Source organism: Cuculus canorus, chromosome 6 (genome assembly GCF_017976375.1).
Source record: "Cuculus canorus isolate bCucCan1 chromosome 6, bCucCan1.pri, whole genome shotgun sequence".
NCBI lineage: Eukaryota > Metazoa > Chordata > Aves > Cuculiformes > Cuculidae > Cuculus > Cuculus canorus.
Window position 1 is genome coordinate 34,971,836 of NC_071406.1, and position 72,089 is coordinate 35,043,924.

At 38.6% G+C, this 72,089-nt stretch overlaps 1 protein-coding gene across 2 annotated transcripts; it reads left to right on the forward strand.

Annotated features, from left to right (window-relative positions):
• The first annotated feature begins 30,773 nt into the window (after nucleotides 1-30,773).
• On the forward strand, nucleotides 30,774-53,614 carry WDR75 (WD repeat domain 75). 2 transcript variants are annotated; one of them, XM_054069702.1, is made up of 21 exons: nucleotides 30,774-30,963; nucleotides 31,096-31,225; nucleotides 32,003-32,068; nucleotides 32,735-32,828; nucleotides 33,467-33,591; nucleotides 33,921-33,991; nucleotides 34,517-34,633; nucleotides 35,189-35,277; nucleotides 36,106-36,264; nucleotides 36,602-36,661; nucleotides 36,751-36,866; nucleotides 37,338-37,510; nucleotides 38,361-38,524; nucleotides 41,388-41,571; nucleotides 43,343-43,437; nucleotides 43,851-43,946; nucleotides 44,510-44,679; nucleotides 45,252-45,311; nucleotides 46,416-46,553; nucleotides 46,634-46,725; nucleotides 48,612-53,614. In XM_054069702.1, the coding sequence occupies exons 1-21, from the start codon at nucleotides 30,806-30,808 to the stop codon at nucleotides 48,817-48,819; spliced, it is 2,565 nt and encodes an 854-aa protein (XP_053925677.1). In that variant the 5' UTR covers nucleotides 30,774-30,805; the 3' UTR covers nucleotides 48,820-53,614. The 2 variants fall into 2 exon arrangements, with proteins under 2 accessions (XP_053925677.1, XP_053925678.1); XM_054069703.1 differs by lacking the exons at nucleotides 45,252-45,311; nucleotides 46,416-46,553; nucleotides 46,634-46,725; nucleotides 48,612-53,614 and adding an exon at nucleotides 45,100-45,236.
• Nucleotides 53,615-72,089: the final 18,475 nt, after the last annotated feature.

Below are 72,089 nucleotides of genomic sequence, written 5' to 3' on the forward strand. Positions count from 1 at the left end.
GCATCTTCTCCAGAGTTGCCCAGGAGCAGCAAACACTGGCGTTGCGTGAGGGTCAGTAGAGCCCTTCTCTTCTGCTCTGAGCCTTCTGCTCAGGGACACTGTTTAGTGGCAGATAGGAATGGTTGGACTCAACGATCTAAGAGGTCTTTTCCAACCTAGTGATTCTATGATTCTATGATTCTATGATATTGACTTCTTGGTAAAGCTGATAGAATTTAGTCTGCTTTTGGTAATTAGCGTCTAGCAAAACTAATTTGCCTGCAAGCAATCAGCACAGAGTAACTGCAAAATCTCTGAAAATTTCCACAGGTTGCACTTCTAGTATAGCTACAGCAGCTGTAGGTAAAATTTATCTAGAATTGGATTGGAAGAGACCCCTAAAGGTCACCTCATCTAACTCCCTTACAATGAGCAGGGACATCTTCAGCTCAATCAAGTTGATCAAAGACCCTCTTATCCAACTTTGAACGTTTCCAGGAATGTAACATTAACTGAAGATTTGCAGTCTTAGTGAAATTGCTGTTCTCCTGTTAATAATCTACAAAGTTACTTTTTAAGCAACTATTTTATAAAAAAGACTTTCAATCAAAAAAGCAAGATTTATAATATTCAACCAATATCAAACATTTCTTGCCTTTGGGGAAAAACACCCTCCCTTCTCCAGCAGTGTTATTCAGCTTGTTTCTCATACGTAATTTTTCAAAACCAAAGTTGGATAGACTCTTGTGAGACAAACATACATATAACAAGAACAACTTGGTTTTTAACTATAATATTTTGTTATAGATAAATGACAAAAGATCTTAGAATCACAGAAGTATTTATAGTCCTGTTCAGAAGACAGGAGTACAGAAATAATTAAAAACATGTAAAATGAAAGAGAAAATTATTTATGGCATATGACACATACCTATCTGCATGCTGAAGACACATAAACATATGCTAAGATGGGGCACAGAGCACCAAGCAATCCTGGAGAGTTGAAATGGTCTCTGGAATTAAGCAATCAGGAAGTCCCCAGGCTACCATGATTTATACTGATGACAATCTGGTATGCTAGCCAGACTCTGCGCAGAGAAAGCTTCATCTCAAACCCTCTCAACTTCACTAAGTACAAGCTCATCACAAAAATTATTCAGACCAGTGCACTCAAACACCTAAGCAGGACCTGTCATTTTCAACAAAACAAATAACCAGTCAGGAAGATTCCAAATTATGTAAACTAAAACATCTCTCTCTCCTGTTCGCTATAGACAAAAGGATGTCTAATTATCTCATAGATAGTCAGATCCTTTTTTTTCCTTAATTCATTCTAAAATATTGAATTGCTTCATTTGCACACTTTCTAATAACAAAATGTCATAATTTTGGCCTAAAAAGTTGTAACGCTGTTTTCTCAACATCTAAAAAAAATATCAAATATTACTAACTAAGCTGTCTTTTGCATGGCAAAAAACTTTTCATCTTTTGTTTGTTCAGACCATGACGACAAATCGGCTGTCTAGGTGTCCCTTATAAGTACTGTGCCTGTTGGAAACTAATCTACTAAAACCATAAACCCTATACTGAATAATATAAAATAGGTTTGCAGTTCTTCTGGGGGCAAGAAGTATACAATGGTAATAGTAGTCTGAGTGCAACAGACTTTTTAGAAAGAGCATTTACTTAAGGACTGTTACAGACATGCAGAAACACATGAAAAATCTTTTCTGTATAACACATTTGCTTTACTCAACAATAATTGTATATAGTAGATTAAAAATAAACTGTAATTAGAGCTTATTAAATGGCTTTTTGTTTTTATCTAAATAAATCTAAAGCTTTGTAGAAAAACATTTGCATGCATTTGAACTTATTTAGTTATGGGAATCAAAACAGTGAATAATTAAGGAAAGTTTGCAAGAGATTGAGACTAACCGTGTTTGGAAGAGCATAGAAAATTTCCCAGTTTCTCTTTGTGCTCCAGGTGTACTATAAGGCCAGATATCACTTGCTAATAAAAATTTGGTTTGTAAATTTATTGTAATTATTGTATTTCGATAGCACTTTTTACCTACAGTTCAGCTGTGGTGATGGTTGTCATCATTCTGAACAGTTGCTCAGCTTTTGCTGCAGAGGACACACGGGTGTGCCCTTCCAAGCTTGCTAGCAGAGACCAACACTGACATCTGGTGCCAGCAAAGCCATTTTACACCGGGGCAAAGACTGAACTTTACAGCTCATTGAAGAGTTGCTAGTTTGACACTACAATAAATCGGCACCTCCTATTCGGCACAAAACCACATCAGAGTTTGACTGTTCGGAAGAGAAAGGAAACAGTAAAAATACCACGCTTACACACACTTAAAGGCAGGTGAAAAAAGTAAGAGTACATTCCCTCTATTTCTTCTGTCTTAACCAATAAGGAGCAAAACTTTTACAGTGCGCTTTCTTCTGCTACCAAGTGCTAGCTCAAATATGCCCATGAAAGATGCACAAACCTGCCACCATTGCAAGCCGGCCTCACTTTTCTCTCATGCAACTTGCCAAAAGAGAACTATTTCCAAATTGGAGCTGTTCTGAGCATCAAAATGCTTTGCAACATATTCTCATTCCTATAAGGTGCTCTGCAGCCAGCAGACTGTTCTAATAATATTTGCAAGAACAGACTTGGAAAAAACCCTGCTTTTTGTTATTGCATATTTGTGCCAGTGCAGACAGTATTCTAACTTACCAGATGTTTCTTATTTCTCTTTTTTCTAAACTGCACTTGGGCTTTTGGCATTTCTAGAATTTGAATTTTTCAAAGAGGTTTCTGTTACCTTAAGAAATTCAGTTTAACACTGCCTCAAAATTTTGTTTGATTGTAACAAATACACCAAGCCTCCTTCCAAAGCCTTTGGGTTACTCTTGTAACCCTACCTCCTTAAAATAAATGGAAACAGTAATAACCTTGGCAAGTTCCATGAATGGAAAAGTATTCATTATGTGGAGTTTTGAGGTTTTGGGAGGGAGAGTTGAGCTTGGGGTTTTTCATTTTTAACTCAAAGAGTGAAAAATACTGAAATTCTGGAACTACACAGGGCCCCATATTTTGCAGAGAAAACTACAGAAAAGTATTATTTTGAATGTGTGTGCAGAGAAGTGGATAAAACAACATGACACAACCAATAAAATGACATACACTTTGGCCAGACAGTGCAAAATGTTACAGATTACTTTTTACTTCATCTTAACTGAGAAGGTACAATCTTTATTAAGTATCACAGCTACTTCAACAGATGCTAACTGAAGTTTTCAATTTTCTTGCTTGCAAGAAATACCAGTACATTTCACTTTTCTAATCCCTAAAAAGCAGTAGCTTCTGCTATATGAAAATACAAGTAAGCATATAAAGCATGCAGCTTACAGCACATTATTTTACTGACTGCTTTTGGAATTCAGTGTGCAACCATTATAAGAACAGTACTTGAATTGTGGATGGTTTCTAAGACCTACAGTAGAAGTTTGCATCACTTGTGAAAACTAACTGTAACGCAAAGAATGGGGAAACAAAGCAAAATGCTCATTCTGGGGACCATAGACAAGACAGAATTAATTCACCAGGGGAGGGGAATTAAAGCAACCCAAGCAAGGTAGTGAACAATTGGGCAAGAAGCAATGGCAAATGAGAAAGCCCACCATGCAGTTAACAATTTAAAATAATGTTACATTGCATTGAAGACTCAGTCTGTCTTCTTTGGTTTATTTTCTGTCCAATTTCCAGGTTTTCATTGTCAGACTAATAGCTTATTAAAACAGAATGGATCATTTGTTTTCTTATTTAATGATCAAACAGCAGATGCAGCTGGGTACTTTACCACTTGCCTAACTACAAATTGTTGCAGCTGCATAATCAGCACCAAAGAAACTCATCTTTTTTACTTATGCCTTTACTTACTAACAGTTTATTATTATTATTATTTATCTTTACATCTGCTACTAAGCATAAACAATGAGAAATTGTTTATATACCAGGTTCCCTGTGATACAATCTTCTGGCACAGTGAAACAAAGTCTCCCTACGGTTTCAAAACATTGCATGACAATGGACAACAAAACATTGAACTATAAATTCACATTGTTTTTCATATTCTTGCCATCTCACATTTTTTCTTATGCCAGTGTCTGTGGAAATTCAGGACCTACCATCATGCAATTTTAGATTTCGGCCCAGTCTCTCCAAAGTTTGACTCTCTCCAAAAACTCTCATGTTTGACTGCACGACTTGCATGTAGTCATTCCTGACTTTTTTAAGGTCTCATTAGTGTTGCCTTCTTCTTCTCTTTTTTTTTCTGCTTTTCCCACCTCCCCACAGATAGGACAAGAGGGATTCCTAGTAGGTCCTTACAAACAGAGATCTCTGGAAAACAACCGTAAGAAGTTGACAAAGGCCTGCTTGTGTTAAACCACAGGCATTCCCAAAACCTGCTCAATCTGGGGGCCTGTCAGGGCATAATACACAACTGTCTTCAGATTTCAAATAAAACAGCTAGAAAAAAAGTATCATCTCTACTACAAGAGATAAAAATTTAATGACTACTAAATTGATTCGGTGTGTAACATTAGCAAACATCTGCATTCCCATACACAAAAGCTGTCCAAGACTGCTTCTTCTTCCTGCTCTGAGCATCCCTCAGAGGCAGGGCTGGCAGTCTCCAATCCCTGACATACAGCCACTCTCCCAGCAGGCACCCTCACCAACAGTAGGGATTTGTTCCCAGGGCAGAGGCACAATACCAGAGTGAAAATTTTGCCTTTCCTATTAGTCAATGGCACGAAGACCTCACCAAGGCAAGGTTCAAGTTTCCACTACCATCAACCAGAACTCTTCACAGCCACTGTGAAACCAAGACAGGCATTGCTGCTTAGTCTGTATTCTCTGCAGTGGGACAGCTGACTTCAGAACAAGAGGTTATTAAACAAGATATACAAGTGGTGTCTAAAAAGGTATAGGAACCAAAACAAGCATCCTGAGACCAACTTCAGTCTACTGTGGTTATTTTTTAAGCATAGTTTTAACAATTTCAGTTAAACTTGAATTCAATGTAAAGTTGTTGCTTTTCCACAGATTTAACTGGGATATGTTTTTAGCCTGAGATGTAACATCTTAGCATTAATTTTCCATCCATAAAAGCGTGTGCAAAATTGTTCCACACATTAATGTGTGTTGAAATGCACACATTAATTTCTCACCATTCTAGATGGAGTTTAGAACAGACAGCTCCAGCTGTCTATCCAGCAGGGCAGCAAGCTCACAAGCTTGAAGAAGTGCTTGGACTGCTTCTAAACAACCCTGTCTGCATTTGCAGAAGGCCCTAGATGCCTTACTCCTCTGCCTGAAGTTTTGCTTTGGGCATCCAGGAATCTCAGGCCAGGCCTCCAAGTATGCAGGCCAGAAATGCCAATTGACATCATGGGGATCACTAAAAACAGCCAAACTCAAACCCAGTCACACTGCCTTCAAAAGCTGACTGCAGAGAAATTGTTGTCATATTTCTACTATCTATATCACCTACCTTGCTCAGCCTTATTTATAAATTAGATTGTTCCTAGAGCTCTGCTGATTCCTTGCTTAGCAGCCACATAGTAGCTATATTCACTTTGGCTATTTGTTCAAAACAGATCAAAAAATGCAGGCATATGCACCTTCAAAGCCTTCTCTCAATAGACTCATGTATTCCCTGATGCACACCAGTTAAAGGTAATTTATTACAAATGCATGTAAATCTACAAGAGATTGCCATGGGAAAGCAAGATTCTGTGGCACTCACAAGCTTTGCATCCTTAAGTCAGAGACACAGCATGCTCACTCATCTGAAATTTTTTTTTTAAGAAACACCTTTATACTTGAAACGAAAAAACAGAAGTTTCTCCCCATCTAGTTACATTCAAATAAAAAAACCAATCCTTACAGCTGCTTGAAGTAGTTAGAGAAGTGTAATAGCTGTGGAGACTCTACTTGTTACTTTCCACCAAACTAAGTGGACTGACTGTGGCAATGTGAGTGCCACATCATTGCTGATTGCAACAGAAAAATCATCAGCTGTGCAAGGAGTGTATTGTGTAGTAAGCTGCATGTTGAAGATGAAAGTCTGGAGTCTATCCATGCCTAGAAAGCCTTATTACATCCATGTGAACATTGTGACATGCAGAGAATACCTGTGGTTGTCCTAGGTTTGACTTCCCAGAGTATCGCTTTCCTTACCACTTTACAACTGCTGTACTGAAAGCAAATGGATTTCTAACATACTTCAAGATATAAGACATACAACTTTTATGTCACTACCATTCATGCATTCCTCCCACTTTACCCCATGACATTTGACACAGAAGCCTGAAGTAAAAAGGTCTAAGTTTCACATGGTATCTGTTGCAGAATATAAAAATTTTGGTAAACAATGGATTTTTTTTCCTTATTTGAACCATGTGTGTTCTGCTCTGTAATTTACCACAGATGGTAGCTTTCTTAATACATAGATGTAGCATCCACTACTTTTAAGGAGTTATACGCATGTGTTCTATGAGGGAACAACATAATGCCATGAATTCAAGCAAACATCTTTAAAAACAACTTGAAAGGTATTTTACAAATCATAGGGAAGCATTAAGGTACCTGGCATTATGTATATACAGAAGTTCTATTAAGAACAACAGAACAAATATTTGACTACAGCAAAACAAGCCCAGGCAAGTTCAGTTGCTGATTCTTCTTCAGGAGAAACAGTCCCACTTCTATTTCTACATTAATTACGTGGCTGTTGATGACTTCTTTGTTTTCAAGGTAGAGCTCAGGGGAAAAAAAAAAAAAAAAGTAGCAGCATAGTCTTTAACACCTGTTACTGCAATTAATGGATGCCTAGGAGAATGGGTCAGAAGAGAGTATTTGAACACAGATAAAAGACATTTCCCTCAGCAACATAGATTTTTTTTTTATTTGATACATATTTGAGGTCCCATATTAAAATTCTAGAAAGAGTTTGGAAGAGGCTTTAGATTGAAAATTGATCTACTTCATATCAGAAGACCTATATGGTTCACCTGATATAGGATTAAATGAATTAAGGGTGTAGATATATTTCAGAGAGGTACTACTTAGAAGCATGCTGTTATTAAAAAATGAGTTTAGTTTAAAAATATAAAAGGAAATATTTTTGAGAACTGGATTAAATTTCTGATGGACATCAGATATTAGAAAGCAACAAGAACAACAGAAAACCACATCTATCACAACGGCAGTCAACACTAATGTATGTTTTGAGGGAATTTTCGAGGTGTTGTGTCTTTCTGTAAGGGATTTCAAATCCAACATGCAAATAATTTCATTTCCACATCACTTTCAGCTGCCTTGAGGAGCGCCTACAAGCTGAAACATATAAATGACTTTTCACCGACAACAGAAGGGATTTGTCAGTCAGGTACACAGATCCGTCATAAACTTCTGATATAAGCAGACCAGTTAAAACTTATTTTACCATTACTAGACCATGGTAAGACAGCTTAGCTTTATCGAGAATCAAAAAAGAAATCCAATCCAGGTTAAGAAATACCACTTTAACTAGCAAATTCTACTGCTCTATTATGTTTCTATAAAAATTCTCTCATGGATTATTGGCCTGCTTGTGAAAACCAAACTTCAAAGAGTTTCAACATATGGTTTGCAGATCAGATAGTTCACAGCTTTGTAGTTTTTTTTCTTTTCATTTTAAGAAACAACTTGTACTCCCTATACCACATATATTAATAGGCATAGACCTAATCTGTGTAAGCACAGGCTAAGTTTTTAACCCTTATCCAGCCCAGTTATATGTTACCATTTTTCTGTTGTCAGTTCATGAAGCTTTCATTAAAATGTCAATCATTCACATATCTGACAAAGCCTGAGAAAGGAGGGGAATTCACCAAACTGAGTTTTGGAGAAAATCTGTAGTTATTGTAGTCATGGTAGTCACTGCCCTGGAATAAATTGGGCATTTATTTTTGTTTTATTAATCAAAGCCAATTTGAGAAGTTAGGTCCACAAAAGCCAGTCAATTATTTGCAATCGTTTAACATGTGCAAACCCTCTGTGGCAACTGAGAGGGAATGCAATCAACAGTTCTGGTACTTGAAAACAAAGAATTCTAGAAAGTAACTTCTGCCTTTACATATCCATCTAAGTAGAAGTACAGACAGCAGAAGTTACCAGTGCCCCACACATTCTAAACTAAGAGTTTACACAGGTATGTATTCATCCATATAATTTTCCTTGTGTTACTGAAAATCAGCATGGAATCTGGTGGCAGATTTCACAAATAGTTGTAAAATTCAAGAAATCTGGGGGGATTTTCATTTCTTTTGTACCATAGAATTTCATCTCACCTCCATCATTTCCACTGAATCAGTTGGGAGTACAGAAATCAACTATACAAATATTAATTTCATAAAATACTAATCATTGTTTCTGGGCATAGTTGTGCAGTTTTACTGTACAAAAGAAATCATAATTCATCTGCATCATGGGTAAAAGCTAGAATTACCATCTCCAGGAACTAAACGCAAAAAGTTCCGCAGGTGTCTGGTACACTGAGACACAGCTCTTATAGCATTCATCTCATGTCAAAAATAATGATGTCACATAAACTTCAGAAACACTGAAAATACACTTCAGAAAATAGCTCTCCAGATGATTCATATTTCCTCATATTTCTTTTTGGTCCTTCCACAGAGCTAAGTTCTACTAATTACTGACTTTCTTGGATTAGCTTGCATGAAGATTTTTCAAAACTTAACTCTTACTACATTTCAAACCTGCATATCTTCTCCAGGGATGACTTATTAGTGCAATATTTTAAACATGAATGTTTTATCTTTCTGAAATTGCCTACTTCATAGAAACAGGTAATCATTTCCAATAGCAGAAACCTAGGCTTTCACTGATAGGTTTTGTAACGGAATATTCTGTCATGAGAGTGCTATGTGTTGTTTCATTTTCAAAAAGGACCAAAAGCATAACCAGATTGAGAGATCTACTAGAAACTCATTATTATTTTTCTTTCTCAAAAAGCATTTATTGCAGTGGTAGTTTAGCATTCAGTTACCCAACAATTCTATTTTTGTGAGGAAATGGTCCTGCAATACACTTCTGTAATGTGCCAGCACCAGTCATCAGTGCAACTCCAAGCTCAATAGCAGATTCATCACAAGCAAGGGTTAAATAGTTGTATTAACACCAAGTATGTAATAAAACTACTTAGTAAGTCCTCAAACTCAGAAGTAGTCATAATATGACAAAGAGAGATAGCAAATAAGGTGATACATAAAGAATTATAAGCATCTCTGTTAAGCGTAGGGTAGCGCTGGCAGACTAAAGAAAGATTTACAGGAGAACAGACATAATCCTATGAAAATGCTTGAGTTTAGATATGAACTTTTATAAGTGCTTGAAATCAATGGGTTCTTGCTGATTTACAAAGCAATGGCAGCTGCTATGCTGTATACCAAGTCAATGAAGTTCCAAGGAATATCAGTGAAGTTCAAAGTTTTAATTCAGGGCATGTTTGTTTGACTGACAAGAGCTTTAGATAGTTTCTGGATTTCTTTTTATGGCATCAAAAACAGTTGGACATAATCTTTGGAATATCTATTAGTGTTTATCCAATTTTATTCTCCTCCTGTAATTTTACAGTCCGTATAAAGGAGATAAAATACCCCCAATTTTCCATTCCCTCAAAACAAAGCTTTTCCAAATTGTCTCTTGCTGTGCTTCAAATCTATTGAAATGATTTGTGAGGTAACTTTGAAGCAGGGAGAAAATGTGCCTCAGCACTAAGTTGTTGTTACTTGCAGTAAAGTAAATCAACTCTGAAACTAAATATTTGAAAATAAACCCTCAACAGAACCAAGAGCCTGGGTAATATAATAGAAAGGCAAATACTCTACAACAGCCCATTAAAGAGGTTTAAAAGTTTGTTTCATTTTAATGTTTTGGAAAGCTGCTAGTATATGTCCAACCAAGTTTTGCTTGCATGTATATGAAGCTGATGAAGGTTAAACTTTCAGTGTATGAACACTCAGGGAACTGCTGGTTGCTTGGAAACCTCATGTATAGGTTCCATCAGGCTCTAAAAATCTGTATTATATGAGCAGACTTAATTTATTGTATTTAAAAAAAAATCAACTTAATAGCAAGAAAAGAATGAAAGCCAGAAACTACAGTGTGTCGTTAAAACCCAGATTAAAGATGTTTGCTCAAAATGGTATCACTAGTTCTATGGTAAAAGAAAAGCTAAGAAATGAACACATCTTCTATTCAGTGATGTATGGAGTGAACTATAGATCACAGCTGCAATTTTTTAATAAGTGAATAGTTACGTGCTGAATGTGGTGAGCTGTCTACATGGTATATATAAAAAAAAAGAACACTTCATGGAAATCCCAATATTCACATTTGTATTGAGAGTTTTGGTGGAACCAGAAGTCGGATTACAAAACCAGAAGCACATTTTTAGCTGTAAAATCACAACTTTTGCCACTGACTACACTGTGGGTGGAAAGAGTTGTAATAAATAGCACAGAATGTTCCAAAAGCTGGTAGAGACAAAAAATGTCAGGTTTGTTTGGGGCTTTTTTTATCCTGCTTGGACTAAGCATTGAAGGCACAGACAAAAACATGAGCAAAATGCAGCTGATTCAGATAAAAGTGGATTTCAACTCCAAACAATGCAATAGGGTTTGAAATGTTTTATCCACATTAATTCATTACTCTGAAGTAAAGGCAGTTTCCCTGGAAAAGAGTTTTCAGAGCACCATAAGTAACTCCATGCTGAGAAAGAGGGAGAGACATCGCCAGTTGTCCTGCATCAGCACTTCCACACGTACAGGAAGCCAAGTCTTCAATATTTGGAAGTTATCTACAGCTCTAGGACTCTGTCACTCCCATTTTCATTACATGATAGCATTGTCTTAGATGCCCAAGTCTCTTCAAAGAGCCTCAGAACTAAATTCATCAGTGATTGTCTCAGAGACTTACGTAAACCGACAATATATAATGCCCTATGCTGCAATAAGAGTGATTAAAAAATAGAATTGTATATACATATAAATCATATACAAATATAAATAAAAACTCTATTAATGAGATGAAATTTGGATTATGTATTGCTGCCTTCACAATGTAGTTGTGTTTCTAAAGAAACTGTAACTAGAAGATGAGAAGATTTACGGAAAACCTGACCTTTCAGTTGAAAAAAATACAGTGGATTATTTTAGAAACTATTTAACCAGTGTTTGCTACACTTGGCCTTTTATCTGTTCCACAGCATAAGCTCTGACACTCTAACAAACTCTTTCTTTCTCTCACTGCTGGCCAGTTCAAAGTGTGCATTTTCCAGCGACTCTGTAATTCTGTTTTGGACTGATGTCATGGCTGCCACTCCACCAGACCCGTTAAAAATATAAAACATAGACATCTAGAACTTAAGCTGTTATACAAACCAGAAATATGTGATTGCAGAAGCCAGCTACACCTCTTTATAAATCGGGTTTTTTATACAGCATCTGTGTTACTGAGAAATGCTGTGAATTCTTAACAACTAAAGTACACACAGTTTAAGAGCTTTTAAACTTTGGAAAAAAAAACCCACTGTGCAGTGTTAGAAGAATACCAGAATCCCCCAAAACTTCCTCTGATTGCAACTGTAGCCATAAAAATATAATAAACTGATGCAACTGTAATAGTTTGCAAAAGCACTATCCTAGTGACATTCTCTCAAATAGTTCTGTAGACTGAGATTAAAGTGACAAGGCTGCTGCTTGAAAAAGCAGCTTAATAAGTCATCAAACTAGAACTAAAATACAAAAGAAAAGAAATTTCCTCCAAAATGGAATCTCTTCCAGAATGCTGCACAAAAAGGGGAAGAAAGATTAAAAGCTTTTAAAAACTGTACTTGATGATGCTGGTCAGAAGACAAATTGCCAAAAATCCATTTTCATGCACAAAACACTCATTTCATAGCATACACATATTTGAGAAGAGATAGGCAGAAATAACTCAAAGGCATGCTTTGGCAAATGCTTAATGAATATGCTTCCTTTCTTCTTAACATATGAAAATATGCCATAGATATGACGTTCTGGACTTTGTCATAGCAAGGCCAGTAACAGACAGATACAGAAGAGCTTTAGTTTAGATTTAGGTATCAGTAGATTAGTAGAGTTTCTGAACAAGAAGATTGTATGTGTGGTACTAAAACTGTCAGCAAAAACATTTATTAAGGACATTCCTGTCAATGATCCTGCCCAAATATACACGGGGCTACACCAGTGTACTTTGAACTCAGGTGATGATAGCTAATTCAAGTAGCTATAATAATGGAAAAGTCAGCAGGATTAACTGTTTATCTTAGGTTAACTAGTTTTCCTCAGAATGCAGAGTATGTCAGCTCAAGAGAAAGCAAATGCCATGTTAAAAAAAATTAGACCATTCACCACTGATCCACTGAGGCATTAGCAGATGCTGATAGAGAACAACAAATTCTCAAGTCTCACAGTGAAAAGCTGCCTCAGTCAAAGATAGAAAATGCATCAGTAGATCACATTTTCATGGTTAGGTAGTGGCTAGTAACAATGATAATTTACATTTTCATTACAGAAATATTCCATGGTCTTATTAACTAATTCAACATATTATATCTGGGACAGCTGGACATGGAACAGCACAGGACAGCTGACAAGTCAGAACAGTTAGTTAAATACATTGATCAACAAATTTTAACCAGCAATCAAAAGGAATAGAGATCTTGAGTAAAACAAAAAAAGTCTATCTGTAAGTCAATTTTCTGACAAAAGGTTTTTCAGAAGAGGTTCAAAACATACTAGTACCAATTTACCTAGGAGTAGGAGCTTGCCGTACACTTTCTCTTCCCACCCTCCTCAAACATGTTAGGTAAAAACTATTCTCAAAACAGTAATGAAAATATTTCTTCCACTACAGCCACTTACTGAAACAATCCCATTTAAATTACCGCAAAGATGTGTACAACAGCAGTTGAGTAGTCAGAAGATATCCTAGACAGCAAAAGTGAAGATACTAGCAAGCACAGATGATTTGCTACCTCTAGTTTTATCTATCTTTGAGAAGAGATGGACTAGAATAGTTTCTTAGATGCCCTGCCAAGAAGGACTTGGGGGAGTTGGTTGATGAGAAGATTGATGTGAGCTGGCAGTGGGTGCTCACAGACCAGAAGGCAATGTACAGATTAGTTTTGTTTCCAATTTTCCTCCTGAGTATGCTTATTCTAGCAATACTGCTGTTGTTCTGCAGGTGTAAGTCTGGTTTAGAGGATTCCAGTTATTCCTTTTACTGCATTACCTCTAGTATCAAACCGATTCATACTTCACAATTTACAATGCTAACTGCTGCGTAGTGCAATGAAGTCAAGGGCTACATGAGGAGGGTCAACAAACTCAGAATTTGGAAGAAAAGTGTCACTTGGTATGGCATTATGTTAAGTGCTTGAAAGACACTGGTTTTGCCCTGTCCAGTATAGGAAGTTATTCTGTATGTGTCTGGGTTTTGCAAAACAAGCAGAAATCTTTGTTTTCTAAAAATATTCTAATGTTTACGCTGATTTTCAATTAAGACCTCAGAAAAAAATAGACAACTATCAAATCCCTCCCCTACTGTTACAGTTGCTAGTACAAACGCCTATTTTGTCGTACAACTGAAACATCAGGACACCTCCTTAAGTAGGAACACAAGCTTTCTCTTTCCCCTATTAAAGCCCATATATTAGTTTTTGTTAATAATGTGAAACAGATTTGCCTGGCTGGTCCAAAAACATAATGGAATATTTTTTCTGCTATACCTAGAAAAAAAGTTATTCCTGTTCAGCAGATGAATTATGACTTTGTTTGCCTCTGAAGAATTAGCTTTGAAATGGGTTCAGGCAACACCTTAAAAATAACAAGGGCTGGATATTTCTTTTACTTTCTGGGAGGGTCAGTTCCACTAGACATCATCCTGAATAAACACTGGAAACAGAGTCGGGCTTTAACATGCTCAAAATAACTAAAGCTAAAATATTAAAGAAAAGTTTACATGCCCAAGTAATCTGTATGTAGTAGTTTTACCACTTAGAGAAGGTGGGATACATAATGACTTATGTAGGTAAGAAATAATTTTACAGAATACATGTTGTTAAAGTATATACATTAACTAGTGTAGCTGTAGGGTCTCAAAGTATGTTCATGTCAAAATGTTACCTGCAAGTTAAACATAGCAGTCTGACACTTCTTTTTTCAATCCACAAACAGTTCATTATCATTCACAGAATAGCAAAATGAACACAACAGGATCACAACCACAGGATTACTAACTACTGAACACCATTCTTGTTAACAGCTACTGCATCTTTTTCAACTCAGAAGGACTTAATGTAGAAAATGCAGAGTAACACACACCTAAAAGGAACTAGTTTATTTAGGATTCGAAACAGGCTTTGCCCTTTTCCTACATAAACGCCATATACTTTAAAGTTCAAATATTTTGGGACTTACGTCTCACTGCAGGACAGGAAGTGATATACTTCTCCAAGCAAAATGTTTTGTCTTGGAAAAGTAATCTTTCTGAGTCTCAGCTGCACTCCTAAAGGCTGAATGGAAATGTGCACAACTCAGGAGTCTCCAAAGACTGGCTGGTGCTTCAGATTTTAGCATATTTTTACTTTCCTTAAATATCTGTAGTCTCAAGACTCTTGACTTCACAGTGCCTATATACTCCCAACGAATTTGCTAAAATTGAGAACACTGTTGTGTAGAGAGGAATAAAATTATTTCATTCAGGATTTATGGAAAACTGTCTTGAAGACCTCTTGCTTGAGCAGTTAGTAATTAGTATTTTCTTTCCTTTAAAAAATATGATGTCACATTCTGGAAAGTGAATCTTGAGTTTGCCAGGGAACAAGCTTAAAAGAAAAGCTAAGCCTTTAGGCAAAGGGCAAGTTATTCCCAACATTCTCCTTACTTATGGTAAGGTGTTCTGGAACTAAAGAACACAGCTAAAAATTAGTTGAAGGATACAGTTATTTTCATGAAAGGGATGTAAGAGACTAAGTAGTTCATTCAAAATGAAAATGTCACTATTTTTTTTCCAATAAATGGATGAAGATAAATCTTGCTTAACAGTTGAGTATGACTTGGGCAGAAGCCACTCCTCTTTTCTGCACCAAAGCATCTTCCCGAGTGTGGGGAAGATGACTTAGGGGTTGACTTCATGCAACCTCATTCAATCAGGGCTGTCCCCTGAATCCAAAACCAGGAGCTGATAAAAAGAAAGAGGAATGGATTTTGAAACCATGTAAACAGATAAAGGTGGACTAAACTAACAGGGAAGTACACAATGTGATGCAGGTTCCCTACTATATATCACAGGTTCACTCTCAAAAGCTCCAACACCCTAGCACCTCCTATGGTGACTATTTATTAAGCAGCTATCAGTAACTACATAGTGTATGTAACTACATATATCCTACTGCTTTGCATAAATTATAACTTCTTCACACATCAAGAGTTAATTTATTAAACACCATTTTGTAACGTACGGTACTCGACAGTTAGCTCAGTGGAAAAAATGATAAAATTGTTCCTCTGCCTGCTTCTCCCTCTGCCAGACTGCTGGGCAGCTGCCAAGCAGGAGTATAAAGCAGTCGCACTTGTTGATCATATTCTACAGCTGTAAGGATCACAGAGACTGTCTCAAAGAAAGCAGGAGGTGAGCGGAAACAAGGTCGCACACTCTTGACAGTTGCAGAGCAGTTAAACTAGCATCCATCCCTCTGAGGTTCCCTGCTCTGTACCTTTAGCAGTTTAAATGGGAATCAAGATTTCTAAGGCCAACCAAGAAAAAACAAACAAACAAAAAAAAAACACCCAAAGAGTACCCAGCACCTTCCTTTTCTCTTTCCATCTTCCTCATTTAGGCTTCTAACAAATTTAGACCTTAAAGACCTTTGAGGTTTGAGTTTCCCTTTTCTTTTGATTTTTTTTTTTCCTTTGCAAACAAGAAAAGACTTTTGCCAAGGTTTGGATGAACAGATCTTCCCTGTCAATACTGTTACCTGAGAGAATATGCCTTACCAACATCATGCCACTCTTAGTTTTAGTTTTACACAGGTTAAACTAAATGAATGCATTTAAACTGAGTAACTTGAGAGGGAAACATTACTTAAGAAAATGCAAGTATTACCTCATCCTCGCCAGACACATCCAGGGACCAGTTAGCTCTCTTGGCTACAGCCATACACAACTGTCCATCACAGTTACCTGATCTATCACTTCCAGCGTCTATAGACAATCACCATTTTCCCAGACTGTTCTCATATGCCTGTACCAATGATAATTTTATATCTCGTGATAGAAATATGCATTTTTGATGCATAGATACAGAATATCCTTCATGTCCTTTTCCTCATTAATCGTGATGCCAGTCCCTGCTGTCTGCAAATTTTGCAATATTCACTATAGGCATTACTAAACAACCTGTCTCTGCCTCCCTTTCTAGACCTATGTGCTGCAAGAGAATGCTTCAATTCTAATACTGTCTCTATGTCCTCCTCAGCTTTGGCGTGGTATGTGAGTACAGCCACATCGATCAAGTCAGCATAGTATGCTTCAGTTTTTATGAAAGTTGCTTTCAAAGAATAGAAGGGCCTCAAGTATCCCGTATAAAATGACATGTCAAATGTATCTGTTAAGACAGATATGCCATAAGACATTTAGTCCCAAAGCAAAAACAGGCCAAATCAGTTGTACATAAAAATGTAACTTAATACAAGGATGAGTTACACCTGAAATAATTTAAACTGAGTAGCAATTAACAATGCTCATCACATGCCACTTTAACATCAGAATTAAAGATGCAAATAAGTTTATTTATAGTTCAATCATCACACTCTACAACTTGTTTCACATGCTTAGTAGCCCACTTTTTAATGTAATTGCAAAGCCATTTTACAGATAAAATACAACTGCATTCTTTTTCCTCTGCATAATTCCCAGTCAAAACATTTCCAGCACTTCCATTCCTGTTGGAATAACATAATGAAAGTATCTGAAAACAGATGCTTTCTGTATTATCCTCAGAAAAAAAGGGCTGGTATCATCCCAGTCCACATGACATTGCCAGTGGCAAGGTCCTTTCCTAAAAAAGCACTACCACCAAATGCATTCTCAGGCAATTTCACTTTATGTAAGCTGCATAATTGACAGCCAATAAAGAAATAAAACTCTGTAAATCTCCTCCTGTTCTCTCATTCAGGATAAACAGTACCTACATCATAAGTAATTCATCATTTTGATGGAATTACAGCATGTGATTCTGTGATTTTTCAGTGCAAACTGAGAAGTTAGATGTTCATACTTTGTGTTGTAGTAAGACTGCTAACACAAAACCTCTAGGAGGGATACAAAGACCCTGATAGAAAGAAGTTTGTCTTTGCTGACAGGAACACGTTCATTTTGTTATCTGTGAAAGATCAGGCTGGCAATTTCCAATGCTTAGTTTAAAAGCTCTCTTTTTTTTCAGACCACATGTAACTTTAAGGCTAATGATGTGGGAGATAATATTGAAAGCTAGAATTCTGATCTCACCCATTCAGCACAGGCAGCTGGCTCTTTAACTGTCTCTCTCTTCTCAGAACTCTGGGCTAGTGATCATCCCTAAAAAAAAAGTCAAATGCAAGTAATTCCGTTTCATGACCTTCTAGCCCTTTATACTTTTGCTGATCCTCTGACCAGGGTACAAACTGCTTCTTGGTGTACTTGAGATTCCATAAATATCTTTTCTGTATCTTGACCTTACTCTTCTCAGAACCTTTCACACAAGACACAAAGGGAAAAACATTTCTTATTGCTAAGTCTCGAAAATTTCAACATTGGGCCTGCCTTTTCAGACTACTATAGTTCACAAGATCCAGCTTTGAACATTTGTCTTTCTCCCTTCCTAGAGCCCCACCTTTCCCCCATCCACAAATGGATCTGTTCAGGAATCTTCTAAGAATTCCTGGTGTGCTTAATGAGTCAGAAAGCTGTAACATCACATTGAGATTTGTTCCCTCACTTAAACGCTGTGTTCACCTATTGCCTTTTCAATAATGTCACAAATAAAAATTGTTGATACTTCTGTCTGCACATTACCTTGCTTTGCCGTCTTGATTCCCCCCACTATTTTTACACATTGCTTCTTTTGCTGCTGGAAGACTCAGCTCTCCTCTAGCTTCCAAAGCCACGGGGAGTCAACAAACTAATCTATTCAACAAAATTTTCTTCTTGTCCTTGAGAAGAGGACGTTCTTTTTCATCCTTCTATACCTAATGTTAACATGCCTCTTAGGAATCTAGCATTATTAACTACCTTTAAAGGAAATGCTTGATAGATATCAAAAGTTATTTTTTAGCTTGAGGTTTTTAAAAATGATATTCAAGCTTCAGTGATTTTTTTTTTTTTAAGATCATTCCATTTTAGTTTCATGTGACTATGTTTTTGTCATCTGGACATCCTCGGTCAAAGCAGGCTCTGTACTGGAAGCCTATGTAATCCAAAGTGTGACAAAGTATAAAACTCATTTATTTCCTTTGGACTTCCAAGGCAGCAAACAGACTAGTTTGCAATTTAATTTAAGATGGTATGTTTAAGAGCGAAATATTTTTGCTGATTTTAGTCCATGCCAAACAGAGGTGGTTTTTTACATATTTATCCCATTTTATTTTGGCTTATGTTCCAGTTTCTTCCACACACCTATAAGTCAATAACAACTCATCCTACACACACTCATAACATACTTACCATCACAACACAGAGGACAAGAGGGTGAGAAATTTTTCTTATGGTATCGAAACAGGTACCTTAAAAAGGGAACAAGAAGAAGTATCCAACCAATCAGTTTTTGCCAGATACCTACTTACCACACTCAACTAGCAAGGTCTGCTAGTGTGATGGAAACAAAAATGCTTCTTGTTATAGCATTAGAAAAAAGTAAAACTCAGAACTTATCTTTCATCAGTTCACATTCAATCAGCTTAAAGCAACAGGAAATACAAAGAAATTGCAATACTGCCCATGGAAACAGTTTAGAAAGAGAGTAGTAGTACAATTCTTTTGCTTGTGGGCTCTTTGCAATAAACAGCAGTATCCAAGTAAAAGTAAACTGCATGAAATTTCACTCAAATCATTTAATATGGCATTCCATTACACTATTTGATGGGGGGGGGGCAGAAGCACGCTCATTCAAATAAAACGAAGTGTAAGCAAATTTCAACATTTGCCATAATGCTGACTGAAGCCTGGTTTTCTAGATTTGTACAGGAAACCTTTGTTGTATTTGGCAGCCACTCTGTTGTAGAGCTCTCAGGATTTTTTTGTCTACAGACATAATTGCTCAACAGAAGAAGAAAATGTAGCCAAAAAAAAGTCAATTGCAGATATCTCTGCTATTTTACTTTGAAAACTTAAGATTACTCTGAATATTTCAAAAGCTCTGGGACAAAATTATTTAACTCTGCAAACTAAATCTCAGTCCTGTTCCTCAGACCTGATAGTTATTTAAGGGCACAGATTCCACAGAAGCCGTTGTGTGGCTAACAAAACATTTTGTACAGAAAATGAGCACTTCTCAAACTCTACCTTTCCAGCCAAGTACTTTAGTTCCTCCTATATCATCATGTAAGAGACTAAACATTTCTGATTCCTTTTTCTCCTTCACGCAGAAGTGGCTGGAAACACTGCAGTAACCACACACCTACTCTCTGGGGGAAGGGAGGGCCTCAAATTGCTCAGGAGCTAGTCTGCTGGCTTACCAAAGAGATTTTAATGGCTCTGGCAGGAGCTCTGTCTGGCCTTTCACAGCCAGTAACCATGAGTTTTCCTAAATTATGGCAGCTGCAAGTCTTAGGGAAGAGTTGACAAAAAATATTTATCCACAAATGTCAAATAGAATCTTATTGAATGACCTTAGAAAAAGGAAATAGCAGCATGATATGCCAATATAGCTGATAAAAAGTAGGCACAAGGCAGAATCTCAAGGTAATTAAAGGACTTTAGCTACCTAGACACCTAATAAGGCAGGAAATCATCAGGACACACCATCTGCTAGTTTGTGGAATGTGCTGGGGACACTCTTCTTCAGACAAAGGAAATTGCTAGGGAGTGCCAGTTAGTTCACCTCTGATATTGATCCTACTTTAGAAACTGGCTACCACTGGCCTGGACAGGCACACTCTCTGCTTGGTTAAAAACTGGCTGGATGGCTGGGACCAAACAGTGGTGGTAAAAGGAGTTAAATCCAGCTGGAGGCCGTTCACAAATGGTGTTTCCAGGGCTTGGTGCTGGGTCCAGTCCAGTTCAGTATCTTTGTCAGTAACCTGGATGAGGGGATCAAGTGCACCTTTAGCAAGTTTGTGGATGACACTAGACTGCGAGGAAGTGTCAATCTGTTGGAGGGTAGGGAGGCTCTACAGAGGAGTCTGAACAGGCTGGATTGATGGCCTGAGGCCAATGAGATGCAGTTTAACAAGGCAGACTGCAGAGTCCTGCACCTGGGACACAAAACCCCCATGCACTGGTACAGACTTGAGGAAGAGTGGCTGGAAAGCTGCCTGGAGGAGATGGACCTGGGGGTGTTGGTCGACAGCCGACTAAACATGAGTCAACAGTATGCCCAGGTGGCCAAGAAGGCCAATAGCATCTTGGTTTGTATCAGAAATCGCATGGCCAGCAGGACCAGGGAAGGTGTTTAAAAGGGGGGTAGATGAGGTGCTTAGGGGCATGATTTAGTAGTAGACAGGTACGGTTGGAGCTCATGATCTCTAAGGTCTTTTCCAACCTAATTATTCTATGATTCTATGATCCAGAAACTATTCCAAAATTTGAAGTTTGGAAGAAAACAAATTGGAAATGCAGAAATTTGGTATTCTAAGTAGGAAAGGTGCAGCAGTAGCACAGTAGCACAGACAACGGATTTCAGAAGAAAAAGCCTTTTTTTTAACTGTTTTTTTTCCCAGTTTTACTGCAGTTTACAAGCAGAGTAGCACTGAAGACAATACAAAACCTACTGTGGCTCTTCAAGTGAAACTGAACTTACCACAGGAGTTTATACGAATTACCTTCAAAGAGGGTGGAATAAAAGTTGAAGCAGTAAGGTCAAATTGAAGTCTGCCATGGAAACCATAGCAGTTTGAGGATGTGTTAGTTTACTCAGAGAAGGCCATGGATTCAATACATAATCAAGATAGAAGAATGCACTGAAGTATGGGGGGGGGGGGGGGGGGGAGCAGAAGGAGAAATGGAACTAGCACAAATAAGCAAATAATACCAATTAAAAATTTGAGATAAAGGATTTAGAGGAATGGATATCCCTGGAAGATTCACAGAAATAACACATATGCAAAAAACATGTAAAACTGAGGTGATTATTCATACAAGCAAGATGGTTTAGCCCAACAGATTACATATAATTTGGAACAGGAGGATGACTTAGTGTTCACGAACACCAAAGTATCCCAAATAAATACTCCTGTTCCACAGTGTGTTTTCTCTCACCTCCATTTAACTGAATTATAAATTGTATCAACTACCTGGTGAATTTCACCAGTTCAGTAACTCCTAAATGCGGGTTTCATTCTGGACCAGAATCATGGTTTCCAACAACCCCAGCTTCTTTCTGCAGAAAGACATTTCAAGGCTATCCTGGAATGAGCCCAGAAGTTCATGCAGGACTCACACAGGATCCTCCAATTAGACCTGCCATCATTTGAAGAAACCAAATATGCTGCTACTTCTGCCTGCAGAAATATCGCACTACCTTTGTTAGGCTCATTGGCAGAATATCTTCTTTCTCAGTCATGAAATCAGCTGGAGTTAATTAAAATGAACTTTTTCCTCCGTCTCTGCCCTGCAAATACACAATGTGGACCAGGACCACACTGCCAGTGTAACACACAGTTTCTAGAAAAAGAATGTGCCAATAAAATTTATAAAACATTGGCAATGTGAATGATAGCAATAATTGCTAAAGGCAACAGGAATCTAAAGACAATCTTTGTTCAACCAGCTACGAAGTTCTAGTAAACTTTTGGAAAGGGTATGTAAAGTACGTAATGGATTAATATGTGCATTGCAGTTTATAAGATCCTTTAGTTAGAATTAGTGCCTAGGAACTAAGATTGTGAAAAGAGCAAGCATGAAGCAGTACAACTGAGCAACGTTGTCCAGGTTAGGCAGGACAGAATTTGGAGGGTGTCATGCCTAAACCACACTTCAAACATTCACACAGCCTGTTATTTGCACGTACGCTAGGAGTTATTCTACTTTTAACTTATGCTGGTCAGTAAAACAAACTTTAAAACAGAAAGCTATTCCATGATGACTGACTGTTGTTTCTAACAGCTAAAAAGCTCCAGTTCAGAATACATCATGGTTTGAGCTGGCTATGTAGTTTTTCTCCTGCTACTTAAAGCAGCAGCATTTACTCATAATAATAAATACATTGTGCATCAAAAGACATCACACAGCTCTGAAATAAACAGTAAGTTTCTCTCCCCTCCAATATCCTTCTCTCAGTAGAGATCATGGTAACAACCACTTGGCAACAAAACAGTTTTCCCTGCTATGAAACTCAATACAACGGTTCAAAAAACACACTCTGCAGCTGCTACAAGAGAAAAACCCAAACCTTACCAATAGGCATCTGGAATTGGCCCTGGGAAATAATTTGGGAAATGAACTTTACCTCAACTTGAATATACTTTTAAACTAGAGTCCTGTTGGCATCATTTATCTCAGAGGAGACCTGTAAATAGGAGAGGATACACACCTTTCAGCATGCATTAGCACATATGTGTTAAACAAAAGCCAAGTCATGAAAGAAACATCAGTGCATAATGCGGGAAGAAAGCAGAGGATACATTTCCCTTCTGAAAAATAGAAAAAAAAGAGGAAACCTACTGATTGCAATATCAGAAGAGGGGAAGTGGCTCAGGACATGAACCATTATATTACGTTACTTGGGACAGGCCACAAACTAGTTCTGAAGCATCACTCCCACTGATTTTATCTATGAACCACTCTCAGATGTTCTCTACCATTAAAGACAAACATCTCTCCTTAGGAATATTTTTTAAAGGTATTAATGAAAATACCTAGTCTATGCTTGCTTTCTGAAGTGCTTCTCAAAACGTAGCACAGAAAGTTAATCCTAGTGAACTAATGCAAAAAAAGGAGCATTTTTCTTCATGAGCTCTAAGATTTTACAATAAGACTTTTCAAAAAGACACTAAAAGCTGCACCAAGACCCTAGCCTCTTTGGCCTACTTCCTTCCACTCACTGGGCATGTAACCACTGCTGATCCCTACCCTTGCTGGTTTCAACAGGAACAGGATGGGATATAAAAAACTGAGTGATTATAAGTAGTAGGGAAGTAACACAAGTCAGATGAAAAGAGAACAGTAAAGCATACAATCTGTTGCTTTGTGGTTGGAAACTCAAAGAGCGGGAGAACACTGTTTACACTCAGTAATGCATAGTTACAGCTGGTTTGTATCAGAGAAAGGGCAGTGAATATTTGTTAGACTACAAGTACAGAGTTTCTAAAAGACTAAGAATCTCTTTTTAATCCAAAACCTTTTTGTAAATATTGCAGTACTTACCTCCCCTAGCTGCACAAATCTTTGCCTCCTTTGCTAGTGTCAAGAAAGAAAAATAATCTTCAAAGACTTTACAGAACAAGAAAGGTAAATAAACTCATTAGGCTCATTCGATCCCCACTCCTCTCAAACTGTACCCTTGCTTACTAGGAGCCACTATTTAAAGAGAACAAAACCTTGAAGTAAGATCTTCACACAAAATAATACATTCTCACAGTATGTCTGTCTTTTTATAGCAGATCCTCTGCACAGAACAGTTCCAGTTCCGAAAGAAGTTAGAGATGAGGGCTCTGTTTTGCTTAACAGGGTATCTTTGGAAAACTCAACATCTGTTTAGGAAGCTAGAGTTGCTCTGTTTTCATTTTTGTGATAAGAAAAAAATAGCTAGCATTAGCCAATGCCTGATCAATAAAGTAACCAAGTCATTTAGTGTGGTGGCTGATTCTGATAGACGTATTCTCATTTATTTCAGAGCTTCTTTTCATTACCACAATAGTGAAAAGATGCCAGAACATAAAACTAACATTGCATCTCTACATCCAGCTGGTAGTAAAAACAGTTATAGCAATGGGGTTTGACTGGCATTGCCATCCCAGAAGTGTACAGTACATAATATCAATTTTTCAGTGAGCAAAAATGAGCTATAAAATGCATGTGGATTAATGCCATGGCCCCACTCCCTCCATTGGGTCAATCTAGACAATACTCCTGGCACTTTACCAGCCACTTGGTTTCCGACTTGAAGCCCTAACTCTTCTGTGATAGCATTGGTATAAGGCACATCCAGATGGATAATATGCAGACAATGTACAGCTTTTAGAAACTGCCATATGGAACAATACATACATAGGACCACATAAATATCCCATACACAGGTGAAAAGGGCATTCACAACCTACATTACAAAAGCACAACTGTACTTCTATGCCATACCATGACCGTTCCAAAGGGAAAGGCATGATCCTGTGAATGGAAAAAAGGTCTTGGATCATGCACATCTGCACCACCATGAAGTAAACTTCTGCCGGCCTTTTATTCACAATTATTAATTTTAATCATTAATTTAGTTAATAATTAATAATACTAGTAATTTTTAAAGAAATAAAAACAGTTAACCATAGAGATTATTAACTACTAGAAATGGCCAGAAAACAGAGCCTTTTCCCTTTTTTCCTATTAAAAAAATCAAGAAATTCATTAAATGGGAAGGAATTTCAGTGAAATCCCGGCTGGCAAATTCTAACATTAATTCTACATTTTGTTTGCATGCAAGGCTTCTCACTGTGTTACTACCTCTCTCCTAGGTAAATGATATCTAGTTATCATAAAACATTGGTACCAAAAATTCCAATCAGCTCTATTGACAAACTAACTAGACTTCAAAAATTTGAGTGCTTACTTGCCAATATTTCCATGACGTTATAATCAAGAACTCTGTAGTATTAAACATTACTATAACCTTCAAAAGAGGACAGTACATTAAAAAATAACTATTTAAAGTTTAACAGAAAGTATACTAATTTGTTTCACCATTTATCAGAGACCAAAGCACACAAAGAGATTAATCTATTTAAAAGTCCAACTTTGCACTCATTATCAAACTTCAAATTTCCATTGATAAAGACTGCCTCTACTCCTTCTCATCATATGCTAACCTTGCCCCTCAATTTAGAGTTGTCTCAAAACAAAGCTTTTTTGAAAAAATTATTAGTTTAAATGATTTACATGTTGTAAATAAAAAAATACTAGCTAAATATTTTTATGATGTTTTGCACCAGGAGGTGCTGGTCCATTTTCAGTAATAAAAGTTCTCAGATTGTGTAAGGTATAATTTAAATGCCTGGTGGTGTGGCACTAAACAGGCCTTTCTGGACCATGTGCAGCCTGCTGGGCAAACACCCTGCACAGAAGAGATTCTCCCAGTCATAAACATCCTATCATAAAATTTTCTTACAAGAAAACCATCCTGTTGGTCATTTCCACAGCCAGAGAGAAGGGATGTTCGCACGAGAACTTCTTGCTGCATCCCCAGAGGCAGGGCAACAAGTGGGAGCTGCCACAGCTCCTCTGTTACACTGAGCTGGACAGGTTCATCCTGCAGCTGAGGGATTTGTGGAACAATCCTAGGCTGCTCTGGCAGCACAGCACTATGCAGCGGAAGGCTGGGCATCCTCCGGTGAGCCGTACCACGGGTCACTAACTCCTCCAGGTACCATGTTCTGCCAGCCATGATCACTGCTGCATATATTAACAGTTGTTGAGTATTTTCAATTTTCCTCATGTGTTTTCCTTTTAATGAGGCATTGATAGTCCTACGCAAGATGCTGTCACCTATTGAACCCTGCTCGGGAAGCAAGCAGAGTCACTATGGGCCAGTGCCTTCTCTCTGGCTGCAGCAGATGCAGCAGCAGAACATGGGCATGCTGCAGATGGCAAGACTCATTAGGAATAGGTATCTCCAAGGTACATTGCACTTCAAGCACATTTTCCTTTTCTGGAATGCTGGGCTTTACATACTGAGCTCTTCATGTTGCAGTTGTTCTTCCAGCACCCTCTAGTGCTCATGGCAGCTATGAATCATAATTGTAAAGGGACATGATCCCATTATGATCCAACCTTTCTCTCCAGGGTGGGATCTCCAAGCTTTACTAACTTGGAAAACAAACCTACCAATGTGCTCTACTGTAGGAGCTTCCCATAGCTGCATGCGTCCCTGTTGCATACTCAGTTGTAATCTCCATCACGTTAAATTTTCTTTCAGTAAATATAACGGCATCTTGGCTTGTATCAGAAACGGCATGGCCAGCAGGTCCAGGGAGGTGATTCTGCCCCTGTACTGGGTGCTGGTGAGACCGTACCTCAAATACTGTGTTCAGTGGATGTTGAGGCTCTGGAGCATGTCCAGAGAAGAGCAACAGAGCTGGTGAGGGGGCTGGAGAACAAGTCTTATGAGGAGTGGCTGAGGGAACTGGGGTTGCCTTGATTGAGAAGAGGAGGCTGAGGGGAGACCTTATTGCTCCCTACAGCTACCTGAAAGGAGGTTGTAGAGAGGAAGGTGCTGGTCTCTTCTCCCAAGTGACAGGGGACAAGGCAAGGGGGAATGGCCTCAAACTGCACCAGGGGAGGTTCAGGCTGAACATCAGGAAAAAATTTTTCACAGCAAGGGTCATCAGGTGCTGGCAGAGGCTGCCCAGGGAGGGGGTGGAGTCACCATCCCTGGAGGTGTTTAAAACGCGGGTAGACGAAGTGCTCAGGGACATGGTTTAGTGGCAGATAGGAGTGGTTGGGCTAGATGATCCTGGACGTCTTTTCCAACCTAGTGATTCTATGAATCTATGAATTTTATATAATGGAAAAGTACATTTAAACAAATATCTCAAAAAAACATAGAGAGCCCTCACTTCAGCCAAATGAGAACAGACATCAGGGTAGATTAGTTTTGCTCCTCACTCACTTGAATACCACAAACCAGATATTTTCAGTGTCTTGTGCTACCTCAAGCCCCCAAAATTGCTACAGGTAAGGTTTTGGTTCTTTATGCACCTGTGTATCAAGCTACATTTTTCTCCACTTAAAAATACAGGCTATGGCACTGAACTAAAAGGCTGAGTGCATTTAAAAGAACAAGAAAAAACTTTTTTTTTTTTAACCACACACAGGACTGCTAATAAATTTATGACAACCATTTTAATTGAATACAATACAAAAATCTCTTGGACTTTTTTAAAATAACAGTTGTTTCATGATGTGAGACCTGCCCATAAGTTGTATGCATAACCTTAAATTCATTAAGTATGAGACAAGGTTTTTATTATCAGATTTCTTTATTCATAACTTCATAGTAGAAAGACACTCAAATGGATAAAATATGTGTCAGCCAAGTTTAAATTTAAAAAAAGGGAGGGAATACAAAAGGAACATACAGCATTGGCTAGGAGGTAAATCATACTCTACTAGTGCAGAACAGCACAGTCACTGCTGGTAGCAGTGGGTGTCCCTGCTTCCTGTAGCACGAGTTAATTCCTATGTTCCTTCCCATCAGAACCCAATAACACATATACAATTAATGTGATTTCATTAGCAAATGAACATTTGGTAGTTATGATATACAGCTTTTTCCATCTGAAGGTACACTGTCTGTTTATTTGAAGTAATGCTATGCAAAGATATCAGTAATATCACTCCAAATATGGACAATTGCAATGACTTGGATTGAGTCGCTGCAGTAGTCCTCACACTTACCCTCCTAGTTTGGGGTAGTCTTGCGTTCTACATAATTACAGAATCACAGAATCACCAGGTTGGAAAGGACCCACTGGATCATCGAGTCCAACCATTCCTAACACTCCCTAAACCATGTCTAAACAACCCCAGCTCTCTCAGCCGCTCCTCGTAAGACTTGTTCTCCAGCCCCTTCACCAGCTTTGTTGCTCTTCTCTGGACACGCTCCAGAGCCTCAACATCATTGTGGTGAGGGGTCCAGAACTGAACACAGTATTCGAGAGGCGGTCTCACCAGTGCCAATACAGAGGGAGAATAACCTCCCTGGACCTGCTGGTGACCCCATTTCTAATACAAGCCAAGATGCCATTGGCCTTCTTGGCCACCTGGGCACACTGCTGGCTCATGTTCAGTCGGCTGTCAACCAGCACCCCCAGGTCCTTCTCTTCCGTGCAGCTCTCCAGCCACTCTTCCCCCAGTCTGTAGCGCTGCATAGGGTTGTTGTGCCCCAAGTGCAGGACCCAGCACTTGGCCTTGTTAAACCTCATGCCATTGGTCTCGGCCCAGCGGTCCAGCTTGTCCAGATCCCTTTGCAGAGCCTCCCTACCCTCCAGCAGATCGACACTTCCTCCCAGCTTAGTGTCATCTGCAAACTTGCTGAGGGTGCACTCAATGCCTTCATCCAGGTCATTGATAAAGACATTGAACAGAGCTGGACTCAGTACTGAGCCCTGAGGAACTCCACTTGTGACTGGCCTCTAGCTGGAGTTAACTCCATTGACCACCACTCTCTGGGCCCTGCCATCCAACCAGTTTTCAACCCAGGAGAGTGTGCGCCTGTCCAGGCCAGAGGCTGACACATTCTGAAGCAGAATGCTGTGAGAAACTGTGTCAAAGGCTTTACTGAAGTCCAAGAAGACTACATCCACAGCCTTTCCCCCATCCAGTAGTCGAGTGATTTTGTCATAGAAGGTGATCAGGTTAGTTTGGCAAGATCTGCCCTTTATAAACCCATGTTGACTGGGCCTGATCACCCGGTTCTCTTGCATGTGCTTCATGACAGCACTCAAGATTACCTGTTCCATGACTTTCCCCGGCACTGAGGTGAGACTGACAGGCCTGTAGTTCCCTGGATCCTTTCTGCAACCCTTCTTGTAGATGGGCACAACATTAACCAGCCTCCAGTCTAGTGGAACTTCCCCAGTCAGCCAGGACCGCTGGAAGATGATGGATAGAGGTTTGGAAAGGACATCCGCCAGCTCCTTCAATACTCTTATCACTGACTTCATATAATGATAAAATTAAATGTGCATTGCAACAGTACATTAAAAACATACCTGAAGACGTAGAAGGTATTTGCCTTTCTCCTTCGTCAAGGAGAGAGTTAAACAGGCCAAGTTTCCAGGTTAAGCCTGGTTAAGGCTTGATGAGACTTAGTGTAGACTTGGACTAAAAAGGTAATAAGACTTTTTACCATCCACATAATTAATGTGGATTAAATTAAAGGGACTATCTTTTCCCAGAGGCCTGGCTTTATCTCCCATGACAGAACTCTGACTTTACTCAATATCTGTGGCTCAGAACTCATCATGTTGTCCCACAGAGAAAAAGCATCAGAGTGCATCTGTCTTCACTTTCTAGAATACTCACTGGAACGACAGCTGTTAAGCCCAACAACTGTAATCAGGCAGAACTTGTAAATTCTGCTCTTGGCTCCAGAAAGCACATACTCTTTAATTATTACAGCATTTGAGATTAGGAGCCAGGTTTCTGGATGCTCCAATGTTTCAATCCTCCAATGTGCGTGCTACTTTCCACATAGGGTCCTCGCTTAACCTCCAAACTAGGACTAAATCAGCAATTGCAAAGGCATACAGTGATAGGACGAGAGGGAATGGATATAAATCGGAGAGGGGCAGATTTAGACTGATGAGCAAAAGCAGACAAGGGGGGCTGGGAGTGTTTGTTAGAGCTTGGCGTTGTTCGCCTTGAAGACCTTGGAAGTTGATAATGAAGGAGCCAGCTAGCAGAAGTGCAGAAGTTTACTGATAAGTGGGCATTGGAATGCAGAAAGCTGGTGGCATTTGGTTCAGAAGTTTGAAAACAGCCAGAGGAGACTGAGTCTGTGCAAAGTTCAAAAAGAAAAATATTCATCCCAAGGAAGACTTCCTACGTCATCCCTAAGATCCCAGCCCACAACCACCAGGAGGCACTACGCAGGTGCAAGACTGGAGCGAACTTTCCAGAACTAATTAGAATACGAAGCAGGGAATGGTTATGAATATGTAGTAGGCACTTATACCTATGCATGTCTTTACACTATAAGTAGCCGCTTGTTAAGCTATACGGTGTGCAAGCTAGGAGAAGAACCCCCTTGCACCCCAGTGCTGGAAATAAACATACCTGCTTTATAACTCATTTTGGGTTATAGGGTTTGATTCCGCAAAACAAGACTACACGTGAGGGGGAATTTCTTCACAAACAGGCTGGTGAGGCACTGGCACAGGTTATCCAGGGAAGCTGTGGATGCCCCATCCTTGGAGGTGACCAAGCTGGATGGGGCCATGAGCAGCCTGGTCTGGTGAGAGCTGTCCCTGCTCGTGGCAGGGGTTGGAACTGGATGGGCTTTGAGGTCCCCTCCAACTCAAACCATTCTGTGATCCTATGATTCTATGAATCAGGAAAACGCCAACACTTGCCTACAGTAGACACTCAGAATCGCGCCCCGGAACGCGCTTGTCACAGCACAACTGTCCAGAAACGAACAAGTATCCCACACTCCGGTTCTCTGCAAGCAGGAGCGCCGCACCCGCTCGCGGGAAGCCCCACCTCCAGCGCGCGTCCCCGCCGAGCCGCCAACCAGCGGCAGCTCCAGCGTGCTCCTGCCGCCATGCCCGTGCCGGGCGGAAGTCGACGCGCCGCCGGGCATCACGGGGCGGGTGCGGCGGTTCCGGCAGGGAAGATGGTGGCGCCGGGGGCGCTCCGCGTGGTGCGGTGTGGCGGCAGCCCCCGCCACGGGGCCAGGGCCGTCTTCTCCAATGACTCCAAGCAAGTGGGGCCGGGGCGGCGGGCGGGGGGCGGTTCCCGGGCTCCGCTGGTGCTCCCGCGGCCTCTGCTGTGCCCGCGGGGGTCCGGCCCCTCTCCCGCGGCCGGCGCGTGACGGCTCCGCTCCCCCCGCAGGTACCTGCTCTGCGCCTCGGGCGACTTCGTGAAGATGTACAGCCTGGCCACCGAGGAGACGCTGCGGCTGCTGGGGGGCCACGGCGGCCTGGTGACGGGCGTCCAGCTCAACCCCCACAACTGCATGCAGGTGGGGTGCGGGACCGTCCCGGAGGTCTGGTGAGGGGCAGGGAGCTGGGAGCGATTACAGCGCTGTGGTGATGATATTTCCCTGAAATCTGCCTGGAGGGTTAAACGTTAGATCCTTTTTCTACAAAAAAAAAGAAAAAAGTTGTGAAGCATCATATGAGTTACACTTGTTGAGTGGAGCATCAGCAAAAAGGGAATACCAACCAAATTTCACTTTTTTTGTTATTGTTAAAGGGAAGAGAGAGGCATGTGGGAAAATCAGCAACATTGACTCTGTTTGGTGTTTGCCCCGCTCTGTCTGTAGATACAGATGCAGGTTTGACTAAGTCCCTGAGATTGCACACTGGCACTCTGCTTACCCTCAGCCTGCCTTCCCTGTTCAGGGCTCTTGGATTGTTTGGTTTATTTTTCGTGTCTGAATTTAACTGGGAACTATTTGCCAAGGTGGACTGCATCTGCATGTTATCTATGCAGGTCTGATGCCAATGTTAATAGGGGTTCACCTAACAAATATCTGTGCATACTTCAAGTGGTTAAGAACAAACAATTGCCTCTCTCACGTCCCATGAAAACATATTTCAAACTAGAATAGTAGTGTTGGATTTCTATTGTGCTGTCTTTGAAGCCAGCACAGAGCTGATCTGTGTCCTGTATTTTCGATGATTTAGCCACTCAGAATCACAGTTGCATTGATCAATCGTTTTACCTCTAAGGTGTGACTTTATGTAAAAGACTACTTTGAAACGTTTCTTTACTTTATCTACTTTTTTCCCTTCAGCTCTATTCTTCCTCTCTTGATGGCAGCATTAAGCTTTGGGACTTCATGGATGGCATTCCCATTAAGGTATGTTGAATTATTCCTGCTGAGTACATGTCAAAATTATCCTTAATCCATTGACAGTAAGATAAGAATTTCTGCAGCTGTAACTATACGTGGGCATGAGTTAAATGTGTTGTTCTCAGTTAATACAGCCTGAAAGCCATCCGTTTATGGCAGTAATGGAATGTGAAAATGGATGTGAAATTCATAGTAGTGAAGAGTCATTTCGGGGAAAAAAATGGCACATGTAGTAATGCTTTGCTACTTGCTGCAGTTCAGAGTTCAGTGTAGCTCCTGGAGAGTGTGCTGCAGTTTGTGACATGCCAATAGGAGTTGGTGTGATGCCTTGAGAACCTGGGCTGTTAACTGTCCTCTTGCTCCGTTTTCTGCAAAATAGAGGAACCTTACTGTAGGTGGGACTTCTGCTTTGTGTTAGGTGTAAGGTACTGTCAGGTTTTTCAGTAAATGTGATATTTTATCTTTTATTAGTACTGTTTTAATATTTGTATTAATCTTTGATGGAATAAACGTCTTTCTATTTGTCTTAAAATTCAGAATTTTAGTTACTGCATCAAGGTTTCTTTTAAAGCACGTGTTTTATTTATTGCAAAAACTTAGCATTATTCACTGTTGAAAGCTATGCGCACAAGTGTAGTAATTTTTTATCTCCTTTTTTTTTTTTCTCTTCAGACTTTCACTGTAGGACACAAACTTCTGGCACTGTATGCGCTTGCTAGTTCTGAGGACTCAGTGTTTGTTGTCGTTCCAAAGAGTAGTGAAAGAGGTACATATGTCTGCAGGCCTGCATTGCTTATCTTGTTTCTGTTTTCATTCTGTGACATCCATCTTTTGTAATATTTGTCTAGAAGAGTGTCTGTCTTCACTTTTGAAGCATATACTGCTTGTATCTGGTGTTGTAGATGCCATAAATCTTCAAGGAGTGCTTACCATAACATGGAGTATGCCTACGGTGCTTGAGACTGCTCTTCCTGTTGAAACAGTGTGAATGAAAATAGACTTGTTCTGTTTAACAGCATGCCAAGCTATTGTTTCCAAGAATTTTGTCTCAAGTAAATACAAATATAGCTTGACCTTACTCTTACTGTGTTCCTACAAACGTCACTTCAGAGCAAGAGCAAATATCATGCAACTCAGCTTGGTTTCTGATTATGATTGCACTGGTATCTACTATCTAGCCCTCAGTATTCAGTACTATTGTTTGAATCAAAATATATGAAACAATTACTTTTTTAAAGGTACTACAAACTTTTTCAGACTTATAAAAAATATCTGAAGGTACTACCATGTTAGTTCTAAGGTAGAAGGGGGTGTATGTAGGGGGTTATGTACACCCTCCTTTGTAAAGGGTGTACATAACCTTGTTCATAAAAGCCTTTTAATAACAGATTTTTCTTTGGTCAGATACATTCCAGCTGGTCTCAGTTAAGCTGACAAAAGCAGCAGGCCAAGATTTGGAAGCCAAGGAGTTGTCAGTGGTTTTGGACAGTGTGGATGCATCACCAAAGTGTATTGCATTTGGAAGAGCAGTACGTTCACCCTTTGGGGTTTTTCTTCTCTTGGGTGTTGGTTGGGGTTTTTTTCCCTCTCAAATGAACTGTATGCTGTTTGTGCTATATGCCATTGTATAAACAAGCACAACAGCATTGAAACAAAACTGAAGTGAAATGAATCTGTAAGACCTACACTTTCTTTTATTAAAAAAGCACACCGCCATGTATAACAGGAAAATATTTGCATAACATTAGCTTCTATGTTATCTCCAATTTTAAGTACTTCATAGTGAAACATGATTTTTGTTCCTTGCATGTGCAAGAACATAGTCTGTATGTCCTAAGTTGTTTTTCTGCTATAACAGGGTGAATATGTGGCATCAGTGAAAGAGGTTAATCTCCAAGTTTATTTTTTTAAACAGAAACAGTTGAACAGGTAAGAATGAAAATGTCAGGTATTTATTCAGTCTGATATATCATAAATATTTGTTAACTGCTGAAGGATGCATGCATTTTTTTTTATTTGTCTGCAACTCTTTGGTTTTATGCTGGAGGGGAAGTAGTCATTAGATAAGAAGCTTTACATGAGAGAAACAGTGAGATGCGCAGCAGCACTGATAGCTTATCTGTTCGTTTTCTTTCAGGTAAATGTGTAGACTGATGCTGGACTGAAACAGATGACATAGTTTGCTCAGGGCCAAAACAGGGGTGGAGGGATAAGCAGGGGTGGAAAGAGAAAGAAGGAAAAACTTTTGGCTTGATTGGAGGTGGAGAAGTAATGAAATAAATAGAAAAATAAGCCTGTCACTATTGTTGCAGAGTGCACGTAATTATAACAACTTGGGGATGTTCAACTGTAGTAGTCACAATTATTTTTATGTGCATTAGCTGATCCTTTTGAAGCTTTGAAAAAAGAAAAAATATACTCATGCAGTTAAAGTTACTTTCTTAACTCTTTAAGGTTTTCTGTAAGTGCAGTGAAGGCAAAAAGTGGAAACAATCACTTCACTTGCGTAGCATGCCATCCTAAGGAGGATTGTATTGCAACTGGCCATGCTGATGGAAAGATTCGTCTCTGGTATGCACGTTTTGATTGAACTATGTACCCCATCAACTGATGTGACCACAGGAATTATGTGAAACCTGCGCAAAGCAGTCTTAATTTGTCCTTAGCATTGCGGTTTTCAGAGGTCATGATGAGCGAAGAATGGCAAACTGTGAAGCTGCACTACTGACATTGACTTCAGGGTACAGCATCAGTTTCATGCCAAATGGGAAGACATCCCTGTTAAGCTATGCTGCACAAAATTGAACTGTGTTTTAAAAAGGTAATGCAGGAGCAGCTGAAATAGTTTAATGGAGAAATAGAGTCCTAGGGAGGGCACGTTATTGGAATTGCATGCTTAAGAACAATGCTGAGTTGCTCAGTATGTTGAAGATGCGTGGTGTGCACCAGTAAGGTGCTGAAAATCTAGCATGGTTCCTTCGTTCCCTTTGCATCTCTTGAGCATACAAGAAACTAATGTAGAAGTTAGAGGAGAGGATGGCACGCTTGATTCAATTGAATATTTCATTTTGTTTGCTCTGTTGTTGATGTTGTGCTTAAAGAACTGTTCTGTTTGTCCCTGCATAGGAGGAATTTCTACCACAGGAAAGAGTACACATTTTCCACTCTGCACTGGCATCATGATACTGTCATGGATCTAGCTTTTTCTGTGGAGGGTGAGTAAAAAAAAAAAAGTAAAAACAAAAAAAATCCCCAACAAACAAAAAAGCCGTCTCAAAGTCAAAGAGTTGCAACAGGGAGTGAAAAAATCAGTAGAGGATTGACATTGTCTACTTACTAACAAACAAATTTCTAAAATTTTAAGTGGCTCCAAGAAGGATCTGAAATAAAAATGGAAGCAATTGTTACTTTTATATATATTTTTGATTGGCTTTCGTAGTGTCAAATGTCTACCTTCTCTGGTGGGATGTAAAATCTAACCCCTCCTCTTACTTCTTTCTATCTTCACTCTCTCTGCCTTCTCCGCTTTCATCAGTAATACTGATGAGTTCTTGCCAGAATCTTATTTGCATCCAAATAAAAGAAGACAGTTTTGTCTGAGTACAAACCTAGTGGCAAAAATACAGTTAACTTTTATCTGAATTGTGTGATCTGAACGGTTCTCCTTGGGATATTTCTTATTGAAAAGTACATCTGATGGAAGGAGAGCAATTCAGCTATATGCTAACAAATAGTTGGCTCACTCAGAAAGTAATGGGATCTACTACTCTGAAAGGGTGGTTTAAATTCTAATGTAGACACAAAGTTGTGTTAATTAGTCCAAGTTCCTCTGGCAGTTAACACAGGATAAAGAGAAATATATCTATATGTGTTGCCCAGACTAGATATGAGAAATAATTTCTTTGTATATGGCAGTTTACGAATTGGTATTTTGAATTAGAACTTGGGATTTTGAGAAATTTATATTTGTCTGTCTTTGTAAACATGCATGTTGATACTTTTTTTAAGCAAAATCTGTAACTGCATTTTTATTGCTGAAAAAGGAACCAGCTTGCTAAGCGGCGGAGTTGAATCTGTTCTAGTTCTGTGGCGCAATGAGTCCGACTATCAGAAGGATTTCCTCCCTCGTTTGGGATCTGCTATTGAGTACATCTCCATGTCACCTGATGGCGCATTTTGTTGCACCTTGCATACGGACAACAGTAAGCCAAAGCATATCTTAAGTATCAATGCGAAATGGAATGCAAATCTGTGTGAGTTTTATTTTGTTAATTTCAGATGAATAAATTAGATGCTACATGAAAGTTCAAGACTGATCTGAAAGAATAGATGCTTGAAGTGATCTTTTGCTCTTTCATCAGTTCTGTGAATATGGCTGGCTGCTCTAACTTGGCTTTCCACCTTGATGTAGGGGTGTCATAAATTGAGAAAACGCACGTAAACAGTATTAAGTACAGTTGGTTAAGGTCCCTTCACCACTGTGAGATGTGGTTACATTGCAGAAACCTTTTACAAGACTTTATCTGCTTTTCCTTTCAGGAATTACAATAATCAACAGCAACCTAAGATTTTCCAAAAGTATTCAAGGGCTAATCAAAAGTAAGTGCAACCAAACTTATCTTTCACGAAAAGGGCAGAATGCGTTGCTTCTTATCCTAGGTCATTTGTCATCTTATTTCTATTTCCAGGTATGGATATCAAGACTGGTCTTGTGGTTGATCCTAGAACCAAAGCTTTGGTTTTGAATGGAGAGCCTGGCCACTTGCAGTTTTATTCTCTACAAAGTGACCAACAGCTGTTCAGTGTAAGTTGTATGGGCTTGTACCAAAACTTTAACTAACTCCAAGTAAATTAGATGTCAGAATTTATTTGCAGGCTTAGTGTGACAAACAGCAGAAAAGCCCAGCAGCTGTACAAGATGGGATTCCAAATGGCAATTTTCAGCTTTATAACAAACTTCTTTTACTTGTTAAGCATAGCTAAATGTTGACAGGTGAATAAATACTTCAAAACGGTGTACTGTTCTGTTAAATGTCAAAAATTATGTAAAATGATTGTAAAATACCTTTCTTTTTATTTCTTCTTTCCTACAGTTACTTAATTGTGGAATGTACATGCCTTAATTATGCTTTCTCCAGCTGTTTTTTTTTTATGCCATAACCCAGTCAATTCTAATCTGTGCTTACACTACATACTTTCTCTGTGGTTTTATAAATGATATCTAAATCTGTACCCATGAACTCTGAAATTTAATTTTGGTCTTGTTGTTTTGCAGTTGGATATTGTACAACGACAATACATCCATCAGGCAGGTTTAAAACAAGTTGACTTGGTAAAAGTTGCATTTAGTGCACAAGGCAAGTGGTTAGCAACAGTAGAAGAGAGAGAAGAAGTAACTGACCCTGAGTTACAGTTGAAGCTGTGGTTCTATGATGAAGAAACACAAAGGTAATGATCACAGAGGTGGCTTTCCAGGTATCAAAATCTATCCCAAGTATTACGCAGATATCTACACAGGCTTTATCTTGCAACAGCAGTTCCCAAATCAGCTAATAAAATTCTAGGGAAGTCCTTAGGGAGAGTTTACTATCCATGCTACACGCATCTGAAACAATGCACAGAGTCAAAGTAAATACAGATGGAAATAATTGCCCCGAATTTAATTTACTTACTTTAGTCAGACAGGCTGTTTTAACCATGGGACTTAAATTCACGTATTTGCTTGGTATTAAAATCATGGACTTGACAGAATGGTTCTACAGCTTGTTAGGTTTTTCCACCTCTGTCTAATCCATCATTAATTGATCAGATTTTTTTCTTCAGCTAATATATGCCTAAGGTTCATATACTTTCCCTGATTTTCGTATTTACAGACAAAAAAAACCCCTATGTTTTGACTATAAATTGTTATTTTCTTAAAGAAGAAACAAAGCAAAATAAAGCTGATCTGCATAGTAGCTCTGCGACTGATTGTCTAAGTACAGGAAAGACTGCCAGAGTCCAGGGAGAGTGGTGTTTGATTAGTGGTAATTCTTTCTTTGTGCTGGGCTGCAGTATCTTTTCCTGTATGGAAGCGGTTAGGGAAATCCAGTCTGTAAACGTGATATCATTTAGCTATGTATTATAATTATACAGAAGTTTCTTCAATTCCTCTTCTCCCTGCCCCTTCCAGAATCATCTTCAGCTGAAATCTTCCACAAGTTCTAAAGGAAATAAAAATGGCAAGCTTCTTTTTTTTCTTTTTTTCTTTTTCTTTTTCTTTTTCTTTTTTCTTTTTTTTTTTTCTTTTTCTTTGTAGCTTTAAACTGAATACTAGAATAAATACGCCCCATGAGGACCACATAACAGGCATGTGCTTTCGTGACATGGATGAATCGGAAGATGACTCTTTGCTACTGGTAACAGCTGGCAGAGATTGCGTGTTTAAAGTCTGGGTGATGGTAGAAGACACTGATCCAGAGGGTAGGTATGGTCGAAGTGTAACTTACTCTTACTTACCACCTTGTAACATGCTATAGAAATCCTTACCCTAACTTCATCCTTCCAGAACTAGGCCCTTGAGTCCCATGCATTTATGTGTTTCTGCTGTTGCATGTAGTATTGTGTTCTCCTGAGCATCCTGTTACAGTCCTGTCATAGTTTTGCACTATTATGGATTGATGTGGAGGTTTCTGAAATAGGAAAGACCCTGCCAAGCCTACTGCAGAAGGGCATAGCAGCTTTTGTTGATTGTTTAAAGGATCGTTTGTAGTAATGATTTTTCCTTGCTGAAAAAAAGGATTTTTGTCATTCCTCTGGGTAGTCTTTTCTTTTTTTGTATTATTTATTTGAGACTTCTGCTCAAGGCAGCAGGTTGCAGAAATGTGTTAGAATCGTAGAATAGTTAGGTTTGGAAGAGACCTTAAAGATCATCTAGTTCTAACCTCCGTGCCATGGGCAGGGACATCCCACTAAATCGGGCTGACCAAGGCCCCATCCAACCTGGCCTTCACACCTCCAGGGGTGGGGCAGCCACAACTTCCCTTGGCAACCTGGGCCAGTGTCTCACCACCCTCATGGTGAAGAAATTCTTCCTAATGTCTAGTCTAAATCTGCCGCCTCCAGTTTATACCCGTTCCCCCTTGTCCTGTCACTACAAGCCTTTGTGAATAGCCCCTCTCTGGCTTTCCTGTAGCCCCCTTCAGGTATGGGAGGTCAATATAAAGTTTCCTTGGAGCCTTCTTTTCTCCAGGCTGAACAACCCCAACTCTCTCAGCCTGTCCTCATAGCAGCGGTGCTCCAACCCTCTGAGCATCTTCATAGCCCTCCCCAGGACCTGTTCCAACAGCTCCATATCCTTCTTACGTTGAGGATTCCAGAACTGGACACTGTATTCCAGATGAGGTCTCATGAGAGAGGAATAGAGGGGCAGAATCACTTGCCTCGACCTGCTGGTCACGCTTCTTTTGATGCTGCCCAGGATACGGCTGCAAGCACACATTGCTGGCTCATGTTGAGCTTCTTATCAAACAGCACCCCAGTGTTATTCCATTTTAGTTCACTTAGTGTAAAATAATAGCACTTTGCCATTCTGCAGCTCCACCAATCCAGAGTTCATTTTTTGAACATCCTTCCTGTTCGATAATTGAATGTCCTGGAATGCATATTTGGGATCCACTTCCAAGATGCCTAAGAAACCAGGCTTCAGCTCTCAAAGTGCACGCTGACATTCACTTGTTTCAAACAGAACACTGAGGGACCTGTATTACTCTATATGCCTTTGGATGTGTAATACAAAAGATATCCCACTTTTTCATTTCCTTTTACTTAAATGTTATCGAGATGCCAGGCACACTTGGTGAGCTGGAACCTTCTGCCACTTGGGTGTCTTATCTTTTCATGCTCCTGAGTAGAAGTGGTAGTGGTCTTGCTGAACTGCTTGCAGTTTAGTAACGTCTTTATGATTTCACGGATGAGCAAGAACATGTTCAAATGTACTGTTGAACTACTAAGGTATCCTTTTGCCAAACTGACTTTCTTTTTTTCTGAGCTATTTACTCCTCAACAGTGGCTGTTCGTGAGAAGAAACACAAAAGCTTGTATTCATTTACTAGGATTTATGCATATATTTATTTACTAGCAACTACCTCAGTGGTATCGGAAAGAGTTTTTTCTTTTTTAATTCTATAACATTCTAAGCCTATATTATATCTTATGTGAAAGAACAGATATTTTGCTCTTGTACAGGATATGCTGGGAATGAAACCTAAGAGTCTGTTTCCTTCAACAACGTAGTTTTGTATCTCCTGACTGGCTTTATTGGAAGAGGACAAGTGTATTTGTTTTTAAAAAAATAAGTGATTGTACAGAGTTCTGTTTCATGGCATGTGTAGAAGTACAATTTAGTGCTGACTTCTGTGGTGTATTTGCTCTGAGGGGCAGGGTAGGAATGCTCAAGTAGAAAGACTCAACATGCTGCAGACCTCTGTGCAGCAAATATTAATGAACTAATTAGTTCCTGTGTAGAATACACTCTGGCATATTTTTATTTGCAGCAGATCTCTTGCTGTGCCTCTAGATGGTGCCATGCAGTTTCAAGTAGTGAATTTTCTGGCTTTTTTTCCAGGCAGTTCTTTTAATGATCAACTTGTAGCCATTAGGTAAAGGATATCTTAGCATAGGGGAAACTTATTTTTCTTTCTTTCCTCATCCTTCTGGTATATTTCAAAAGCACGTTTTGTGAATCCATTTATACTGGGAAATGTATACAATGTGGTAAGTACATCACTTTGCTTCTCTTTGTTTTATGGTTATTACCGACACTAGGAAAAGTATCTTATTGAATTGAATACATTGGCAGGTTAACCAAGAGAAGGAACCGTGCCAGTGGATCACTTTGTGGTCCTCAAACTTCATGTAAATGAACCATGAGCATTGTTGGATTCAAATGCAAGCTGTGTTCAAAATTTTAGTAATGCTCATGTTCTCACTGCATCTTTAAAAGAACAGTATGTTTCAGAAAACGAAATGTTGAATCTACTTTGTGATTTTTTTTTATCTAACATCTTGCCTATTTGAAAACTCAGTGTATTTGTCAAAGTAAACATGAATATTGTACCATGTCACTCTCAGGATTCACTGTTCGGATACAAAACTGAGGGCAAACAGAAAACTTGCTAGGTGTTTCTTGTATTAGAACAGGACAGATTCTCTTTACCCCTTAGAAACGTAAGCCTTCTGAGACAAAACTCTTTTGCTCTTGAGCCTATTTTGCAGCCCTAATACTTGAATCCGTCTTTCTTCCTGTGTAAATTTGATTTAATTGGCTTGGTTTTTTTCAATGCAGCACAGCAAAGTGTGAGCTGGAGTTGTGACTTTGTAGGCAGCTACCACAACTACCAAGCTACTAACTGCTGTTTCTCAGAAGATGGCTCTCTGCTTGCTGTTAGCTTTGAAGAAACTGTCACTGTGTGGGATTCAGTTACTTGGGATCTTAAGTGTACGTTTTGCCATCCACCTGGAAAAATAAGGTATGTTTTTCATGAGGCTAGTTCTGAATTCTCAGAACAGAAGCAATCAATTCATAGTAGCACAGACCTTGTGTATGTTCATATAAACATTGAGTTTAACAGTCAATATTACATATATAGAAAGGACTCTAAAATAGCTTTTAGGTGGCTGATAACTTATTGTTAAAAAATTATGAGATCAAGATTTGCAGTTTCATCTTCTTCATTCTTCTGACTCCTGTGCCTCCCATAGTCAAAATATGTCACTGTCCCCATTAATCTAGGGATGAATCAAAGTACAGAAAAAGTACAAATATAGGAAGTTTTGTGCTTTGTACACATACACATGTATACAAATAGAAATAATATCAGTAAACCATAAAGCCATATTGACCTTTATTATTTGCATTATAAAATGTATATCTTGATTGTTGCTAACCACTGTTGGAAAACCCATATTTGCCTGGCAGACTATCCCAGCATGCTTCATTGTGTGCTGTCACGATAAAAGACATCCTGAAGGTCTAGATACTGTTCTGTTGTGTAAGGATAATGAAGAATGGCATAGGTCGATGGTAGAGATAAACAATAGAGACAAAGAATAGGACAGCCTTAATACTGAGTTTCCTGGACTGTGCAGTTTCTGATCCAGGTAAAGTATCATTTTTCTCGTGATAATCTTGGAAAAATAGGGCAGTAGATGGCCTCACTGGTTCATCTACTTGATCTCTGCGCCTAAACAATTTCTGGAATGGGAAGATGCAACAAACCTACTGTAAAATTCTCTTTCAGTGCTGAGGTTTTTCTAACTGCTCCTCAGACTTGCTTCTTGAAGGCATTACTGCAGTAATGTTAGAGGTACTTCATATACCTAGCAAAATATTGCATGTTCACGATATTTTTAGGACTCTGACATAAAGAATCAAATTTCTCACTCCCGTGTTTTTGTGTGTATGTATGTTTGTAAGCTTTTCTTTGTGTGATCAAGCCGGTTTTATTTATGCTGGTAGTATAAGATTAGAAATTGAGAAACATGATTCTGAAACCGGTCTGCAGGAGAATTGTGGGAGGCGTGTCAGTTACATCTTCGCTATAACAATGGAGCGGACTTCTCTTAACAACTTGACGCAGTAGCAAGCTTTTCCCAGGCAGCTGCTCCTTTTGTAGCCCTTGCTGTATTAAGGAAATAAATTACTCTAGCACTATATTAAATAACTGTATTAATTGCATAACTTTGAAGGGCTAGGTCTTAATAAAGAAATTCTGCCCCTTATTAGCTTTTTTTGAAAGCATTTTATAATATTAGAAATTAAAAGGCTGTTCTATTATTATTCAACAAGCGAATGAGAAATTAAAGTGAAAACATCACACATAATTGGAGCAGCCCGTAATATTTTTTTTTTTTTACTACTTCTCTCTTCCTGCTGCTTAAAGCAATAGTAGGAGTTCCTCATATGGTGAATTTCTCCAGTCCCAAAGTGAACGCTTACTAGCATTTATGGGTTTATACTTAGAACTTATTTAAGAGCTTAAAATCACTCCTTGAAATCAGAATGTTGTAGGAACATGTAATCCTTATAGATTTATACATACTTTTATATCTTCCTGACCTATCTGGTTGTTGTATGTGAAGTTCATGCCTCTAGAGGAGAAAGCAAAAAGCAAACTTCTCCCAATTTAAATATTTGAACTAAATCTTAACTGAATGTTTCTGTGACTTGTGAATCATTATTACATAGAGAAACAAAGATGAAGTTTAAACATCATTAACTTCTTTTGACTTCTTCTGTAGGAACATCTGCTTTGGGAGACTAACATGTTCCAAGTACCTTATTGGTGCCACTGATTATGGCTTTCTGTGTTGCTGGAACCTGCTCAATTGTGCATGTAAGATCAGCTTAAACGTATGCTAGAGTGGTAACATTTAACACTTGAATTTACTATGAAACTTTAATATAAACCTAGCTTGATTCCAGATTGATCCACTACAAAATGTCCTCTGGAAATGTAATTATTTTCATGCTTCAGTCAAGAGTATCCTGTTCAGTGTGTGTGCTTTATGTGCATAGTAAATTCCAAGTTAAATGAATGGTGATATCATAACAGCTAGTATTTCCTGCATTTGTAGAAGTTGATAATATTTGTGTATTTTTATTCATCTCAAATAAATGAAGACACATGCCTGTTCTAGAGGTTAAGGCCTTGTGTGTCACTTCTGTTTGACTTTTTGTTTGGCAAAAAGTGGGATAGAACTGAATGCTGCCTTTTCATGTCTGGCTGTTGCTGTGTTTGATTTTCAGTGGAATGGAGTGCCCACCTCAACATCCTAGTTCTGCAACCCGATCCCCTTTCAGAATATATTGCTGCTGTCTCATGGCTCTCAAAAGAGTCCAGCTGTAAGTACAAAGGCTTCTTTGACAAGCAAGAGTCAGTGGAATTTAAAACTGTGAAAGCATAATTTCAGGAAAAGGCTTTTTTAGAATTGAGCCGTACGAAGACAGATCTGAGTCTGTATTTGCACCTGTGGAAACCTGAGCAGTGTCTGGCAGCAGCACTTCAGTAAAGCATGTTCCCTATCTTTTCTTCCAACAGTTAATTGGCGGTACAGAATATAGCATAGGATTATCCATGTTCCTCTGTGTGAGGGTCATGAATGCTCTTGACCCTGTCCTGTAAATGCAACAATCTGGTTGAACTGTTCAGTTACACTTTAGAGCTTTGACTATAAATTATTACTTGTCCTAGAGCTACTATTCTACAGAAACATTGTTAGAGAACAATTCAGAGAAGATACTTTAGACAGGTACCTTTGGTATTATGCAGTAAGGTTATCCAATTATAATTCCTGCAAACTAGGGCTTAAGGGCAATCCTGTCCAGCCCTTACTGGCTATTATATGTAGGGTTTTGACAGCTCTCTAGGAAGGTTGATTTAAAGAGAAGACATTCTTGTTTTGCAGTGTTTGTGTTTAAACCAAATGAGCCCCGGCCAATCTATATCCAGAGAAACCTTTGTAAAGAAAAGATCCAGCTTGCTGCCTTTGTTCCAAGAGATGAACCTGAAATGATCAGTGCAGAAAAATACCTTTGGCTAAGAAGATCCCAACTATTTTTTCTTACAGATACGCAAGTAAGAAATAGTGATTGGCAGGTGGTTCCTGGGGGAAAAAGTATTTTCCTGAGTGTGGCTTAATATAAATTCAGAATTCTGCTGTGAGAGTTTCTTTTTGTGATTCCAAGGCAGTGTAAGCCGTGCTTTATTCTTCATTAAAACTTTCAACTGCCTTTTGGTTTAAGTGCAAAGTTGAATATTTACTGATTTTCTACTCTTTATATTTTCTGCTGCATCATTCATATGAGAAACTAGGTAATTTAGGATCATTGGCTATGCTGTTTAACTTAATACAGCTTGTAGGTGGTTATTGAATGCTGATTATCTGAATGTTTCATATGGTATTCAGTTTTCCTCTTGATATGTTGATGGGTGGGCTATTGTTTTCTGAAAAAAAGTCTGTATGGAGCCTCTAGGTCCATTCCAGCTTCCTTTCAGTTTTTTTATAGACTAAAGAGGAGGAGATGTGTTTGCCCCTTCCACTTAACAGACAAAATCTTTTGAGCCAGGTGGAAGCTTCCATAGGCAAGGTATGGAAATACAGAAAGCGGGTTTCACATACTATGACTATGCTGCATCTTCTATTTTAGGAGCTAATGACGCTTAGCACAAAGTCTTTGGAAGAGAGGCTTACACCAGCAAGCAAACAGGTACCTCTTCTAGTACTTCTGACAGAGATATGCAAAGCAGTTCAAAATTCTGTTGGTTCCAGTTTGTCAGATTCCCTTCTGCCATGAAATTGCACACTAGATCCTTCGATGGAGTCATAGGCACATAGCTGAAGAAGCAATAATCTGTATTTGCTTATTTTTGGCAGTTGCTGGTTTTGTAAACATTTTTAAAATAGAAGTATTGGTAAACTACTCCCTCCTTTTCTCATTTCCCCAGAACAAAGAAATGATAGTTCTCTTAAAGGATTCATGTTACACAAATGAAGCAAAACCACTTGATGTTTAAATAAGCAATTTCCTTATTTTGATTTCTTTAATGCTTGGAACCTTGAGCGTGGCCTGAACTGCACTTTCTGGTCAGGATGAACAGTTGCCAGTTAACTGTGACTTATGAGTGAGGGAGAATTTCAAAATTACGTTGTATGTACTTCTGCGGAGTGATCATCTGGGAAATTCAATCTTTAAAATTCATGTGGAGGAAGTGTTTCATACCTACTAAACAGAATGAAATGGTAGCACTTGATTGATTTGGTTGGTTAGATATAATAGATCAAAGTGGAAGTTAGTATCTTTCTAATACAAAAAGCAATGGGAATGTGGTTTTAGGTCGTCTGTTTCTTTGGAGGGTAGGGGGATAATTCAGTACTCAGATTAAGGTGTATTGGTCTGGGAAAATGCAAGAAGGGAAGTTGCCATGTTTTGCTTCAAGTTATTTAATTATATAACTCAGCGGGTGATGTTGGGGCATAAATGATCTTTTATTCATGAGTGGAATCTGAAGACAATACTTACTTTTCCTGGCACATGTACCAGCTTCCGTATTTGGAAGTTAATTGGTACATCAACCAACTAAAATCTGGTGTCCTGGAATCCAGATCCAAATCCTGTAGACTTTTATTACCTCTGTGTAGGACCGGGATGCCAGATAGAGAATGGATACAAAGAGCCACGTGGCTCAGTTGAGTTAAATTTGAGTGTAGATTTTAGTCACCTAGGTTGATTCTGACTTTTGGTAACTCAAAATGAGATAGAGCTTAGTTTTGTGAAACTAAAATTCTACTTAAAACTTGCACCTTTTTCAAGCTGGCAGTAGAAGAAGGTCTTCTTGTGACTCCGTTTAGCTTGCTGTTCGGAAGACACAGACGTCAGCAATCACAAGAGGATCTTGGAAAACTAGCTGTCCATAATAAGCATTGGCAAGATTCACCTGCTGTCAAAGAGGTAGGAGTAATTACAGTAAGAGTACAAACAAAATCTTGACAAACAAAACTTTTCATAAAGCTTCTGTTTTATCTTTTCAGCTTTTGCACACTCCAGCACATGTTTTGCCATCTGCTTCCTTCCTCTGTCCTATATTTATTAATTCATTGCTCATCTCCAAAGAGAACAAAAGGTAAGAAAAATTTAAGAACTCTCCATAGTTATTTAAGTTATTTGTTGACAAAAGTTAGTAGAACACTTTATAGTGGCAAGATTTTTTAAAAGAATGCAATTTTGGAGAGGTACATGGTCTGACTGTTTAACCTGTTGGTTCTTTCGTTCCTGTTTTTTTTGTTGGGTTTTGGGCATAATGTCACTTTTGGTACCCAAATGTTCTTTATTATTCCAGGAATTTAATGTTTTTAGTGATATTTTTGGATAAATGTCAGATTTTCAACTTTATTTCATATTCTGATAACTTTCTGCCTAATTCTTGATTTTAGTTTCTAGATCCACCAGTTAGTCCTTAGGTTTAATCTTAAGAGTTTGTTTGGAACTCAAATTTCATTCCTCGTTGAGCTGCAAAACATGAGTGTATACTGTGAACACCATTAGCTAAGCATGTTTTATGGTGCATTCATGCCAGTTTAATGGAGTATTTAAAATGTATCGTAGCTTGCTCCTCTGAGATCAATGTCTGCCTCTACAAAGATGGATGCAGGCACAGGGCTTATGACTGTAGTCTTGTATTAGGATTAATATCTTGTCACTTGCAAGCCTTTAATTGGCTTCAGTGTATTTTTTGTACAGTCTGTTCTTTGAAGTGTTTAATGGAACTCTGCCAATCCAGAGATGACAGCATGTCATGGGTATCAGCTGCCATTCTGCATTCGCAAAGACCAGCAAGAGGATGGTTAGTGCTGCCAGGGTTTAGCCAGAAAAACACAGCAGTTTGAGCAGTGTTTGCATGTGTGTTACGTGGTTGCTATGGCAGAATATAAGCAGTTGGCCAGTATTGCTGGCTCTCTTATAGATGACATGAGTAAAAGTCTTTGCCACATCAAGAAAACACTGGCAAAAATCTTATACAAGGAATGTGTAGAAACTTGCATGTAGTTTCAGTACTGAAGAATTTGGGAGTTCAGTGGCCTGTGTAAATATTTGCAAATGTAGAGCTTGTACTTTGACACAGGCAAGTAGTATAACTGTGCACTTAAAACTGCATATAAGGGCTGTAGGACTGGGCTCTTGAAGAATGACAAGTACATATTGATGTACAGATTGAATTTATTTAATGTGAAATCATTTTATTTTCCTTTGCAGTATAATATTAATGTATTTTATGTGTTTCAGCATGTACATTTTGTCAGTCATAAATAAAGTTCGTATTTGAACGGACGATTTTTAGGAGACCAGTACTTTCTACCATGCAGGTCACTCCCACTGAGATCAGAAATACTTATATAATAGACATTTTAATTGATATTATCAGTTGCCATTTACAGTGTGGTAATTATTCCATATCATTTTTGGAAATACACTTTCTACTTCTTCAGCACAAGTTTTAACTCTTGACGTCAGAAGGCAACAGCCATTTTAAGCACCTACTATGTTTAAAAAAAAACAACACACTTTTCTTTTCCAGTAAGATTGTAGGTATTGTAGCAATTTTTAAGATAAAATGACCTTTTTCAGATTTGAGAGAGAGGAATGGCCTTCTTGAATATTGTCTCATCTGTCAGTGTGTCCAATGTTTCTAATCCTGCAAGAGTGCGAGATTGTAACTTTTTACATAATGCTGCTCTGCCTGTTCTGACATTATGTACTGTATTTGGAGAAAGAAAAATATTTTATTTAAAACAGAGGACAGCTGTTTGAAAAATGGCTAGTAATTGCGATGGCAAGAGAACTACAATGGTTTGTATGTAGCCTGAGATTAAAAAAATAAATGAAATCCAACATTTACTTAGCCACTTGCATGATAACTTACTTCTCTTCTATAGTATGTTATACTATAGTATGTGAAAGTACCCACTGATGTCTTTAATTGGGTTATTTCTAATCGTCTTCCTCTTACAGTGCTGAAGAAGTTTCTGATGAAGTGGAAATGGAAAGTGAAAACACAGAGGATGATTCAGATGAAGAAAGAGATGCTGCTGAAATGGAACAAGAAGATACAAATCCTATGGAATTATTAGGAGAGACGATATGTAAACTGTCTAAATCACAGGACAAAGAGCTACGAAAAATAAGAAAAATGGATTACAGTTGGATATCGGCTTTCTAAACAGACATATGGTGGTTTTTATATTATAAGCTGAAGCTTTGTGGATTAAATATTCTTAAAAAAAAGTCTTCAGATCTTTTGGCCATAAATTTTAGCAGCCTCTATTTCTGTAAGAAAAGAAAACTAGGGGGATGGATTAAACTTTTGAAAAGCTGGTTCTGTTCTTAGTTTATTACTGATTCTGTGGTTTTAACCTCGGGGGGGTTCCCTCTTACAAATGTACTTTAAAAGCTAGTAGAAAAATTGAGCTCATTATCTGACTTGTGATCAGTTAGCAAAGTTACAGCTAAGCTGCTGAAGATCTCCCCCACTGAGGCTGGGCTGCTGCTGCCAAAGTGACAGCTAATGGCTTAAGTTAGTAGGACTGTTTAATGCAAGACTGGGTAGGGGAAATCAGGATAGTTCTTAGTAGTGCTGTATATGGGTATCTAACAAGTCTTCTCCTCAGAAGTTCTTCTCTAGCTGTGGAGAGAGATGGCAAATGGTTTAATATGCCTGATTCTAGAATATAGATACCGAGATATTTGCTGCTGTTCATGAAGTACAGGATTCTTGGGTATAAAGTATTTACATGTATCATCAGAGCAAAATGAAACCTTCCCAAATATCAAGAAAACTATACCATATAGAAAGAGATGTCTGTTTTCCTGAGAAACAGCTTATAGTAGGCCTGTTGTGCATCAGCTATAGTTTCTATGTTCCACTTAACTGTACAACATCAAGAGTGTACAGTACCTTTGAAGTAGTACATTTGAAGGCCTAAAAGTGAATACGGTCTGTTGTGGTGCCGCAGTGTGAAGGCAAGCTGATGGAAATTGTCAAAGTCACTAAAAGCTCTGATGAAGCAACATTTTGCTAAAAATACTGAGATTTAAAATATTAGAAATGGGAATCATGTCTTCCAAGTCTTCTCAGTGAAAACTGTGCTCTCTCTATTTTGTTTTCAAGGCAGTCGCAACTCACAGGCAATGAGGGCCAAAGCTTTTTACTTTTTTGGGGGGGGAAAAAAAAAAGGCAAAATCTGTCCTTTCAAACCATGTACAAAAAAGGTTGAAATTCATCCTTGGGCATCAAGGAAAGCAGCTCAGCATGGGCTTTGCTGGAAAGTTTACTTCTCACATTTTTACCAGGAATGCCAATGTTCATTTGTAGTAAGCAGTGCTGTCTCTTGAAATTCTGGCAAGTCAACTGCTATTCTATATGAGCAGGTCACAGACTGAAAGTGAGACAGGAAGGCTGTAGCGTTACCTAGAATGTGGCACTGTTGTTTGGGGCTGCCAGGGTGAAGGTGTGAGGCGAGTCCTCAGAATGCAGTTTAAGAGGACAAATACACTTCAAAATGCCCTGCTTGTAGCCAGATCCTGCTGTAATGCATCTTTTACCTGTGCAACCCCTCACAGAGGGCGGAGTAGAGCTACACCTGCAGCCACCCATCCTACTCACCAGCAGGCTGACCCCCAATCCATACAGATCTTATGCCTGAGAAATGGAAAAGCTGTCCTTCAGCCAGGCGGGCTTGTTCCCCTGAAAGGACACGTTGTGTAAAGGTCAGAAGAAGGCTGATGCCTCGTGATCCACAGCTCCTGCACTGCTGGACAGAAACAAGGACATAATCCCTTGTTGTCACTGGTACGCAGATACACCTGGTGAGCTTTGCTTGCTGATTTTGATCTACTGAGCTTGTCTGTGTGACAGTGAGGGTGGTGCTATTAGTGAGACCACGTGAGCTTTGTGTATAATCACTAAGGGCAAGAAGCTGGCAGATAAAAACCTTATATGCATATCTACGTGCAGTAAATGAAGTTACACCTACCAAACAAACAAATATGCACACTTGATTAGGGGCAGGGTGTTCATTTCAAGCATACTGAGACCATGTACTCTGGAATACAGCAGTCAGTAGTGAACAGCCACTGTTAAAAATGTCTGCCAATAGGCCTGAATGCTGGCTAAATCCAAGTTAAAATTAGTTTAAAACTCATTGTTGCAGAAAGTGGGATATCTAGTGTACTTTTTCTGTTCTGTAAATTTACAGTCATAGAGGTGTCAAAACCTGAATGTGGAGAATATAAATACACTTCAAGAGCCATTGCTTTGCACAAAAAGCCTTACTTATAATTTGTTTTATGCAACTTGCAGTGAACTGCCCAATGACAGTGCATTGCACGCTCTTCAAAGTTCCTTCTAATCAGACACCGAGGTGAAGAATGCATAAGTGATTGTTAGTTTCAGACTAAACAGGCTAGGGTTAACATTGTTACAGAGCGGCAAAGGGTTTCTGCAGCTTCTCAAAACAGTGAAGTTACCACAGCTCTTTAGACTTTTTTACTGCTGACTGCAAGAGACAACAATATTTTCTTCTATCACAGATTATTCACATAGGAATAATATTTCTATAATTTTTAAGCAAAGTTTTTCATGTTTTGTTTTGTTGTTTATAGGCCTTGGTATGACAGAAAAGTAATATATTTTAAAACCTTCCCAAGTTTCTCAAAGTTTGCCTGGAAGTTCATCTAATTTTTATTTCTCTTTCAAATTTACTGGAAATGGAGGAAAACAGTAACAGTGTCATAACTACCACCAGGTTTCTGCTTTGTATTTTTCTCCCATTTTATAACAGCTGTTTAGGTAACTTTCTGGTTTATGTAGCTTAAAGGAAAAATCACAGCTCCCCAAATATTGTGCAATTTTTGTTTCCATTCCTCTTATCTAGAGATCTAGAACTGATCTGGCCTTTTCTGAACCTTGGACCCGGTGGATTTTTTTGCTAAATGAAAAGTTGCAACAGAACAAATACTGAAAACTTGTTAAGATTGTAATGGACAAATGACAGGGTTTTGAAAACTCTGAGGTTTTGAAAAATAGAAAGTACAGTAAAAACAAAAATTAGTAAACAGATCATACGCACAGCCCCTCATATACACACACACCTAACATTTGCTGCCCAAGGAGAGACACACTGAAAGGTTTTTTCCACTTTTCTTAAAGAACATTTGATTCCAGCTCTGTGGGGGAAAAAAAGCACAAGTTGAGTAGAGAGATGTATATGTGTGTTGTTTCAAAAGTGCTGACTGCATCGCAGCCTGGTATTGTGTTCTTGTGTCAGCAATACTGAAGGGCAGCTTTAAAAGTTAAGAAGGAGCTCTCGATATTTGTTAGTGTCGGGGGTTTTAAACTTCACACTTCTTGTGAAAGTCAAGTGCTCTACTGGAGAGCAACCAGGTATGAAAGAATTGCCATACAATTCAGCATCTAGATGCAATTTAGTTTAGAGTTCAGGCAGTAGAGGAGTGTGTTAGGAATCTTCATCAAGAAAAGATACAGTTGTTGGGGTTCTATTTTCTTACCTTTTTCTTTAACTAATTTTGTTTTGCTTTGCACATGAGATTGAATGTTCTGGGATAACAAAGAGATTGTTCACTTTGTAGTTTTGTGCGTATTTTTTTTCTGTTGAAGTAGGAAATATATTTCTGTTTAAGAGTTTTACTACATTTAGTAGGCACATTCTGACCAGCCTTTGAAAAGTGTCTTCTGGAAGATACTGCAGTTATAACAATGAAGAATTCAGAGGGAGGGCTCTCATCTGTCTTTGCCTGCTTTGGAATGCTTTATTTTTAAAACAGTTATTTTAATTTTTTTTAATCTTGTCTATCTCAGTGGAAATGAAAGTTCTCCATATTTAGTGCATTGCCCTAAATAAAATCTTAATTTGATTTTTTTTGCTTCTAAAGGCTTCTTTTTGAGGATTTTACTATTCTTTTTCAGAAAGATTTGACATAAAAACACAGAGAAAGCGTTTCAACTTAGTGTCATAATTTCAGTGGCACAATAAATACAACAGGCACAATAAATACAAATACCTCGGCAACATGTAGAGCTCAGTGTTAAATGACTTTGGGATGCCGTATGCATCACCACAGGACAGTGACTGCCATTGAAGCAGCCACCAGTTATTTGGGCTGAGGGACAGACCATGCAACAGGAGAATTGCTAACTTCCAAAATCTTCCACTCAAGACAAGCAGTCAGATAAACATGAAGACCTGAAACATCAGCAGCTATTGAATGCATTATAAAGTATAAATAGATAGACAATCAGTTATGACATACATCACAGCAGTGGGATTTGACATAGATGCTGCTTCCCTGTGACACGACTCTGGTGTTGCTAAAAATGCAGAGGAGAGGTGACCAGTAATTTTAACCCACTGGTTCCAGTCAAGCTTAGTTCCACAGAGACTGAAAATCACTGCTGTGCACTGGCATGTTGTGGCCCCTGACTCGTTAGCGTAACAGTGAACAGCAGCATCAAAACATGTCCTGGTCCTTTGTGAGCAGACTTGGCAGGAAAGCTGCCATAAAGGCTAGTATTACTAAACAGTGATGGCTGTATTTTTTCAGTTGTTCAAGAATGGGCATGGGGAAGAAGAACTCCAAATACTGCAGTGTATTTTAGCATCACCTGGATTTTGTATTTCACATGTATTTCTGCCTAGCAACCATTTGGCTGTCTGACCTTTGAGAAGCCTCTTCCAGATATGTCAATCTGCCAACTTCCCAGCTGCAATGAGCTTTTTAAAGAGTGCAGTAACAGCCAGAATTTGAATCAACAAAGAATGGGACAGGCATAAACCTCAACAACTTGAAATATAACTTGAGGGACTCCAACAGACCTTCTAGTCCACCCTCCTGCCCTGAAGCAGAGTAACTGAGGTACACTTATCCCTGCCAGATATTTGTCTACTTTTGCAAAACTCTGATAAAAATCATCCTATGATCTATGTAATCTGTTCAATGCTCACCTATTCTGACAACCACTATTTTTTCCTAATAAAAGTAATCTTTCTTTCCTGCAAAACTTCTATTCTGTTCTTCCATATTTGTTGTGCATTTCTATCATAATAATCTCTAGAAATAAATGAAAGCATGCTATCCTGCTTCCTTCAAACAAAAAAATCATCTCCTTTAATGTCTCATTTCCGCTTTTCTCTGGGCCCTTAGAAGCATCAGAATTATCCTCCAGAGGTCTTTTGGGCTAATTACTTATAGATCAAATATTGTTCTGACTAATTTATTATCATTTCAATGACAAATTTTGCCAGGGTCATTTAATACTGATAAATGTCTCTGGATATTCCTAAAGCCTGTTATTTCTGTGTTCTGGCTTGTATACCTTGTTGATTATGTTTAGTGTCTGCTGCAGTCCTTTCTTGGTGATGGCAGGAGCAAAGACAGCAATTTAAACCTCGGCCAACACCACAGCTTTACCCAGCAAAAAACACTTCAGCCATTGAATCTCTGCAGGGCACCATTCTCTGTGGATACCATGGTTCACATCAAACGGTGCAAGCATTAGTTTTGGCCTCTGCACAGCATTTCTCTGGGGAGTTCAGTAGAATGATAAAATTAAGTAAACTGGAATTTAGCCAGGGCAAAAGGGTTACTCATCTCTGAGGTTGCAAAAGATATTTAAATAATCCTGAAGAGTTCAGGATTTTAACTACTTTACTAGCTTAGTACATAAAAAGGAAAACTTGTCACAACAGAGTATTTTAAGAAGAAATGATTATCAGATAGCAGAAATCGCAAATGAAATTTGTGTTACTATAAAGAAACTCAGCATGAAATCCTGACTCTTCAGAAATCATTGACAAAGCACTCTTTGACTTTATAGTCCAGGGTCACAGAGACATAAACTAACAACAAGACAAAGTCCTAAATCTTAAAATGCTGCTTTGAACAGTACTCTGAGTAGCACATCTGGTTTGAAAATAGTGTAGTCCAAGCTGCTTATAAAGAACTTCTCAATATTGTTCATAATGTACCAAATGAAGCCCTTTAGGTAAATAACATAATGTGGCTGTAAGGAACAGTTACCACACAGCTCTGGGAATGTGTGTATCAGCAGTTTCTGAGGATGTAGGTTCCTTGAACACTTTGAACACGTTAGCGGCCACTGCGGAAGGAAGCTTTCCACCTTCCAGCTCACATCCACTGCTCGCTTCTGCATCACCTGTGCCAACACAGGCTGTCATTGCCTTTGCAGGCAACTAGGCTATGGGGGGGAAATCTGGCTCACAACAATACAAGATAATACACAAATAAGTACTTTAAGGTGTTCTCAGAACTACACCCACGTTCCACCAAAACAGGGAAGCACTTTTCTTCAATAGGTTTCTGTATGCTTTGTGTATGAGGTTTTAATGCTATACACCCTGAATTCCACTCTTTTCTCACTGAACCTGTCCTTTGTGCTAGAACAGCTGCAACCACACCTAGGACACTCCTGAGTGACATTTGTTTGACGTGACACAGGAGGCACCTCAGCCCTGATGCAGCAACTCCCAGTTTCCCCTTACACCCTCTTCCTTCTCTCCTAAACTAATGGGCTAAATAAAGAAGCTCCAGATAAAGCAGTGGCCTACAATTCAAAGGAAATCCTTCTTAGCTTGATACTAGCATAGCACTCAACTCGTGTGAGGGAATCTTTCCTTCATAGCTAATAAAATTTTTATTTAATGAAGTATCATTATTGCAGTCGTGACCTTTGTCCTCTGTTGACCTTCAGAGATACAGCTGTGAATTAGGCTTATCGTTCAAGAACAGACAAGACACTGCAGCCATTAACTTGCCTAATTTCTTCATGAAAGCAGGAACAAAATAATAGGTTTTGAGATAGAAGGTACTACCCAGAAAAGCAAGAATTTTTTTTTACCAGTTTTTCAAAATAGGTTTCTTATACTGCTAACTCCTTTATTTTAAAATAGCACAGAATTAAAATTATCTCAGCCATAAAGCTGTTACCAGTTTCTGTTATTGATACCTCAACTTATGTTTGTTTGCACTGCTACTTAGTTTATTATATTCTTGGATTTGAGAGTGTGATCAAAGCTTCAGATATCTTAGCTATTTTATTTCCTTTAGTGACCAAAGGAGTTTTCATTTCATCCTCCAACTGGTAAAACAAGCCAACAAACAAACTCCCCAACATTATCTGAGATGTCATCTCTTTCATTTTTAGCCACCTACTTTATAGATAATTAAGGAGAAGTAACTTGGCACTCTTGTAGAGTTTGTTACTCAAAGGCAATGTACAATTTTCATCAACAAAATCTACAATGAAAGCTTTTGTTCAGATTAAGTTTGCTCTGTGCTTGAGCTCCCCCGGGCCCTGCTCCTTTCTGGCTTTCAGTCCTAGCTCTTCTAAGAAAGGGGGGAAGGAACAGTGGGAAGCACAGAGATCTTTCACAGTCCTCTTACTTTTCCACTTTGAAAATTAAGCTTATTGTAGGGGGATTCATTAAAATTATGTTAAAGATGACTTTTCAGTATAAAAGGCAAACAGAAAAAATTAAAGACTTGACTTGGAAGAAGACTCTGAGTGGGTTTGTCACCTTCTGCTGCACACACTGACCAATCAGGAGCACATACTCTGTTGTGATCATGACTGTAAAGACAATGAAGTGCAAGTCCCAAAGTGCATCACTTTAGTCTCCTTATTTTTCACATGAAGTGACAGGCTGCACATTGCTCTATTTCCCATATCACTTCAAAATGAAAGGTGAAATATTGAAAGTATAAAGAAAAGTAAGATGAAATATACTCTTATTACACTCATATAATCTTAGTATGAAGAGACTACTTAAAACCTGAAATATCCCATACTGAAAAGAGCCCTTTCTCTTTTTTTTTAGTGCAAACAAAAGCTGAATTTCTGCGAACTATCACATGCTAGGAAAGGAAAATTTTCGAAGTGCTTGCTCCATCAGTCAGTACAGTGTGCTATTTCTGGACTGCATATTCTGCAAGTAGACTCAGGATATAGTCACAGTTTATCTTTCCTTTTCTATGTGAAATCCTCAGCTGATCTCAAGAATTAAATGGAAAGAAAAACTCACGTCACTTGCAATATAAAAAACCACTTCTAAATCAACTGGTTTAGAAGAAGCCAGAAAACCACCCTCAACATGCACATCAGTGCAAATCTCATGGAAGCACTAAATACGAGCTTTCCAGTTAATCAGCGAAGAATGTTCCAAAAACATTTCAGCTCTGAATTTGAGTAGACAAAACAATTAAAGACGGGCAGGAATATACAAATAAAGGAGGTTTTCACTGCCCTTTCTCAGCTCAGAAATAAATTGAGTAATTTCTGTAGTTGAGGCAAAACAATCTAATAGACCTTACAGCAATGCTGCGAAGATATATATTATATGTATACACCTATGTACCTAATACAACCATGCTTGAGATCTCAGCTTAAAGATGGCTCCCAGTTCAAATACAGACATTTCAAAAGAGAGCGCTGCCTATTTGCAGGAAAAAAATATATTCAGACATTCTCAAGCATTTTTTCATACTACATGATGTAGAATACGGAAATCCTGCATTCAGATAAATATATTTTAAGCAGTTCATATGCTTTGTTTGCTTTTTGTTAGTCAAGCAAGAATGAATCTGCAGAGGCTCACAGGTACCTGCTCAGACTGCAAAGTATCAGCAAGAGAAGGAACAGCAAAGGAGAAACACGCCTGAAAGCTTTAGGGAAAAGATAGGGGGAAAAGGATTCTATGCCCAGCATGGTGTTGATAATTTTCGCATTATTTTGTCACTTTGGTCTTCCCTTGGTGTCCAATAGCTACTTTCCATCTACCTGGAGCATTCACAACTCTCTTCATAGAATCATAGATTGGTTTGAGTTGGAAGGGATCTTAAAGATAACCTAATTCCAACCCCTCTGCCATGGGCAAGGACACCTCCCACCAGACTAGGCTGCCCGAGGCCCCATCCGACCTGGCCCTGAATACTTCCAGGGATGGGGCAGCCACAACTTCCCTGGGCAACCTGTGCCAGTATGTCACCACCCTCATTGTGAAGAAATTTGTCCTTATGTCTAGTCTATGTCTGCCCCTCTCCAGTTTATACTGATTGCCTCTAGTCCTATCACTACAAACCTTTGTAAACAGTCCCTCCTCAGCTTTCTTGTAGCCCCTTCAGGTACTGGAAGGTCGCTATAAGGTTTCCTCAGAGCCCTCTCTCCTCCAGGCTGAACAATCCCAGCTCTCTCAGCCTGTCCTCGTGTGGAAGGTGCTCAGCCCTCTCTTTGTAGCCCTCCTCTGGACCCGTTCTAGCAGTTCCATATCCTTCTTATGTTGAGGAATTCCATGTGAATTCTCTGGTCCCAAGCCACCAACTCCTCTTGAGCGAGACTCTCGTGGCAATTCTCTCCTCTTGCCCACTGTTAGCTCACTTAACTTTCTGTAGTGTAACCTCTCAAGCCAACAGGGTTGAAACTGACCAAAGGGTTCAAAAGTTATATTTTTGGAAGGGGAGACAAGGAAGACAAGCAGAGAAATTGCAGGAAATTTCATTTTTCTGATGGAGCCAACCTAGAAATCAATTCTTTCCTTTTGTGTAACTAGTCAGTACTAGTCATCCATGCCAAGTCAGAGAGGAGGATTCTGCCCGTTTCCCTTGTACTTGGCTACATGCAATATTGGGTGAAAGTGTTCCAGATAACTATGCACAATTGCATGGGTACCATATCAAGATCTTGCTGACCTGTGGACAACAAATTCAGTCTAGTTAATAGTTTCTAAGTAACAATAGTTAGGAAAGGCAGAACGGAGGCTTTCTGCAGCCCTGCAGCCACATAAAATGGACTTGAATAGTTACTAAAGCTGTGTAATCATTTTAATACAGTAATTCACATTTCTGTAAAGATGTTCAGACAGAGACAATTCAGAAACTTCACAACTGCAACACAGCAGATGACGCAATAGAAAACACCATTATAGAAAGATTAGGTTTGACTGTGGTCAATATTTACTCTTCTTTTTTCCCTAGAAGAAAAATTTCTACTGGTGTAAGGCTCTAGGTTCTGTGAACATGGAACAAGCTATTAAGGTAATTAAAACAACAACAGCAGAGATCAAAACAGATGAAAGTAACTGGACAGCAGATGCTAACGAGCACTCTTGCAGAGGAAATTTATGAGACTTCAGTAAATCTGAAGAAATTACTATCAGGTCTATAATACAATTTATAATCACAGGAATAAAAAAGAGATCTGTAAATGAAAAAAAGAAGAAGAGTTTTACAGAGAAGTAAAGGATCTCCGAAGGAAGATACAGAGAGCATCTGGGAACTGCTGGGTTTTGTTTATGTTTTAATTTCTACATGTAATCAAGCTCTGGCCATCACATCTGTGGTAATCATAACTGAAGTGCAGTTTGCAGAGGCAAAGCCCTGGCAGAAATAGTGAACTTCTATTGTTTTCAAATCACCCATACTTTTTACCATTCACAAGTACTTGCTGATCAAACAGAATGCTACAGACGCTTCTACTGGATATCCATCATGAAATGTGGAACAAGCCATTGTGCTCCGTTTAATGTGCTAAATATTCAGAATAAATAAACAGAATTGAGCTGTAGAAATAGGTTACTTTCATTAAAGAATCTAAACCATAAAGTTGTTTTAGAAGTCTTTTTGTAAAAGATTCAAGTCTTATTAAGAAACCACCTCTAGACTAATGAAAGCATGGTCCTGATCTAAATAAAGCTGAAAATACGAACAGCCTGACAGACCCCAGAAAACTAAATCTTTTATGAGTCATTTGTTACAATTTTTTTCTTCATAGGGGGAAAAAAAAAAATCTGTCCACTTAACAACAGGGATTAGGTTAATTTTCTTAACATTTTGCTGAAATAATCACTTTAATTGTAATTTTCTTTTGAGTTTCATAATAGCTGTAGGCTGAGATCTATAGAATTTAGTATGAATGAAATCAGCAGGGTTCCGCAGACATGATCTCAGAATCTTTACATGTTGTTATTTCTCAAGAAATCAGAAGAATAAAGAATTTCATAGTAAACATTCAATTTAAAATGATAAATTGAAAAGTCTACCTTTTTATTAGATCCAGTCAACATTAATTATTTCTTCAGTAGAATCTGACAGGTACAAAGGAGCTTTTTTTTTAATCCTGTGTTCATTTTCCAAATTCAAATTGACTATTCATTGAGATCACACTGCTGCAAAGAAAGAAATGTGAACGAACCCACTATGCAAGTTTGCTAATCCTGTATTTACTACTTGCTCAAACTGTCAAAAATATTAGATGTTTCATGTTCATGAAGAAAAATTAGTATAAAATAAAGGAAATATTTATTTAAAGAAATAAAAACTAGAACACAAGAAATCTTTGGAAAAGCTTGAACAATTGGGGAATGCAGAAGGGCCCGGTGGGAAGATGTTATTGAGAGAGATCAGAAAGAAATGGATATTTCTGGTGCTATTTTCTATAAAGCAATAGTGAAATAGGGTTACACTGTGCATATTTCAGATAAGAGGGCCTAGAAGTCACAGATGAGTATTATGTTCTCAGGTTTTTCCAGGGAAAAAGGTAGCCATTGTTGCTGCTGCCTAGGTGAAGCCTGCCTTGTGCTATGTGGGGGCAGTTGCTGCTTAAATACAGCCCAAACATTGCCCAGGGAAAAGGAGAGTTCATGCACGGTCACTGACACAAGCAGAGAGGAGAGTCAAAAGCACTGAAATTTGTTGGGGTTTTATACTCAGGGCCTGTAAAGCCAAATATATATTCCAGACACTGCACAGAGGGCATCTTGTGAACATATTTGTCTGTGCACTTTGCTGTCACACTGACAGAGACAAGATCTTAAAAGCCATTACCATAATCATAGAATCATAGAATCATAGAATTATAGAATAGTTAGGATTGGAAGGGACCTTAAAAATCACCTAGCTTCAACCCCCCTGCCATGGGCAGGGACATCCCACTAGCTCAGGCTGCCCAAGGCCCCATCCAACCTGGCCTTGAACACCTCCAGGGATGAGACAGCCACAAATTCCTTGGGCAACCTGGGCCAGTGCCTCACCACTCTCACGGTGAAGAAATTCTTCCTAATGTCTAGTCTAAATCTGCCCCTCTCCAGTTTATACCCGTGCCCCCTCATCCTATCCCCACAAGCTTTTGTAAACAGCCCCTCTCCAGCTTTCCTGTAGGCCCCCTTCAGGTACTGGAAGGTCGCTATAAGGTCTCCTCGGAGCCTTCTCTTTTCCAGGCTGAACAAGCCCAACTCTCTCAGTCTGTCCTCATACGGAATGTGCACCAGCCCTTGGATCATCTTTGTAGCCCTCCTCCAGACTCGTTCCAATAGCTCCATATCCTTCTTACACTGAGGATTCCAGAATTAGACACAGTACTCCAGATGAGGTCTCACAACAGAGGAACAGAGGGGCAGGATCCCTTCCCTCGCCCTGCTGGCCACGCTCCTTTTGATGCAGCCCAGGATGCGGTTGGCCTTCTGAGCTGCAAGTGCACATTGCCGGCTCATGTCGAGCTTCTTATCGACCAGCACCCTCAAGTCCTTCTCTGCAGGGCAGCTCTCAGTCACGTCATCCCCCATCGTGTACTGAAAACAGGGATTGCCCCTACCCAGCTGCAGGACCTTACATTTGGCCTTCTTGAACCTCACCAGGTTCGCACAGGCCCACTTCTCCACCCTGTCCAGGTCCCTCTGGATGACATCCCGTCCTTTCGGTGTGGCAACTACACCACTCAGCTGGTGTCATCTGCAAACTTGCTGAGGGTGCCCTCAATCTCGCTGTCAATATCATTGATAAAGATATTAAACAGCACCGGTCCCAGTACGTACCCCTGAGGGATACCACTCATCATGGATCTCCATCTGGACTTTGAGCCATTGACCACTACTCTTTGAATATGCTCAAACTGAGCTTGGAAGCTCAATTTTATTATGGCTCCAAGGGTGAACCATGAGGCAAAAACATCAGAAAAAAAATCCTACCCAAGCTCAAGCAAATTTCCCCATCCACTTTCCAGTTGCCCCCCTCCACCCCCTCAGTTTAGAAAGCAAGAATATTTGTCATTTGAGATTGTAGGTTTTGAAGAAATAAGGTTTGTCAAACCAATGCATTTCATTTGCTCACCAAGTCTCTCATGAGGGTAAAAACCAAACAAACATATGAAACAGCTGTGTTTGCATTTAAACAAACATTAATTGATTGAAGTAATGAATAACTTCAAAAATAGTTTGGAAAGTTCATAGAATCCTTCAAATATTTGTAGACTACTAGAATGTAACTGATTTAATTGTGTAGGTTATCTGTTATTACAACAGTATCTACAAACAGGGAAGGGAAGTCACTCGACATTTGTACATTGAAGTACGATAGACAGAAATAGAACATGAAATGTGAGTTAAATACTTTGAAAAGTTTTCTTGACAGTAAAGCTAGTTTCAGCCTCAAGTTTCCAGAGAGGACAGTTCAGTCACAATTCTGGTCTTTGAAGAGAAAAGAGGAAAAATATCATAGAAGTGACCTAATAGCTGTGTCCCTGGATTACTCCATTACTCCACCTCCAGCAAATCTACCGATAAATCAAATAGATATATGAGCAGATGTCAGTTTTTACAGCATATACTCTTTAGAGAAACATCACAAGTCCTAACCAATAGCTAAGAAAAAGTATTCAGACATGGTCCGGAGACCCAGAAATGGTTGGAGAGGAAACACAGCACCCATTACTAATAGAATACTATCCTGTGGCTGTGCTCAGCTCGGGAAAATGAAAAGATGTTCTTGTTTTCTTTTCATACTTTAGACATATGTAGTACTTCTTCAAAGGAATTGATTAGATTGCATAGATTGGAGCACTCTGAAAACTGCTGGTCATTTTGAAAGAGGAAATGCAACTTTTGGGACTATTTGTTTTTTAATTCATTTACTTTTCTGAACAACTTAGCCAAAAAAAATCACTATGAAACTGTCTCCTATTTATTTACCTAATTTTTTTGCCTGTAATTAATTTATAATTCTATAATACTTGAGCCTTTTATTTCTAACTTTCTTCTATGGAAGTCATAATTAATGTAAAAGAGTCCTTTTAGTACTGCATAAATACAATACAGGGCACTGTTCCAGAGCAAAGAATCTATTTCCTTTCAAGGTTTTGACTTGTTCGTATTTTAAGCAAGAACAGCTCCCCACTGTGAGTTTACAAGAGAAGTCAAGTAACTCTGCAATGCACCGATGTGTCCAGAAATCACTGAGCTATAGGGCAGGCAAGTCCAAAACATGTATCTCAATAATCAATACCATGTTTCTGGACTGTACACTTATTTGCTGAAAAAGTTCCACTGCTATTTAGAAAATAAAACAAAGTAGGTATTCAGAACCAGATTAAGTACAAAGAACATTCATGATTTGTTTGGTTTAATTTTTCTAAAACCATGGCACACATAACTAGCATTTAAAAGGATAAAAACAAAACAATTCTAATAAAATTTAGCTTGCAATGATTGTAGTTTAGCTACTAAATAATTCCCCCAAATCAAGCCTTCACTGTAGACACAAAGCTGTACGTGCAGGGAAAGCAAAGCAGTACACTGAGGGAAACTGCTATGTAGATAAATCTAGTGTGAGAAACTATTCACTTTGCCAGACATTTAAAGTTGTTCCTAAAATACCAGATGCAGTTCTAATGTCTCGATTTTCACCAGTCCAAGTAAGATCTAAAACTTTCTCAGTATTTCTCTGTTCAGCACTTTAATATCATCAAAGCTAGAAACTAAAAGACTCAGTCCATCCACATAAATTAGAGCACATAAAGTTACACTACTTTAATTTATTGGGACAATTCAGATGTAAGCGAAATTATTTACATGTTCACAAAAATCAAAGATTTTGGGAGCCCTTCAGAGAGTGGGAAATGGAGGTAGGAATGGAGAACTTTCATGTTAAGGAGGTGGGCACCACATGCTCTTAATAAGCTTCTGATTTTCCAATAACACATAAGTTGAAGTGGTTCCAAAAGATTAGGCGTGTGCTACTGGTCTATTAAGTTTAATGACATTCTTTATCTCCCAAAGACCCAAGTTCCTAGATCTAAAAATAAATAAATAAATAAATAAATAAATAAATAAATAAATAAATAAATAAAATTTTACTGGGACAGCGGTTCAGGTACTTGTGCATACAGCCATGATTGTTACAAACAAACCTGACTGAAGCCCAGTGAGGTCAATCAGTTGGAAAAGTTGGACAGATAGTACCCTTTGCTAAGAAAAATTCTTAGCTGAACAAACATACACATGATCTTTCTTTGTCCATGCCTGTAGTGTATAATAACAATTCAAAGTAATCAGGCATGTAATTATATTTGCACTTCGTATCTTTGTATTTCCTGAGGTTGCCTGGCTTGAAAGAATTTACAGCTTTGAAACAACAGCACATATCTGTAGACGTTTTTTCACATTTTCCATTACAAATGTAACTATCTCTATGCACATGTAATGAATCCTGGTGCGGTTCTCAGAGTTATAAAAGATACAGACTAGCTACTGTCCCTGGGCGGCACTGTCTCCAAATTATATATACACTATCTAACACATTCACTTGGCATAAGCAGTTATCTACTGCAGTAGTTCCTGAACAAGGAGCTAAGACCTATAAATGCAGTGGGAAACCCAAGCCATTTAATTCTAAGAGAAGGCTCATATCCAGAAAAAATATCATGCATCCACAAACCCAAAAGTGAGGTTGTATGATCTTTAAGGTCCCTTTCAGCCCAAATCATTCTATGATTCTTGCTCCATGACACTAAAATAATGTGTAATTTGGTTAAGTTTCTACATCCTTTGGGAAGCTAGCACAAGATGTCACTAGATAATAGCCAAGGACTTTCAGTAGCCAAGGACTTTGTGAACAAACCAAACAACGAAAGCAACCCAGCCCTCTCTGAAAAGTCTCAGTCTGAGCCAGTGACTTGCTATAGGCTTATTCTTGAATCATTTGGGAAACCATCAATATTACTGCACAGTTTGGGGTGTTTCTGCTAGAAAAATTAAGGATTCTGCAGAGAAAATAGTTTCATGTTTCATATGGTTGAAAAGCTTTTAAACCTACAGACTTTTAAGAAAGATGGTAAAAAAAATATTCCATATTTATGTAAAGGATTAGGAATATATGTGATGAAAGAGCTATCTTGCACTGGGTTACAAAGGCCTCTTATTGCATCTCTAGTCGGAGGTACCTGCAGTCAAAAAAGTAGAAATGGCTCCAAGTATACTGGTGGTGTTTCAATATATACATTTGTCACTTTCACGTGAAGAGACACTAAAGGAAGTCCAGTTTATGACTACAGACTCAGAAAATCTAAAAATAGTGCCAGAATCAAATCATGATGTGAAAGTAGACACTTTTGAGGCCTGACAGATCCCAAAGATTAAAGCTAAAAACATGATCCACAACTATTGACTATATTAAGAATGCTGACCTCACATAGGAATTCCTGTGGACAGTACACCAAAAGTATTTTAGAGTTTATTTTAACATTCAACAGTTTTTAATTTCTCAAACATGGGTTTTAAATTAAAATTTTCCATGTGAATTTTTTTCTTTTAGTAAATCAAAGCTGAAACCCACACCAAACTTTGCCTTAATTCCAATAATATATTCTCCAGATCAAAATAATTTTTATTTCTTAAGTGTTACTTCAGAAATGTCTGGTCATTGAACCAATCACAAGTCACGGTACTTCTCTTCTGCTGCCAGTATCTAAACTGATGAGAAAGCTGACACAGCAAATATGCTGTGGCTTGGATCATTTACAAAAGGGGATCTTTCATGCTTAGCAATCTTTCCAGTTGTGCAGAGAAAAGACAGTTTGACTAACCACAAAAAACCAAAACAACTATTGAATAATGCACTGTCTTCATTTTCTCTCGTTGTATCCAGGTTTTAACATGTTTTTCAGCTTTTTCCTTTAGGTTTTCATACATCGTGTATTTATTTTAAGTATTCTGACAAAGAATGAACCACCCAGTAGATAAAGTAAGAGAAGTGGGTTTGTACTTTCCCTGGAATAAACTCCCACAAAGACCTCCACGGCCAAAGAAAGGAGCAAAACAAGAAACAGAAACAATTCCTAATCCCCTACTTCCCACAAAGCATACCTTGTGGTGTGTGGCTTCAGTCTGCTGAAGCATCTTTTAGAATGTCTCGAAGTGGAACTTTTGTTGTAGACAAAATCTCTTGTTAGAAAAAAACTATAAAATGAGACAAAGAAAGCATGAAGTACTGAGTGCTTTCTCTGAATGCTTTTCATTTAAATTTGTTATCTATGGCTAACTATATGACTGAAGGAAGAATGTACAATTTCCCCTATTAAACTATATCCCTATAACGAGGATATTATATCACATTTGAATTCCAAAGAGAAAAGACATTCAGAGATTAGCAACACACACATCACTCTTGGTACTGACAAACTGCAACCTGGTTAGATTAATTACAAAAGTAACTTTAGAGTCTTTGGGGCTAATATGAAAAAGGAAAACTATTTCCTTCCTCTAGTTCCTGAGAGCTGACTTCCTTCATGAGACAAAATATATTTCATGTGACTGGGCATGGAAGCAGCTCTCCTGCCCTTGACCGCACCATATAGCCATCCTGACAGAAAATACGATGCGGAGGAGAAAAGGAAAAAAAGAAAAGGCAGAACATGCAAAGTCACCCTGTTCACTGCTGTAGGGAGTGAAGAAAGGACTGATGACTCCATTAGACTCTAGTTGCCTTAAACAATTTTACGATTTTTCTGACCTTTACTATGCAAAAATGCCCTCAGATAGATAGTGCCACTAAGGAGTTTGACACGTGGGAGAACTGGACTATGCATTGGGGTTAATGGAGTTCATGTTATTCACCTTCGATTTGACTCCAGCAAGTCTGGCGGTCTGAAAAAATAGGGCAGTCTGAAGGCAGGCAGATGTGTGTAAAGGCAATTGAAGAGATAAGAAGAAAGCACAGTATCTAAATTGGACTCCTTAAACACTTCATTTTTATTTCTCTTTTCAAGTCTCCTCTCTTGGGCTGGCCTAGAAAGAAATGCATCTTGCTGAAGAATTGAGGTTCTGGAGCAGAAAAAGAAAACCTGGAGGTTTGCAGTAAAAATATTAAATAGAAATGTTATCAGCACTGTGTAACAACCAGTTAGACACTAAGAAGAGATATTTAACCGTTACTCCTGACTGGGGTTCTGTCTGAGACAAGGGTCCGGGGCTGAGGATCCCTATCCTGAGAGGAGCTTTTGCCCATCTCAGTCACGCAGCCAGAAGGACAGTTTTTTATCTGCAGCAGCATACATCTCTGCTACTAATTGTTACCAGTGAGACAGCGGCCTGAAAAGCAAAATATTTTTGCTACCTCCACTTCTGAGCACAAGGAATTAAAGTGTGAAACAAAACATTTTGTCTTAGGATCTCAAACCTAACCAGGACCTAACCCTATTTAAAAAAATTAAGTCTAAAGAGTGTTTTATTAAAGGGTTATAATAGAGGTAAACCCTGCTCATCTCTTCCCACATGGAGGCACAGCTTCCTCAGAGAACTACAAATGTAAGGGCTCGAATGGGTAGTTCAGTGTGGAGGCATTACAAAATCAAAGCCATTTTAAACGTGTTCAGGAAACAGAAGAAACATTCAGTTCACACAGTGAACTGAGACTGAATTTTGAAAGCAAACTGTTCACAATTGTCTTTCTGCAAACAATCTGCAGAACCAGCAATGTTCACTGACAGAATTAGGAGTCCCCCAGTGCAGTACAGTCATATCACCACCATGGCAAATGTGCACAGTTACAGCAAGTGATCACAGGCACAGCTTTGAGCTATTCCGTCATTCAGACAGCATGAAGGTAAAGACATTCATGGTCACATTTTTAACTAGTTAGCATTGAACTCTTGTTTTGAGGATAAAATAAATTGTCTAATACTTGGACCAAAAACTCAGGTTCGTCATGGAACCTTGCCTGTGTTCAATGGTTGTTTATATTGGTAAAGTCTTATGGTACAATATGCAGAACATGTAGATTTTTGCAGTATTTCTGTTGCACCTTACACATGATGTTAAACGACCAATTGTTCGGACAGCAGTTCAATCCATTAAGCATCAACGAGTGTATTTTTTTTTTAACTCTTGCCCGTGGGAACAATGCAAGCAGCAACGAAGAGTACAATCCTGAGGAACATAATTATATTATATAGGATCAGATCACCCAGATACTTAACATTGAAGTGCTTGGAGATATGTCAGATATAATTTTACTACAATTACACAGCAGGCTAGGTGTGGAGATAACTGCTTTTATAACCCTCTGCAAAAGAATTAGCAATAATTAGCAGTGATTCTTATTCTGAAAAAGCAAACCATATTTTCTTTGTGGCAAGCAGCTGAACTATTATTTGTAATGTATACTGAGCTCTGTGGACTAGGAGCAGAAAATACATCACTGCCTGTGTGCTATATAGACCTGCATTAATTTTACTCTTGAACTAAAAACTACATAAAACTTTGATGTAAAACAAATAATTGTTCTGCTCAAAACACAAGCTGTTTTTGTGCTTTGAAGATGTAGCAGTAAAAAGCGGGAAGTCACAAATTATTTCCATGGGAAACATATGACTCCACAGTACTCCTATCGTTGCTCAGACATCTACTCCTGGGTCTTCTGATTATGTTGTGAAAGGATGTGAAACCCCAAAGGTATTATTTCTTGTATATTTTTACATGTCATGACCACAATGAATGCGATTGCTCCCAGGAGCAAATCACAGAGCATGATTACTGCTAGCGTCAGAATGCACTAAACTCAGGTTTTGATCTACTAAAATAGAATATTTACAGATAAGATTTCCTTTTTGAAGAAACATGTATTTATAACTCATAAAATATTTACCTTAAATTTTAAGCTTGTCTTTTTTTTTCAGTTTTTAGCATGTGTTAGAAAAAAGAAGAGTAACTTCTCTGTAGACTGGAGCTAGGGGTTCATTCCAGACCATGTGCAAGGTGAAAGAGCACATTAGCTCTTTTCAAGACAAAAATAAATATCATGTGAGTAATGAGCCAGTTTTCCATAGATATCTAATAGACAGCAATTTGACTTCCTAATTGCATTTCTGTTTTTCTAAGGGCAGAGGAAAGAGAAGAGCTTCAAGGAAATGAAACTCCTTAATTACAAGTATCAGCATGATGACATCTGTTATATCTGTGCTGATAAACATGACTTTTTCTTTCTAAGTACAGAAAAAATAGCAAATACTCTAACCAGTGATCTGGAGTTAAAGGGTCCCACATGAATTTTTGGGTTCACATAGATGTAATCTTTTGGAGTTGACACATTCTTCTAAGCCTTACTGATGCTGAATAGGCACTGGAGAAGGCTCTTCAGTGGCTAATGCATCTTTGCTATTCACAGCCTTTGAACAAGCAGACGAATCTGCCCTCCAGCACAATTTCTTCTGTATCAGTGGCTACATGGAAGACATATTTCACAGCTGAGGTGAAGTTCATTGTATTTAATTAAGCATAGACTTGGTGCACTGCAGGTGGCATTTTATACATCACTGACCTCACATCGACATCTTTTTAATGTGCATAGTAGTGTTTCACGGTATCCTGCATTTCTGTCTAAGGAAGTATTTCCACTATTATGTCAATAAATTAATATAAGAAGCCTGGAAAAAAAAAATGTAATGAAGACTACTGATTCTCTATCAAAAGTACCTTAAAAAATTTCCTGTAACAGATACACTGTGACAGAACTGTGCTTAAGGACTAAACCCTGTATCACACTGTGTTTAGGGATGCAGTGTTCCAGGGAGGAGATGATCAGCAGGTCTGAATGTTAAAGTCTGAATGTTAAAGTTGATTGACTGCCAGTTTACAGAGAAAGTTTGCATTCACTCTGTGAAAGAGTGGGACAGCTGAAATTTCCACCTTTTTGGTAGCAGTAGTGTTCCAGAATTTGATTGTTGCTTTTCTGCAAGTGATGATAAACAACAACTTGTTCTCAAAACACGAGAGCCTCTTTTAGAGAGTTGGTCACTGCAGATAATTATTTTTCTTGTGTCCAGCCCTACATTTCAGGTGGCCAACAGAACCCAGGCTGTTTTGAAAAACAATTCCAATGCATATTTTTCATTTTTCATCTTTCAACTTAAACTGCACAGTTTTCCTGGCTTTTGTTTAACTCAGGAAACAGAACCCATCATAAGCACTATTGCAGGCAAAGGGAGAAATAATTATTTGGTCTGGAGTGCCATTATGTTCATAAAGCTGAAACCATTCTAGTGATTGCTCCCCATGTGAAGCCTAAATTAAAAAGAACTTGCAAAAAGATTAAAAATCCTAACAACTGGATTATTACTATTTTACGTCAAAGCAATGAATTTTTTCCCACTTAAGGAGATATGTTACTGTGCCTTGCAACAGCTGTTTTGTGACTTGATAATCAGAATTCAGATTTCTGATTTAACGCAGTTCAGTAGTAAACTTGTGGTATAGTAGACAACAGGTTTCCTGTCTCTGTGACTAGAACTTCTGCTCATGTCCATAAACAAAGTCTGCAGTTGGAAAAGTGGACTGCTATTCTGTGATCTACTGTAATTGTCATTCTGATAGTACGTCACTAGTAAAGACAAGAAACGCTTTTAGTTCCTTCGCATTCCCAAAGGCAATAGTCCATGCAGGGTATCTATTTGTGTAAAGTGCTTGCTGCAATAGTTTAAAATGAAAGTTTACTTGAAAAATAAAAGTTTAGGTCTCAAACCAATAGCATTATATGAATGTTGGCATCTAACCTCTATGTTCATATCCTTCTCATTCTAATAATACACATTTTCAGAATCTGAATTGTAATATGAGGGGCAAAGTCAATATTGATCTTTTTCTAAATGATGGAAGGTCCTGTAGTGTTTTCTCTCTGTTTTCATTAGTGATATCTAGGTGAAGTGATTTCACAGCCTGCCTTGAAAGGGAAATTGTTTTTCCAGGCTTACAGAACCACTTGCATGTACAGTTTGAGTAGTAACAGTCAATATTTTACCTGGAAGAATAAAAGTAGAGCAGGTAAAAGCAAGTCATCTCTCCATCCAGAAGCACAATGTGTGTTGGTGAGGGACTTTCTTACAGGGAGGAAAAAAAACCAAACCAGAAAGAAAAGGATGTCATCATCTAGGAATTTCATGAGCACCTTTGCTAAAATAATCTAAAATAAGTGCAAGATATTGTAAAATAGTTGCCTTTGCTAGTGCTCTGGTTTGAAACAGATTTATGTTTAATGGAAGCATGTGTTTGAAATTTCCAATCACATTTCAATTTCTCAAGGAAGGAGCACAGCAGTTTCAAGAGCCAATTTCAGGTTTATCCCCACAAAAAAAAAAGATACAGGTATATTGTCAAATGTCCTCTGTAAGCTTCTCAGAGACTAAAATAGGGAGACATTCAAAACAGCCATGGCAAGGCTCCAGCAGTGGAGGAGGAAAACCTTGTTGTGCCTGCCAAGAATTTCAGCGATGGAGAGCAGAGAGATGAACTTTGCCTTACATAGTCGCTGACAAGCCCAGAGGTCTGTAAAGCTTTCATATTTTCATTTGGCCTTACTTGCTTACAAAAATGTAAACTCTGTGGGAAAACAGGAAAAAAAAAGCCTTCATTGTAAGTTACAAATTCATACTGTGCAAAGCTAGTAGTTATAGCTTTCACAGCTTTCGCTACCGTTTCCAGCTATGGGATACAGATTTCTTTTAACATACCTTCTCATAAACACTTACCCCTCCCCTATATTGACCTATAGGGAGCTTTATTCATCTCTTGATCTAAAGGGCCCTCCTTTGCCAGGAACAGCCAAGAGAAAAGCCTCGTGTGACATGCCTCATGTTTGCATTTCACTGCCAAAGTGTTTAATCTTGCCCATGAACAACTGAGTGAACATGGGAGCCCCAAAGCATTCAACAGTCATTTTCTTAAGTTACCTTTGCCAAAGGACAACTAATTTATTTTTCAAGGAGTTTTATTTTCTTAATTCTGTGGTATGTTGCTCTTCTGGTACCTTGATGTGACATAACATTCATTCTTACAATCTCATTTTCAACATCTTATACCCTCCAAAATACAAATCAGTAGCCTGGGAAATAAAAATACAAATCATCAGCATTAAGGAAGTTTTGTGGTGCATTTGATTTGAATCACAGAACAGCTCCAACCAAAAGAAAACAGATTTTCCTGTTCACTCAAGTGAAAAAACCAAAGAAGTTAGGGGTTTGACATTTAAAACATTTTAATGTCCTGGTTTGCAGAGTTACTTTTGTTTAGAGGACGTTGCTTTTTAAGTAATTTTTTGGTTAAGGCTCAATACTTTGGCGTTCACAAAATACGTTTTGAACCA

What these genes read in the sequence shown, in the direction of transcription:
- WDR75 (XM_054069702.1), top strand. Translation starts at nt 30,806, where the DNA reads ATGCCCGTGCCGGGCGGAAGTCGACGCGCCGCCGGGCATCACGGGGCG. An exon ending in GTATTGCATTTGGAAGAGCA is followed by an intron (nt 33,592 to 33,920) that starts GTACGTTCACCC and finishes CTGCTATAACAG; the next exon opens with GGTGAATATGTGGCATCAGT. An exon ending in GAACCTGCTCAATTGTGCAT is followed by an intron (nt 43,438 to 43,850) that starts GTAAGATCAGCT and finishes TTTGATTTTCAG; the next exon opens with TGGAATGGAGTGCCCACCTC.